The 72089-nt window shown below is 41.5% G+C and overlaps 1 protein-coding gene across 1 annotated transcript; it reads left to right on the top strand.

Moving 5' to 3' along the window:
• The first annotated feature begins 20389 nt into the window (after nt 1–20389).
• LOC147885890 (putative envelope ADP,ATP carrier protein, chloroplastic) lies at nt 20390–62231 on the top strand. The gene is made up of 10 exons (XM_087396300.1): nt 20390–21377; nt 21455–21511; nt 55273–55335; nt 55506–55562; nt 58324–58407; nt 58586–58654; nt 58741–58853; nt 58961–59130; nt 61471–61549; nt 61798–62231. Exons 1-10 carry the CDS (start codon nt 20829–20831, stop codon nt 61907–61909), a joined length of 1353 nt encoding a protein of 450 aa, XP_087252426.1. The 5' UTR covers nt 20390–20828; the 3' UTR covers nt 61910–62231.
• Nucleotides 62232–72089: the final 9858 nt, after the last annotated feature.

Genomic DNA, 72089 nt, shown 5'->3' with positions numbered 1-72089 from the left:
CGAGAACAACAGCAAACTGGGTACAATCTCCCCCCCTAGATGAGTGGCTCACGCTTCCTCGTCTAGAGTATTTATGATATTTCATAAAAAGCACCAAGGAGCCAAAATTATCCCTCTCATCCAAAAATGAGGGATTTGCTTTACATAGCCATCTTAGGTCCCAAAATAAATTATGTCCACTACAAAATATATTGCTCAAACTTGCAATAATAAAACAAATACAAAATTGGCCCATGGCCATATATAATGCGATGTGCGACACCTCGATCAGTACCCTCGCACTAACTCCAATCCTTGCTATGAGTTCCAGCACCTATACTCAAGCTACCAATTACATTAGTTATTAACAATCGATTGAATGAATCACCGAATCAACCGATCCCAACATAACCACGCTTAAAGCACAATAATCAAGCACAACACCAATAACACTAGCGACATCAGTATTAACATGGAATCACCCACAATACTGACCATCTAGCATGGCAAAACACAAGCTAGTAAGGTGTCCCCAACTAACCACACAAAGTATCCACTAGGATCCCCGTCGCGTCCGATGCGCTCCTATGGAGTACTTTGCCATAATCACACTTGACTAAAGTAATAATATCCAAAGCAAAGTACATATATCAAAAATATAATTTTGGTAACATCCCTCTTGCTTGGATTGCAACTGACCTCAGTTGCGTGTTTGATTACAGAAACTAATGAGGCCTGGAAAAGTTTGAAAGAACTGCTCAGGCATCCACTGAGCATTATCTCTCGGATGATTCTTAAATTTGAGCAAATATTTAATATAGACATTTCCTTTTCTGGTCGAGGTCTGTTGATGATCAATAATGCATTCGGGTTCTAGAATTTCTTCTTCATCAACAATCAATGGAGCCTCTTCATAGATAGGATTAATAGGTAAAGGTCCTTTGAAGGGCTTTAAAAGGCTGATATGGAAAGCGTTATGTATTTTCCAATTATCAGGTAATTCAAGCCTATAAGCTAGATCATTGATTTTCTAGAATCACCTTGAATGGTCTATAAAAATGTGGGGACATCTTGATTACTAGCCATTTATCAACACTCTTCAATCTTCTTTTCTCAATCCAAAGAAGTACATAATCGCCTTCTTTAAAAAGCATGTGTTTCCATTTCTTATTAGCTTGTTTTGTGTACTTCTCTTGATGCTTGGTTGTTTGTTAGCTTACCTTTCTCAATATTTGCTGACAACTAGTTTTTTCCCCATTCCTTCCATAGTTTTGGAGATGAAGCAAGTAATTGACCAAAGGTGATATGAGCTTCCTTTTCTTTAAGGTCAGACAACAAGTCATAGCTTCCAATGCCTTGTCCTAAAGGAAAGTCTGACTGGCTAATTCTCCTTCTAGATGCCTTCTTTTTCTTACTACGGTTTTCCTCTTCTTGATGTTCCTCATCTACTTCTTCCTTGCTTTCTTCTTCTTCTTTTTCTTTACCATGCCCCCCGTTTAGTCATCATTACCTCTCTTTCCTCATCCCCTGAAGAAGCTTCTAACAAGGATACTTATTTTTCTTCTTTCTTTCTCAATCTAGGACACTCGGGGCGATAGTGACCTTTTTCATTACATTCATAGCAAGTGACCCCATTCTTATCTCGAGGCCTATCTTCACTCCTTGGTGCTCTAGGTTGTCGTGCATTAACCAAATGCAGTTTCAAATCAGCAAACTCTGCCATCAATTGGGAGATATTATGATCTAGCTCAGAGGATTTTGGTACCTAAGGAGTGCCCATTACCTCCACCTTAAAAGTTGAAGCTGCTAAAGACACAAAAGAGGATTTGATCTTTAGAGAAGCTTCTTTCTTGGTCGCAATGCGAAGTGCCTCCGTGTATGTTGTTGGATCTTTACTCATTACTTTTGAGCGAAGACGAGGCTCCAAAGCCATAACAAATTTGCTCGAGTCATAAGACAAATGCAAGTATAATGACTTAGTCTAGCCAAATCATTTCAATAGCTAACACCCAACCTTCCAAGCAAATTAGATGCATTTGTCCTTGTGTATCTTTGTCTAAAAGAGGTTATGCACGGTATATGCAAGAGTTGAATTATAAATATACTTAATCTAGTTTAATTTTAATTGTGAATGTCTTTAAATTTCTAGTCTAGGTATCCTTTAGACAATAATTCTATCCAATAGAAGAAAATCTATGATTGTTTCTTGCTTTCATATTATAGAAGTTGAACACCATAGTTTATCCAATGGTATATGTGGTTTGCCTTGAACAATGACTTCTTGTACCACAATCATAAGTGGGCTTCTATTTCAAAAATCTTTTGGATTTTCAAAACATTTTTCTGCTTTCTTTTGGATTTTTTAAAAGTGTTACAAGTAGGTGATCTAGATTATAAGACCAAATTGTATGTTAACCCGAATCAAAAATGTGGAAAATGACGATTCCTCATGCTACAATCAAGTACGAGTTCAGGTGCCGCAATCTTTAAATTGCAAGATGTGAATTTTAAAAAACCAAAATGTATAATATTTAAAACAAATTAAAAATGTGGACAACAGTTAACCCGAATCAAAAATGTGGAAATTAATGATTCCTCATGCTACAATCAAGTACGAGTTCAGGTGCCGCAATCTTTAAATTGCAAGATGTGAATTTTAAAAAACCAAAATGTATAATATTTAAACCAAATTAAAAATGTGGACAACAACATCAAGGAAAAAAATAATGCGAATTAATTATCGTGAAAAGCTCCAAGAGTAATGCCTCATATTTGCACATCCCTATGAAACAAGGACTACTATGTAGCAAGTACTATTATGTGACATTGTTGATCTATTAATACCATCATTACAATATGATGTGCATGATTAAAATGATGATATGAATAGAATATCTCACACTTCCCTTTATATGGTATAAATCAAGATATAAGCCTCAATAAAGGTATGTGTTGGTAGGTGACACAAAGCAATAAAATGCTAAATGCAATGAGGTAGAATTACACAAGTTATTATGATGGTACTTTGTAAGTCGTTTCTTAATGAGCTGAGTTATAGTGTATTAAAGTAGCTTAGTATAGTTAGTTTGCTTATTTGGGGATTAAATAAACCAAATTAACAATTTGAGGTGTTAATTAATCTGGGTATTTGTCTTTTTATTATGTTAGGATATTATAGTTCAACATTTATAGGGTGGTAGCTCAACAAGTCTTGCTTTCATTAAAACTAAAGCCATAGTGGTTATAGTAACCTTTTTTTCTTTCGTTTATATCCTTGCACGGTAAGACACTTCCATCTTCTTCTATACTATTTCTAAAGGAGAACTAAAGGAGTGCCATGTGGTGCCAAGAGAAAGCATGGAGGTGTCGCTTGAGTGCTCTAGTTGTAATCATCTTAGTGTGCGGGCTCCATCTGTAACAGATATTGAAATGAAGTGCATGAGCTGTTGGACAAGCTGGAGTATGCTATTCAAACCTCCCACATTTCTACTTAGAGCTTCCTCTCACACAGGCAGCCAGCCTCCTCTTGGGTTACCTCTACCCAACTCTAGGTTTGGAGCATGGCAACTTTCTTTGCTCCCCACATATTTTGATTTGTTACACTAGCACAAGTCTATGAAGCAGGCCAATCTTGAAGTAATGAAAAAATTTGGGTCTACCTTTTACAGGCAGCCAGCCTCCTCTTGGGTTACCTCTACCGAGCTCCAGGTGTTGGAGCATGGCAACTTTCTTTGCTCCCCACATATTTTGATTTGTTACACTAGCACAAGGCTATGAAGCAGGCCAATCTTAAAGTAACGAAAAAATTTGGGTCTACCTTTTATGTGGAGTGTCTCAGGAGGGTGCTACAATTTGAAGTCCGATATGCCTTTCCTACTGTTGGAGCATGGTAACTTTCTCTGCTCCCCAAGCCATTTTTATTTTGATTTGTTTACACTAGGACAAGGCTGTAAAGCAGACCAATCTTGAAGTAACAAGAAAATTTTTGGGTCTGCCTTTTATGTGGAGCGTTTCAAGAGGGTGCTATGATTTGAAGTCTAGTATGCCTTTCCTATTGCTATGAGAAGTTGTTTCAATGTGATGGTTTTGTTAATTATATTTCTTATATATATACTTTGCTTTGGATATTATTACTTTAGTCAAGTGTGATTATGGCAAAGTACTCAATAGGAGCGCACCGGACGCGGCGGGGGTCCTAGTGGATACTTTGTGTGGCTAGTTGGGGACACCTAACTAGCTTGTGTTTTGCCATGTTAGATAGTCGGTATTGTGGGTGATTCCATGTTGATACTGATGTCGCTAGTGTTATTGGTGTTGGGATTGGTTGATTCGGTGATTCGTTCAATCGATTCTTGATAACTAATGTAATTGGTGGCTTGAGTACAGGTGATGGAACTCATAGCAAGGATTGGAGTTAGTGCGAGGGTACCGATGGAGGTGTCGCACAGTGCATTATATATGGCCATGGGCCAATTTTGTATTTGTTTTATTATTGCAAGTTTGAGCAATATATTTTGTAGTGGACATAATTCATTTTGGGACCTAAGATGGCTATGTAAAGCAAATCCCTCATTTTTGGATGAGAGGGATAATTTTGGCTCCTTGGTGCTTTTTATGAAATATCATAAATACTCTAGACGAGGAAGCGTGAGCCACTCATCTAGGGGGGGGAGATTGTACCCAGTCTGCTATCATTCTCGTGGTGTGATTGTGCTCTTCTTCTCCAATTGATTAAGTGGTGAATTGGTGTGAAAAGAATTACCTTTTTGGTTTCAGTGGTATCAGAGCCAAGGTCATGCTCTTGTGAAAGAAAAGAAATTCTGAACCATCCTCATGTGGATTCAAGAAGAAAACACCTTGGAGAGAGAAGTCTTGTGGAAGATTTCAAAGGCCATGATTTTTCCTTTCTCCCTACCTCGGGCACCGAAAAGTTCAATCCATCAACTCCCAGTTGTCAGAGCTCTCAGTGCATGGATTCTAGAGTAGGCATGCATTAAAGTCACCTTGCAAGGAAAGTCGATTGCCCGCGGCCCTACGCCTCTGGCCTTTCGAGATTTTGTGCCAGCTCGCATAATTGCAAAAACCTTGCACCAACAAGGCCTAATCCATTGTGAACAGCCAGTCATTGCGTGCACCGCCTCTATAGACCTGACCATGCAATAAACAACTGTCTCTACCTCGGGAGACTCTTGTTGCATGCGTCTCAGCCTCTATGGATCTTCGTCGGGCCTTTTGTCATCGCGGACAGCAAAGCGGAGCAGCCCGCAGTCCCATAGTCCTAATATATAAGGGCTGCCAATATTAATTACACTACCTCTCCATTGCCTGCCTCTCGACTCCGTTTCTGCAGACCTACAGCCAGCAGTAGCCTTCGGCTCATTATGGTAGCCTCTGCCCATGTGCAAACTCAGGCAAATCTACAATTATTCCATAGGCTCCATCGCGCCGCCTGTTGGGAAGGTTCTGCCATCGCATGACGCACAAGATCATAAAGGCTTGTAGAAGAAAAATTCGTTCGAGTTGATTTCTGCAACGTATTAAGTCACAGGGTCCTTTGACTTCCTACAAAGCAAGGGACCCCAAGGCTCAAAAGGCCCTTTAAAGAATTTACTTATTTTAAAAAAAAAAGAAGAAGAAGAAAGCATTCTAAAGGTCAACTTAAGAAGATGTTTTTCCATTTGGCGATCTACAACTCAAGTGCAAGACCACTCCACTGACTAGCGAAGGTGTATAAAAGAAGAGAAACAAAAGTGAAATCTGAAGACGCTTGAATCAAGAAGGCGATTTGGAACCACGAACCATCGAGCAATTAATTGGAGATCAGTCGAGTGCAAAGATGACTACGAGCGACATCATTGGTCACATATCTCCCACTCTAGTCCTTTTCTACCTCTGATCAAAGAGCGAGATAAGTGATTTCTTTTCTTTATATTTCATATACTTAGTATCTTCCACCATCCGTTGTCTTATCATACACTTGAATCACATCTTTATTTCATCTGTTTAATTCTCATACACTTAATGTCCTTATTTTCCCTCCATTCCACTTTATTTATACTTATCGCATTATCATGGCGCATTAGCCACAACCACCCATGCTCCAAGAGCAATTAGATGCACTCTAGGCACAGTTGGCCGATGAGCATGAGCATAGGGAGAGATTGGAAAAGAGAATCAATGATAAGAAAGAGGCATTCATCTGACGATGAGTCATCCGATGATGATTCCAACGATGATACTATTATCAAGACAGTCAAAGCCACACTGAGAGCACAAAATTTGAGGAAGAAGAGTAAGATAAGTAGGCTTTCTCATTTCAAAATTTTGATAGCACGCACTGTCTTGAGTCAACTAGATGATTATTTTTTAGGGGAGAAATTTTCTGAAAAGGATAAGATTAAATGTGCTCCAAATCATTTAGTAGAGAGTGCTGCACTTTGGTGGAACATCACTAAGCATAGTAAAAGGCGACCAAAATCTTGGAAGTCTTTTCAAAAGCTCATCAAGAGAGATTTTCTTCCTTCACACTTCAAAGCAAAAGCTAGACAACAGTGGGATACTTTCAGGCAGTTTGATAAGGAAATGATCTCCACATATACTGAAAGATTTTGGCAAATGTTGATCCAATTACAGTCCTTAGAGAAAGTTAATGAGCGAGATCAACACAGGAAGTATGTGGCAGGTCTAAAATCTAAGTTGAGAGCCAAGATTAACATGTTTCATTCTCGCTCACTGAGCTCTGCAATTTCTCTTGCAATGAATTATGAAAGGAAGAATGGGATCCCAAAAGAAGGGAAAGATTTGGAACGGCATGTACCTTTCCACAAGAAAAAGAGATTTGATAAAAAGACTTTTTTTAAATCTAAAAATGGTTTTGTTCCATAGAAGACAGATTCTTCTTCGAAGCCGAATGGTGGGAATTTTCCAAAGAAAGAAATAAGGTGTTTCAAGTGCAATAAGGTGGGACACATAGCCATTGAGTGTCTTGAAAGAAAGAAGACCCTGACGACAAAAGTGCACATGATTGACGACGAAGCAGCCAAGCAAGAGGGAGGTAAGTATTATTGTCACGCTCTTCTAAAAATGAAAGGTTTCATTAATGGCAAAGAGGTTATTTTGCATGATGATGGTAGCATACATGATTTCATTTAGGAAAGAACCTTAGCAAACCTAAACCTAGAGTCTTTCCCATCTAACTATAAGGTCAAAGCTGCTTTTACCAAAACAAAGTACAATTGCATTAGAGAAGTCAAGAATCTTGAAATCTCGATCAAACCTTACAAGGATACATGAGACTTTCTAGTGGCACCCCTATAGGGAGTGGACATCATCTTAGGAATGCCATGGAGGCATCAATACAATCCTAAGATAACTATGATTCACATTAGATGAGGATTGAGAAGGATAGACAAGAAATATGTCTAAAAAGCTCAATAAAACCTGAGATCTCAGTCCTTTACTCAACCACACACAAGCCAAAAGAGCAATTAGAAAATGTGAGAAGACGTATCTAATTTTGGTGAATACGGTAATGACTACTCATCCACACACTAAGCCTACACACCAAAAGTCTCTTTCTCAATTTTTTGATTATTTCTTAGAGGATTTACCGCCTGGACTACCATGTTCTTGACTTGAAGATCATAGGATAGAAATCCTACTAGGCAATACTCCACCTTGCAAAGCTCCTTATAGAGTCAATTAGCTAGAACAAAAGGAAATTCAAAAGCAAGTGGAGGAACTGATAGAGAGAGGATTGATAAGACCCAGCAGTTCTCCTTATGGAGCACCTGTCTTATTAGTCAAAAAGAAAAATGGAACCTATTGAATGTGCGTAGACTATCGTGCACTAAACAAAATCATAGTGAAGAACAAATATCCAATCCCTAGGATTGATGATCTTTTGGACAAATTGAAAGGGGCCAAGGTCTTTAGTAAGATAGATCTCAAATCCGACTATCATAAAGTTCGTATGGTAGAAGAGGATACATACAAGACTGCCTTTAGAACTCAAACAGGACATTATGAGTTCCTAGTTATGCCTTTTGGGCTAACTAATGCTCCAGGTACTTTTAGTAGAATGATGAACCGAATCTTTCTTAAACGCCAAGGTTGTGTGGTAGTATTTTTCAATGATATTCTGGTGTTTAGTAGAGACATTGAGAAGCATAAGGAACATCTAAAGCTAGTCTTTTCACACTTGAAAGAAAATCAATTGTACATAAACCCTGAAAAGAGTAGTTTCTTTCAAGATCGGATAGAGTATTTGGGACACATTGTATCCACCGATGGGATTTGAGTAGATCCAAAGAAGATTGAGTGCATAGTCACATGACTTAACCCCGAGATATACATGAATTAAGATCATTCTTGGGATTGTGTAGCTTTTATAGAAAGTTTGTCAAGAATTTTGCATACATTGCAGACCCATTGACAGACCTTCTTAGAAAAGCTAAGCACTTCTTATGGACTGAGCATCAAGATAAATCTTTTATAGCTTTGAAAGAAGCTCTCACACAAGCTCCTGTGTCGTAATTACCGGATTTCTCTAGACCATTCTTTGTAGTTGTAACCGATGCTAGTGGATATGGAATTGGAGCCGTGCTTATGCAAGATGGACATCCAATAGCATATGAGAGCCAAAAATTAAAACCAGTGGAATGCAATTATAGCACATATGATAAAGAATTAACTGCTATTGTGCATGCCTTACGAATGTGGAAGCATTATTTGATGGGATCTGAGTTTCTTATAAAAACCGATCAGCAAAGTATCAAGCATTTGTTGACTCAGCCTCTAATATCCGATAGGCATATCAAGTGGGCATCATTTATACAAAGTTTTCAGCCCATGATTCGGTATCAACTTAGAAAAGAGAATGTAGTTGCTGATGCTCTTAGCAGAAAGCCAAGTATTAATTACATCACTGCTGTAGAGACCCAGCATTTCGAAGGAATGAAGAATTCTTATCAAGCGGATCCAGACTTTTCTAATATATGGAACAAATTAGAGAATAATAATTGGAATCCTATGTTGGACTATTCATGCAATGATGGATGTCTCTTTTACAAGTGATAGCAAGATAATTTCATCGGCCTACTATAAGAAAAGATGTGGCTAAGTTTGTAGCCGAATGCATCACTTGTCAGAAGATCAAGAGTTACAAAGGAAAGACCCAGGATTGTTGATGCCTTTGCCTATTCCTACGCAACCTTGGGAACAAATATCAATGAATCAAAATTATATGATTTGGACAATAGTAGATCGCTTTAGTAAGCAAGCTTATTTCATCCCATGCAAGAAGACTTTAACAACTCAGCAAGCTGCACATTTATTCATCAAGCATATCTTTGTTCATCATGGCTTACCAAAGATTATAGTGTCTGATCGAGATTCAAAGTTTTGCAGTAATTTCTGGACTGCATTATTTCATAATCTAGGCACTAAGTTAGATTTCTCATCAGCTTTTCATCCAGAATCGAATGGACAAACTGAGGTTACAAACATTACTATTCTGGATATGATAAGAGCTTATGTGGGAAGTCAACTAAAGACTTGGGACAAATATCTTCATCTCTTACGGTTTGCTTATAATAATACTCCTCATTTTGCAACTGAGAGAGCCCCCTTTGAGATTATCTATGGGAAGGTTTTACCTATTCCTATCACATGATTGACCCATAAAGTGGAGGCAGCAGATGCGTTCACCCATGACTATCAAAATATTCTCAAAGAGGTTCGAGAAGCCATGTCAAAGAAGAAAAAGAAGAAAAGTGCCATTCTTGTTGCGATGATGTCATCTTGCTTGAATATGGGTGATGCCATTCTTGCTAGGATGCGGATTGAGGATACGATATAAAGTTAGGGTTTGCAAGACCTACATTCATGGAACAAAACCCTCATTACAAGACAAAAAAGAGAAAGATAGGGAGGGAAATATAGAGGCCTTTCTGAGGACGGAGAGAGCAAGCGAGCGAGAGAGAGAGAGAGAGAGAGAGAGAGAGAGAGAGAGAGAGAGAGGGGGGGGGAGGGGGGGAGGGAGAGAGAGAGAGAGAGAGAGAGAGAGAGAGAGAGAGAGAGAGAGGGAGGGAGGGAGGGAGGGAGGAAGGGGGAGAGAGAGAGAGAGAGAGAGAGAGAGAGAGAGAGAGAGAGAGAGAGAGAGAGCCCGATGTGCATGTGTGTGTGTGTGAGAGAGAGAGAGAGAGTTAGTTTTAAAAAATATAAAATAATATTTTTTTTAAAAATCCCCTAAAAAAGGGTGAAGTGGGCGCCTAGAGGAGGCCATCGATGCCCTCCTTTGGGCGCCAACTTCACCATTTTTTTGGAGATTTATTTGTTTAAAAAAAGCTCTAATTTTTAAAAATTTTAAGCATGAAAATAACAAAAAAAAGGGCAAAGTTGGTGCCCTCCTGCGTGCACCAACTTTGCCCTTTTTTTGTTATTTTCATCCTTTTTTAAAAAAATGAAAAATGAAAAAATTTGCACTAAATTTTTTACCCCATAGCAAAGATGGCCCTTTTTGAGGGCCTTCTACTCCGAATTCGACCAACATCACTTCTAAAAAGTTCGTGCGTAGATCTAGTTATGCCATTGATTTTCCTTTAAAAAGTTTGGAAATCAGAGTTGTGTGACATGAAGTTGGGGGTAATAAACTTCACACATCTCTTCACTTCCTACTGCTTTCGAACTAAGTGATAGAGATATTTATCACTGGGAAAGGGACATTAAAAAGAAGCTTTTATACCAAGAGACCACACCATACTTTCCTCCCTTAGATAAGAATGAAGATGGTAACATCCCAAGTGATGTTGTACTCAAGCATAGGGAGAAGGAAAGGATCAGCGGAGGCCATAATCTCAGCAAGCCAGTCTGTGCCAAAGAGAAGAGCAATACGTTGTTGAAATAAGATCTTGTGGCTCAACATGACATGAACTGATATATATCGAGGAGTTTGAAGGGGTTGATTGGGTCGGATGGGTAGGTTCCGAGAAAACATTGCACCTCCTTCATAGACACCTTTACACTTAGTTCAAAGCACTCTCCAAACTATTATAAGACACAGAGACCCATAACTTTCAGGTGAGACATGATACAAAATATTCAAATACATATCCAAATGTGCCTTGAAATGGGCTTCGCTTTGATATAAGTTTCATAAAAAACAGAGAAGGGGTCGGAAAGATATGGGTAGTTTACTCGACAGGGGTAAAAACTATATGAAAAAGAAATAGTCACACACAGAGAGTCATAGATTTTTGGCTTGAAATCTAATACAATAAGTGAAGACACAACATGATGCTCCTTGAAGAGAGCTTCGTGTTGATATAAGTTTCGTCCAAATCGGACCACCGAGCGAAAAGTTATGAGCTAAATATTGACAGGGGATCAAACTGTCATAAAAAACACCTACTCTTTCTACTAGTGTCGACTTGGGAGAATACTACCTCCATGCTTAGAATTCATCAATGATCCAAGTCCCATAGGGGTTGCCTAGGAGGGAAGGAAGAGCCCCCTTTGTGGCTTGGGAAATAGATAAACCATGTATGCGTGATGAGGAGACGAATAGACAACACTTCTGAGCACTTTGGAAGAGAAAGCAATGGAAAAAGGGAAGAGACACTCAAGAGAGAGAACCTGAAGTGACCTTCATTACCAATAGAGTGAGACTCCACTCTAATGCAACTCAAAATACTACAAACACAAGGGAGAAGAAGAGGTTTCATATGTACAAGAGGGAGCGGAAGCTCCAAGACTACTCATAGAGAGAGAATGAACTAGAGAGAGATGGACTCAAGAGTTTACATAAGAGAATATCTACAAGAGGGAGACAAGGCTCATGGAAGAGACTTGAGGAGACTAGAGCTATAGCAACATGAGGCCTAATGGTGGAAGAGATGATGAACAAGGGAGAAAGGGCTCCTTTTATAGAGATTTTGTCACCCTCCTTCACCCATTTACAATTGCTGCCTATAGATTCCTTTCCCCATCAATCACATAAGCCCGTATGTCACCATCCATGTCCTTTTTGGCTACTCTTGCCATGTGTCCCATCAAAAGATGCTCGACTCTTAAAATATTGAGAAAGTCAAGAGTCTCCCCACATGGAGCCCATAGGGACCCTCTCTTTTCCATATGTCCACATCCTCCTTATTCCACATAGGAATTCTAGAAGGATTCCTCTTGACTCCACACTCCTCCACATGCCTTCCACAAGCTTGGCATGTGATTGCTCGTATATTATTGGAACACATGGACATGAGCCCACCTCTTTATATGACTTACTCTTCCTATTTTCTAAAAACCCCATAATATCCCATACACAAATAACTCTCACCCCATACCAAGGTATTTATAATTCATACCTATGGTATATACAATGATCCATTCCACTCATCCTCTCAATCCCATACAATATCTTAGAAAATAGAAATAAGTGAGAGCCGCTAGGCCATCACTTGGTACTCAAACTCTTATCAAACATAGAGAAAAACAATACCAATGCCAAATTAAAACTATCAATTTTTGGTGTCACAAGTTGCTATGCAAAAGTTATGGCTATTTTACTGTTTGGCAAAATTTCTATATAATTTTAACTAGTTTTCATGTTTTTCTACAGGCTAGCTTGCCTTTCACATGAATTACCTACCCTTTCTAATTGTTGCATAATTGCAATTGCTATGCCAAGAGCAAAGATGCTCATTTTTTGGGGGTCTATATAAGCTTTTTTTTGTTTTTGGGGTGGAGGTGGGGGGTATAGCTATTTTTTTATATATTTAACAACAACAAATTACAAAAAATGGCATCTTCACCCTTACACCTATTCTTGCATTTAATACTCATTGAATGCTATTTGTCAGACATCAACTATATGAAGACCCCCTACCACCCCCCCCCGCCAACATCTCTCTCAAGCTCTCATTCTCTCTCAACTCCTCCATAATACCCTAGCTCTTTATTTGTCTCTCTCTCTCCTCCCTATCTTACACCTCTCTCTCTCTCTCTCTCTCTCTCTCTCCAATCCCTCTTGAAATGATCGGCCCAACTGGTGTAGGGTCTAGCAACCTCAACGAAGTGTAGATCTATTTGAACTCCCTCTCGTCGAAGCCAATGATATGATATGCAAATGGCAGAACCGTTGTGCTAAGTGAGGATGACCCCATGATAGGCAAGGGCATTCGTGTGATGGCCATCACACATGTAAATGGCCGCCTGTAGACTATGCAAGTGGAAGCCATTCAGGAGAGTGGATTGGGACAGTTGTACATGCGGAACACGGAGTTGTCGCATGACTATGTGCTGGAGAGAGGAAAGAGTGCACCTGCCTATGCTCCACCAACAATAGATCTCCCAGCCAGTTTGAGGCAGAGACCATGCGAGTTGTGGACCCTTCATTTCGAGTGTGAGGGAAGGACAACCATTAGAAGGCCATGGCATGGTACTGATCGATGATGACAATGATACAGTAGCCGCAATGGAGGGTCCTCAAGTAGTCATTAGCATGTCATCATACATCAGGTCTTCTGGGGGACGTCATTGACTGCTTCATCAACTGTTGCACAATTCAACCACAATGGAGAAGTTGATGGAAGTTCCGACAATGTATAAGGGCAACATTGCATTTGAACTACCGCCCATGCCACATGGAGCAAGTGCAATGGACAGCATGGAGCAAAAGTATGACAGCCATTGCTATATGAAACCAATGTCGACAACAATGACATTTTCGGGCATAGTTCATCGCAATAGGTGTGTCGGGGAACTAGAGTGTACAAACCCCCTTTGCTCTCGCAGGTCAATTAACGGATTGTCGAATTGCACTGCATGGATAGTTTGGTCCATTGATCACCCATTGTCGAGAAATTGCATGGAGTCCAGACTCCTAAAGCTAAAACAAAGATGTGCTTACAGATTTTTCCATGGGAGCCTCTTCCCCGGTCAAGCATTCGATGATGAAAGCAAATGATTTATCTTCAAGATGTCGACAACAAGGCCTGCATCGAGGGTAGATCTGGTGAACTGCATGTGCTGCACTGGTGGTGGAGATCTATGAGCTAGATATGTTTTGACCATGTGCAGCATGTATATAGGTATAGAGATGCGACTTGAGATGGGCTTTGCACTGATATACGTTTCGTAAGGAACCAAGAAGTGGCTAGAAAGTTATGGGTGGTTTACTCAATGGGGGTAAAAACTATCATGAAAACATATTGTTCGACATAGAGACTCATAACTTTTTACAATAGTATATGATTCAAGGTCTAATCACATAGAAACATGCGCCTTCAAGAGAGCTTTGTGCTGATATAAGTTTCATCAAAATTGGACTATCGAGCAGAAAGTTATGAGCCAAACACTAACAGGGAGTCAAACTATCATGAAAAGAGACTGTCAAACACAGAGACTCATAACTTCTTACAGTAGTATCTGATTCAAAGTCTAATCACATAGAAACATGCGCCTTGAAGAGAGCTTCGCACTGATATAAGTTTCATTAAAATCGGACTAACGAGCGGAAAGTTATGAGCAAAACACTAACAGGGGTCAAACTGTCATGAAAACTATCCTCCACCCATGCTAATTTCGCCTGAGCAGGATGCTCCCTCAAGACTCCACCTTCATCAATGATCCACCACTCATAGAGTTTGCCTAGAATAGGGTAAGTAACTCCCTTAGTGGCTCGGGAAATGGATGGATCATGTGTGTGCAATGAGCAGCCGAATAGAAAGAACTTTTAAGGCTTTGAAAGAAAGAAAAGGGAAGAGAGACTCAAGAGAGGGAATACGAAGTGATCTTCATTATCAATAGAGTGAGACTCCACTCCAATGCAACTCAAAATACTACAAACACAAGGGAGAATAAGAGGTTTCATACATACAAGAGGGAGTGGAAGCTCTAAGACTACTCATAGAGAGAGAATGAACTAGAGAGAGATGGACTCAAGAGTCTACATAAGAGAGTATCTACAAGAGGGAGAGAAGGCTCATGGAAGAGGCTCGAGGAGACTAGAGCTACAACAAAATGAGGCCTAATGGTGGAAGAGATGTTGAACAAGGGAGAGGAGGGCTCCTTTTATAGAGATTTTATCACCTTCTTCAACCATTTACAATTGCTGCCTGTAGATTCTTTTCCCCATCAATCACATAAGCCCATATGTCACCATCCATGTCCTTTTTGGCTACTCTTGCCATGTGTCCCATCAAAATGTGCTCAAGACTCTTAAAATATTGAGAAAGTCAAGAGTCTCCCTACATGGAGCCCATAGGGACCCTCTCTTTTCCATATGTCCACATCCTTCTTATTCCACATAGGAATTCTAGAAGGATTCCTCTTGACTCCACACTCCTCCACATGCCTTCCACATGCTTGGCACGTGGCCTCTCTTATATTATTGGAACACATGGACATGAGCCCACCTCTTTATATGACTCACTCTTCCTATTTTCTAAAAACCCCATAATATCCCACCCCATACCAAGGTATTTATAATTCATACCTATGGTATTTACAATGATCCATTCCACTCATTCTCTCAATCCCATACAATATCTTAGAAAATAGAAATAAGTGAGAGTCGCTAGGCTATCACTTGATACTCAAACTCTTATCAAACATAGAAGAAAACAATACCAATGCCAAATAAAAAATATCAATTTTTGGCGTCACAGTAGTAGTGCTTGACATTCCATCCATAGACAACTTGTTCTGTCTGAGCACAAATAACTCATCATCACTATTGGAGTATGCAACTTCTTCCTCAAATAATAACTCATAAAAGTAATTGGCCCAACCATGTACAATAATTGGGCTTCCTCATTCCCTTGTAGAAATGTGTCAGCAAGAAGGCATGCGCCCAAGGCATGGTTTTGCCTCTATGTATCTTATTATGAATCCATTACATCACGTGTGAAAACATTAAGTGTCTTATTTTGAAGCCACATAAGCTCCAAAAAGAACTTATAGCATGCTAACCTGTCTACATGTCAAATTTTCCTAACTTAAACTCTCTATTTACACACTCCCCAAACATTTGCAAGAGCATAAAAATTATCAACCATTTGCACATCTTAGCGATCCTTGACTGGAAAAATGAGATTTTCAAATATTAGTTCTATAGACAAGACAAAACGATGACTATCAACCATACCTCATCCTGCTCCAATAGCCATTGCATGATTTATTGTTGTGAGGAAGGATGAACGAGAACTCATTTTTCCTCATAAGACATAATGATGACCATTGACCACTACCTTATCCCGGTCCAATAGCTATTGCATGATCTACTGTGAGGGAGATGAACATAAACTTGTTTCCATGAGACATAACAATGACCATTAACCACTACCTCATCCCCCTCCAACCGCTATTGCATGATCTACTGTGAGGAAAGATGAACAAGAATGGGATCACCGCGACACCAGATAGATGGGACTTCTCTAGCCATCTCCTCACCACTACCTTGGAGGTAGAGCATGGGGAGAATCGATCCATGGTGAAGATAAAAGATTCACAATGAAGAGGAAGACAAAGTGAATATTGATGGTAAAGCTTACACAAAGAATAGCCAGAGAGTCAAAGTCTTGCAACTAGCTCCAACTATTACTCCCCATTGGCTACCTAATCACCACTCATTTGTCTAATCATTGAAAACTTTGTTGGTATTAGCTACTCTTAACCCATCATATCAAAGAATAGGATGACGTGTAGCCGTCAATTTGGAATATTCCTATATCCCAAGACTCTTAACTGCTACTACCATGTGCACCAATTAACTACTAATTAGCAACATCTAACCACCAAGCTAGCTACAAGACATAGAAAATAGTCCCACAATTGATCTTTCCATTGCTTAGATTGGAACCAATCCATCTCCACAATTGAAACATCCCCACCTAGAACCAATGTTTTCTATGAAGTCTTTTATTCTGCGGAATCAACATGGAGTGCAGATCTATTCTAACATGGATGACACTTGCCAACCCACTCTAACTAATCCATAAATCTAGAAATGTTTTGAAATCAATCCAAAAACATATCAGACTTTATCCATCCCATCTAATTGGACTAGTCCAATAGCTCAATCCCCACAGTAACTCATAATCAAACCATACTACTTACCTTATGAAGCAACAAACCAAGAAACTATGTCCCAAATTTCAAGGTCACTCTACTTATAAGATTTAAATGGAGAGCCACAACCGCTCATTAGTATGATCACTTCAAGCTTGTTTTTATAAATCAATAAAGAGAAATAGTGGTATCACCCTCCATGCTTTAATTAGTGAATCCGAACGCCACCTACATAATAGTGAGTAGGCACTCAGGTGCTAAACCATGCTCATATCCTCACCAATCAAATTATTCAAGTCATGGTTCTTTAGCAAAACAAGGTAATAATCCTTGAGGTATGTTTTCTATCCTCTACTAAGTGACCAAAAGTAATCTAAACTTTATCATGACCAAGTCAAGCCAAATGAAAGAGTTATATTAGGCTTAAACACTTATCATGTAGTGTTTACCAACGCCTCTTGTTGCGGGTGTTTTTGAATGAACAAGTCCATTACTACCTCTTCCTAGCTCATAAGCTTGAAAATGCAAGCTCTCATAGAATAGATTATGTAGATGAAAGGAGTTCTATCCTTGTTAGTTATTTAAAAACAATATCACCTCGAGCTTTTTGCAAATTTTTATAATTATCGAGTGTAAGAATAGAAGGCAACATGCCACTTGATGTCTTCAATATTTTTATAGTTATCGAGTGTAAGAATAGAAGGCAATATGCCACTTGATGTCTTCAATAGTTTGGGACTTGTTTGGAAAAGTTTTCCTAAAGCTTTAGGGATTTTGATTAATCAATTGAATTAGAATTGTTAAAAATGGTGTGTGGTTTTGTGCTATAGTGGGAAACACACATTCTTTCATTTACTCTTACTAGTTTTTGCATTTTTATTGATTCCTTCCCTAATTGTTAACCACTTATGATGATTTTCTAGGGGAATTGTCCCTACTGAAGCATAGTATGGTTTAACACAAGCACTATCATCAAATCATCAATATCATGTTGTAGTCAATTGCCTTTTTCCTCCTCAAACTTGTTTACATAAAATGTGTCTTATAATTATTGTACTTCATTCAAGACTTGCATTATGATAGTGGTGTTGGATGTCCTAATTGTACAAATAGGAAAAATTACCTTGGCTAGTGTGAGTGGGAAATGAGGACTATTGATTGTAATCCCATGCTTGTTGGGATGGCATGTAAGGACATTAAAAATGAGAGGGAAAACTGCATATGAGACAATGCCTTAACATTTGGTAAAACCTTAAGGAAATAGTAGAAAACTTAGCATAGCCTAAACTTGGATCTAGAGGAGAGGATTGGGGGAAATAGCTTCCTAATTTGAGAAATATCTAATATGTTCAATACAAGACAGTAAAATACATGGCATTGAACTAAAGAGAAATATAGCCATTCTCCAAGTCCATGAGGATTGCAAGGACTACTTGCTAATTTGAGAAATATATAGTATGTTTGATGCAAGAAACTAAGATAGATGACATTGAACTTCAGAGAAAAATAGAGCCATTCTCAGATTCCATGAGGAAAACTCTTTGCCATGGTTTGATAATAGAATGATTTGCATGTTTAGGTTATATGTGAAGTAAACAAAAGTAAAGTTTTTTGTGTATACACCATCATGGTGAATTTGATTTTGCTAGAAAGTCCTTTACTTATTTAGCTACAATAAAACTTTGATGCTTCAAAACATCATAGTCCAATGCCGAGGAAATCAATGTCGCAACTCCCTTATGCAACGGCTACTTTTTTTTGTATTGAAGAGAATTGCACAATGCTAATGTCTCTTGTGAGATTTGAATTATGCAAGGAGACCAATGAGGCATTTTGCCTCTAAGTTAAGCTAACATAAAGGGCGTCACTTGAAAATAGGTGACCTTACCTCATAGTATAACAAAGAGCATTTTTTATGGCACTCCTCACATAAGAGATATTTTCATTAAATTTGTAATAAAAATAACATTTAAAAAACAAGAAGTAACGAGGGACACTTTTGTGACATAGTTGTACAAGTGTTTGCATAAGCAATCTTGACTAAGGATAATATCTAATTGCAATTGCAGGTATTCATTCTTCACACACATTATTGACTTTTGAATATTAGCTAGACCATGCGACCTTATCAAAAGTGCATGATGAAAATAGGGGCTTGTACATTGCCAGAACCCCACCAAGTGGTCTTTAAAACTAACTTTTAGATGAAGTGGAATTTAGTTGATTTGCATATTTAAAGTTCTCTCATTGAAGGAATAATTTCTCTAAGGCCATCATGGCCTTCTATGCTCTCCTCGCATTTCCTAGTAAATTAGAAAATTTTACATATAGTTGATTCCTTAAATGTATTGAAATTGGGTCTAAGCCCCTAAACAAATGCAAGATGCACAAGTACTTCATGACTAAAAGAGAAGATAGATTTTAGGTTGTTCTTATTTGCAATAGGCAATGGAAGACCCAACCATGTAGATATTGCAAAGCATAGGCGGTGTGGGCATTCACCTACCTGAGCTGGCTGCTCATATTTTCAATAGGCAATATAAGACTAGATCCCAAGTTGTTTAGATTTTCAATGGGCAATAGAAGACTTTATTAACCCAACCATCTAGACATTGTAGAGCAATAGCACCTTAGGTGGTTTGGGATGTTCATATTTTCAATAGGCAGTGGAAGACTAGATCCCATGTTGTTCATATTTTCAATGGGCAATGCAAGACTTTATTAACCCAACACATCTGGATTTTGTTCAGCTCAGGCTGTTTGGGCATTTGCTCACTTGAGTTGGTTCCCTGCATTTGATTCCTTTTGAAAGACTTGTGTTGTTTGTCGGCGTGTCACTGTAGGCCATGGGTGGTTGTGGCTATGTGGGTCTGTGAATGGAGAGTGGGCCCAACCATCTAGATATTTATCCATAGATATTTACCTACGGATGATTTTCTATGGAGAATTCTTACCCCCTCCATCTGTGCAACATTGATACCTTGCATTGATTTACTTTCCTTTTGCTTCCGGGCATCCTTAACGTCTCTATTGATTGCAATTTGGACTTTTATTAACCAAACCATCCAGATTTTGCAGAGTAGGGGCAACTGAGGGGGATTGTGCATTCACACACATGAGTTGGTTGCCTGTGTTTGAGGGGCCTTTAGGCAGACCCGTGCTACTTGTCTTGATATGGCAAAGCAGAGGTAGTGCAAGGGGTGTGGACATTGGCAAACTCGAGGAGGTGACTGGGGCCTAGAGGAAGACCCGTGCAATCTGTGAGAGTAGGCAAAGTATGTGGCGAGATATGTATGTATGTATGTATGTATGGAAGATCTTTCTATGGAAAATTCTTAAAACTCTACGAGGGTGAAAGATTGATAGGAGGAGATAGATACCTTGAATTGATTCCCTTTTCCAAGAGTCGTTTAACGTCTTGTAGTTTTCCGGCATTCAAAGCTTCTCCTCCGTCACTCGTTTCTGTTGCCATCTCTCGAAGATTCTCATCGCTCTCAGATTTTCTCAAACTTCCGTCATCTCCAGCTTCGAAATTCGATGCTTGCACTTGCCCGTCGGTCGATCCGTCGGCTAGCTCCCTCAAATTCAGCCTCTTTGTCTCAATTGAACAAGTCTCGGCGTCGGTAGCATGGCGCACAGTAGCTGCCTCTGCACTATATTTGCTTTCCCCTCCCCTTTCCAGCCTATACTTTTCACCTCTTCTCCTCCTTCCACCTTCAGTCTCACCCTTTTTTCAACGGCTTCTTCATTTAGGTTGTTGTAGTAACGTTTAAGCTCCTCTGATGAGGGATTTACAGTGCCATGAACCCATGGTGAAGGGTATTGCGAAGGGCGAGCCTTGGACGCATTTATCCGCAGGAAATCATGAAGACCCTTTTGAGGCTGCCTTTGAGGACGCTGCTTTACGATTGCTTGGTTCCCTAAGAAATGTTATAGAATCTACTGGCAACGGTATAATCTTGGGAAATCGAATTCAAGGTTTTCCTCGAGATTGTCCACGGAAAGGGCTTACTTCAAGTGGGAAGTATCCAAATTCGGAATGGACACGAAGACGTTCCTTCGCATCCTGCAACGTAGAATTGAAAACAATGGAACGGAAACACGATTTGGCGGCTCCATTGGTTAACGTGAAATTTGAACATGTGAATAGGCAGGAGGATGATATGAAATTGGAGGCCGAACGTCTATCTGCCAGCCAACTTTTAAGGCATCCTCTTGCCTTGGTGTCCTATGTGCCGAAGGACGTTGCTTTATTTTTTGCCGGTGCTGTTGCAGGGGCCACTGCAAAGACCGTCACTGCCCCACTAGACAGGATCAAGCTCTTAATGCAGGTTTTGTATCGTTTTTTGCGGTCTAAAAAGTTCTTCAATGAAGAAAGATGTTTTCTCTCACATTCTCGATGTTGCAGGTTCATGGTGTAAAAGCAGCAGAAGGGAATACGAGGAAAGGGATTGGTTTTCTGGAGGTACAGATTTTGGCCAGTATATTTGCAAATGAAAATGTTTTATTAGTGGACTGTCTTCTGGTAAAAGTTAAGTTACAATTGGGCTTAGTGACGCCAAGCTTGGGATTCAATATTTCATGATTCCGAAGTCTTTAGGTGTCTTCGTAGCCAACACTCCGATCGAACAAGGGCCAATGAAAATTTCAGGATAGACATGGCACATATCTACTTTATGTAGAGAGAGAGAGAAGATTTTGTTTTTTGTTTCTTGACTTGCTTGTTTATTTTTGCTTAGTCACCTTCTTCCTTTCTTCTTTATTTCTTGTTTTCTTTCTCTTTTGTTTATTTGACGTATTTTAGTAAGCATTGGGTTTGCCCAACTGACTCCGCGGGTCTTTAGAAACCCAGTATAGCTGCTTATGCTTGGGCACTGATGATGACATAAGTGTTGCTTTGCTTGCTAAGTATGTCTTCCTTTTGTTTTTCATAGAAGTTTTTGTTTACCTCTTTTTTTGTTCTCTTTCATTTTCCCTTTTATTTTCTGTGTAGATTTTTGGTCTTTAGAACAACAAAAAATCTAAATTTATATGATTGGACTTATTCTAGTCTTACAAAGGTATAGATAGATTTACCCGATAAAAAATCTGCTTGGAGCTGCTTTTGATTACTGTTTTTATCCTGATTACTGCTTCTTATCCTAAATGGTATCCAGTCACATGAGTATCTCTCCTTTTTGGGGGAATCCAGGCACACGTGGCCAGGCTATTCCTCCATGGGGAATCCTGGCACACGTGATGTGCACTCTGTGGTATGTGGCATCATAGTCCCATATAGACGAGGCCAATGATCTAGTGGGTATGAGCTTCCCTCTGTTTTGGGGAATCTAGGCACGTGTGGCTAGTGTCAGAGAATCAATGATGGACTATGTTGCATATGGACTAGTGTAATGGCCCCGTTCTTGGTAGAGCTTTTAAATGAAGCGGTTTGTACAACACCTGGACCCTTAACACTATTCACTCCCATTCACAAGGCAAGGGACCCCAACCTCATGAGCTCGAGAAACTACAAGGCCATTATGATTGGGCATGCCATGTCCAAGATCTATGCCTTGGTGCTCTCAACACATGTTAACTAGTTTGCAGAGACTCAGAGATGATGGATATGAATGATTCTGCATTTATCTCGCGACTCTAGATCACATCCTCACACCTAGGTGGATATGAATGATTCTGCATTTATCTCGCGACTCTAGATCACATCCTCACACTCCTAGGTGTCATTGAGAAGGCCAGAGCACGGAGAGAGAGGGATCTTTTGTGGTTTTTCGCAAGACTTTTGATACCTTGCTGAGAGCTCATCCCATCAGACACTTGCAGGATCTGGGATATATTCAAGAGCTCATTTGGGCAATCATGGCACTTTATCAGAGGGTCTTAGGCAAGATAGGAACAGCTAAGGGTGGATAGAGGAGATTAGGGGGACTATTGGGGCCAAATAGAGTTGTCCATTATCACCAATTCTGTTTGACCTCTGTATCGATGAGCTTGAGACCTCCATTGGGACACTAGGAAGGGCATGCTCATCTAAAGCCAACACTTTGATTCAGATTCTTCTATATGGTCCTACTGTCGTCTTCAGTTGAGGGCCTCCAATGACACTTGGATGCACTCCATGCCTTTTGCGAGACACATGATCTGAAGGTAAACCTTGGTAAAACCAACGTTATGATCTTCAACACATCTAGGGCAGTCATCCATTAAGAGCAGTTCACCCTCGACGGATTACTAATGGAGATCGTCGCATTCTACATATATCTCTGGCCCGATTTTCATGATGGGATCAGTGATGCAGGCCTGACTCAGCCGAGGGTATGCTGCGTTTTCTAGGCTTGAGCGACAATGCTTTCACTCTCACGTTCAAGATCCTTGGACCGAGTCTCTTCTCTTTCATTCTTTGGTCCACATAGCGGGCATGTATCGTAGCCCATCGAGGGGGCCTGATCTATGAGAGGTAGATTGGGCTTGAGTGGAGAGGCTCTATGTTCTCTTATTGGTCCGCTCTGTTGACCAAGTCTCCTCTCTTTGATCCTTTGGTCCCCCAATATGCATGTTTGGCAGCCCATGCTATGGGTTTGATCTATCAAAGTTAGACTAGGCTCGAGTGGAGAGGCTCGAGGTACTCTTATGATCCGCAATAAGCTGTTAGTGCCACACCGGATCATTTTTGCACGGATGATCCACAGCAAGCTTTAAGTTCCATACACCAAATCAATTTGGCTGAGTTTGGTGTAAGAAATCCTAGATTTACTATATTTAGAAATGTGCTAAGGAACAGAAAGGAGACCGAAATAGCAGAGAACAAGGAATAATTGTATTGCTTGAATGTCTGTAGGGTAGATGTAGTTGTCATCCATACAATTGGGCCTCTCTTACATAGAGAGTGAAGAGTCACACATGAAAAGGTGTATACTCCAAAGGGTATGTGTATGAAGAGGTGTGTAAAAAAGGTGTATACTCCAAAGGGTATGTGTATGAAGAGGTGTGTACCCCTTGTGAAGGGTCTGACCCTTGATGAGAGGGTACATTACAATAGAAATATCTCTTCAATAGGATGTCTCTTGTGAAGGGTTGTGCCTCATTAGGAAGTGTCCCGTCGAAAGGGCAAGTGTCCCGTCGAAAGGGCATACCCTTCCACAAGTGTCCATTCATCAAACCATCCATAAGTCTAGAAATAGAGAAAGGAATACGTCACAGATCGTGACATCCCCTCCCACTCCAAAGAAGACCTCGGTGGAGATAATGAACTAATGTAGAAAATATCACGGTAAATTCTGAAAATATTGCTATAAAATGTCAGGGTACTACTGTAAGTCTTCATCAGACTGCCAAGTAGCGTCAGAGTCGTCCAGATCTCGAGCGTTCATGACTGGCTGAGTAAAGATATACTTTAAAGAGTGATGGTCTGTCTTGACCACAGAGTCGGCTCCCATGAGATAATGTTTCCAAGAGCGATAGGCATGTACAATGGCAAGAAACTCCTTATCATAAACCGGATATCGGGTTTGGATATCAGAATGTTTATGGCTGTCAAAAGCAATAACTCTGCCTTCTTGCATCAAGACTGCTCCTGTAGCGATGTCGGAAGTGTCGGTCATGACCTCAAACGGAAGGTTTGGGTCAGCAATAGCCATAACTGGTGTGGTAGTGAGTGCTTGCTTGAGTTGTTGGAAACTATACTCTGTTTCGGGAAGCCACTGAAAAACTGCTGTGCTTTTCAATAATTCGGACAAAGGAGCTGCGATTTCGGAAAACTGATAGACCTTTGTATGGTAAAAGTTTGCCAATCCGAGAAAAGAGCGGACATCATGAACATTCTTAGGAGTAGGCCAATTTCGGATTACCTCGACCTTCTTGGGATCCACAGAGATGCCTTGAGCTGAAATAACATGTCCCAAATATTCGAGTTGGGTTTTGAAGAACTCACTCTTCTCAATGTTGATGTAGAGAGAATTTGCGCGGAGAACTTCAAAAACTTGGTGAAGATGTTGTTTGTGCTCATGTAGGGATCTGCTGAAAACGAGGATGTCATCGAGGTAAACGATGACGAACTTATCGAGGAAAAGCCTGAAGATGTCGTTCATTAATGTCATGAATGTGGCCGGGGCATTGTTTAAGCCAAAGGGCATGACCAAACATTCATAGTGTCCATACTTTGTTCGAAAAGCTGTCTTGTACTCATCGCCTTCTCGTATGCGAATTTGATGATAACCTGAACGAAGATCAATCTTTGAGAATTGTGTTGCATGTAGAAGTTGATGGAAGAGGTCATCGATGCGAGGCAATGGATACTTGTTTTTGATAGTGAGCTTGTTGAGGGCTCGGTAGTCGATGCAGAGGCGCATTGACTTATTCTTTTTTTCCACAAGTAGTACAGGAGATCCGAAAGGGCTGCGACTGGGCCGAATGTGACCTTTGTCGAGTAGCTCGGTGACGTGTCTTTGGTTTTCTTCATTTTGAGTGTAAGAAACCCGATAAGGAGGTTTCGACGGTGGATTACTGCCGGGAATAAGTTCAATTGGGTGATCCACTAGTCGTCGAGGTGATAACTGCTTTGGCAATTCTTGTGGAAAAATGAGGAGAGATCGAGGCTTGTCCGGTCCGGGCTGTTAACAGGCGGTCTTCATTGTGCGAGGAGCTGCAATTGGTGCTGATTTGGCAGGACAAAGATGGCGAAACAAGGGGGGGGTATCAGGCTGTCAATGGCGAAGCACATGGCAGTTCCCAGGGCTGCACTGCTCAGGAAAAAGGCAGGAGCGAAAGCTTGGCTGGCAAGGACTGCGCAGGAGGGGGGGGGGCTGTGTGCAGGAGAGGCCAATGAATGCGCAGGGCTAGCGTGCTGGAGAGGCGAGGCTACGCAAAGGCTGGTCGTGCAGTACGGCGCAGGGCTGCAGGCAGTATGGCGCAGGGCTGGCGGACTGTACGGCACAGGTTGGCGGACTGTACGGTGCAGGCTGCGCAGGGCTGTACGGCGCAGGCTGAGCAGGCAGTACGGCGAGGGCTGCGCAGGGCTGTACGGCGCAGGGCGATGGCTGGCGCAGGCTGCAGGTAAGTCCGTACGGTGCAGGGCTGGTGCTGCGCAGGGCTGCCAGGAATTCCGTACGGTGCAGGCCGTACGGGATAGAAAAGGAAAGGCTGGCGACGTTTCGTTGAGGCTGCCTAGGTGGTTAGTTGCCCCAAAAGTTAAATTGGGGGTTTAGTTAACCCTAGGTAGCTAGGGTAAACCTAAGGGTAGGGGATGGGTTTATTTTTTTCCCTTTTTACCCCTCTAGGTACCCTTTTGTAGGTACTTGGGGCCTAAAAGGTGTGCCTATTCGAAGGGGTGTGACCCTTGGAATAGGTGCACCTTTTCATGAAGGGGTGTGTCCCTGTTTTTAAAAGGGATGTCCCTACATGAATAGGTATGTCCTTTGGTCCACGATGGGGTGTGTTCCTTGAGTGAGGAGTCGAGACTCTTCATCAAAAGGTGTGTCCCATGGTGGAAAAGGTGCGTCCCTTGGTTTTGGGACAGCCCAAGCACCTGAAAAGACACGATTTTTGTCGTGTCCATTCACATCAACTTGTGATGTGAGGGAGATGCAGAGGCCATAGATGACTTTAGGCAGGGTTGGCGCTTAAAATTTTTACGCTCATCCTCTCCATCTCTTCCATGCACGATGTGCACGGAATATCCTTCCAGCGGAAGAGATGTATCAGATCGGCGCTAGAAGGTGGGGGGCATTTCCTACAGGCAGGAGCAAATTTTGCTCTGATACCACTGTAAGAAATCCTAGATTTACTATATTTAGAAATGTGCCAAGGAACAGAAAGGAGACTGAAATAGCAGAGAACAAGGAATAATTGTATTGCTTGAATGTCTGTAGGGTAGATGTAGTTGTCATCCATAGAATTGGGCCTCTCTTATATAGAGAGTGAAGAGTCACACATGAAAAGGTGTGTACTCCAAAGGGTATGTGCATGAAGAGGTGTGACCCTTGATGAGAGGGTACATTACAATAGAAATATCTTTTCAATAGGATGTCTCTTGTGAAGGGTTGTGCCTCATTAGGAAGTGTCCCGTCGAAAGGGCAAGTGTCCCGTCGAAAGGGCATACCCTTCCACAAGTGTCCATTCATCAAACCATCCATAAGTCTAGAAATAGAGAAAGGAATACGTCACAGATCGTGACATTTGGGGTCCCCCTTTCCATCTTGATGTAGCATTCTAGGTGATCACATACCTCCACCAAGTCAAAGAATTTGGATCGTTGACCTTAAGGTGACACAAACCATGGCTCGCCTTATCCGCATCCATGACATTAGTTCCCGTCAACCGGGAAGAAAAATGCACATAGCTTCTCGGCACCCACTTGGCTGGCTCAGAATGGGCCAACCAAGAAGCTGAGGTCGATTAGAGGTGTTGATATGCCTGTACTTGCAGATGGTTTGTGAAGCTGGGACGCCACATGGATAGATTGCCTCCCTTTCAGTATACCCTGGAGGACTTTGTATTCTGCTCACCTATCCAAAAGCTGACCAAGTCACTGCCTATAGATATTAGAGGAGGGCTTTATCGACCCACCGAGCTACACATGGATCCTCCTCCCCCACTCTTTAATCGGGCAATTTTGTGTTTTTTCACACTGATTGCACATTGAGATCAGGCAAACCTAGAGAGGGTTGCATCTGGGGATCTTTTCTTCATGTTTGCTAGACCAAGGACACAGTTGACGGGGGTGATGTGTAGGAAAACGGAAGTGGACATGGAGAGAGCTCAAGAATGGTGGTATACATACATACAATGTATGTATGTACGCCACATGCTCCAATTGTGTGTACTTATACAAGTATTTGGATTGGGATTCTCATCCCCAAATTCACACATCACACCTCATTGGCTCCTCTCATGCTTAACCAAACCACTTGTCACATGCACCCCTGCACTTGGGTGCAAGGTGACACACTGGCTACATTGACAAGTGTATTATAATTCTGAGATAGGAGATTTTGTCGTATGCTGTGACCCCTTTGTGAGCCCTTGTCCAGGGATAGTCAGGCACAAGCTACGTAGGTCAGTCTCTCAGCCTTAGGTCAAGTCAGTAGTCAGTTCTTGTTCACTAGTACCCATTGGAGAATAGTAGGTTAAGTGTTTCTATCTTATAGTTTAGGTCTTAGCCTAGGTTAGGAGTCCCTTTAGGGTCCCCAAAGGCTGGACAGGTAAGCAGGGAAGGCAGCCTGGAAAGGCTGCCCAAAAACTCCCCTAGCAAATGTTGGGGTAAAGGCACATTGCCAACCCTTAGTTAAAGAATTAAAGATAGGACACCTATGACTGTCTTAAGACAGTCATAGGGTAAACCTAATCCTAATAAAACTTAAGTGAGTTTGTGGTGTGGCTCACTCATCACTTCACACCCGCATTAGTGTGTTACTCTCACTCTCTTGCTTCCCTTCCTCTCCTCTCTTCCCCCTATCAACTGGTATCAGAGCCTACTTTGCTCCCCCCTTCCCTACCCAGCCCTCTCTACCTCGACCTAATCCGTACCGTACGGACGTACGGACAGTTCCGTACTGCCGTACTTCGTCCGTACGACCGTACGGACCAGGGCGCAGAGCCGTACGGCGGTCACGAACTGCAGGGCGGCCAGATCTGCGCGGGCATCGTCAGTTTGCAGGCGGCGCGTTTTTTCGAGGGCTTCAGAACGGCGGCGCATTTTCGCAGCTAGGGCACGGACTGCGACAGCAGCAGCAGGCGGCGCAGCAGTCAACGGCGCGGGAGCAGACCAGGGCGACGGTGCGGGAGCAGCTAGGGCACGGGCTGTGTCGAGGGCAGCTCCAGGGCGGCGGCGCATTTCTCAGCTCCTCTTAGCAGCTGGGCGAAGCTGCATCAGGCAGCTGTACAGCAGCTGCTATAGTTGCAGAGCAGCTGCATAGCTGCTCAGCGACGCTGCGCAGCGGCGCACCTACTCCAAGGGCAGCCGTACGGTCGACAGTCGTACGGACTGCCGTACAGTCGTACGGATTTCCGTACAGCTGTACGGACGCCGCCGCCACACCCACAGGAAGTTACACAGATTTTTTTTTCGATCTGTGTGCAGCAGGGAGGTACATTTTCTCGGGATCTGTGTCCAAAGTTTTTTTTTCTTTGGATCTGGCTGTTGCAAAAGTACAGCAAGTACGAAAGTACAGAAAGAGTACATTTATTGTTTTGGGAAGAAAGAGAGGAGAAAGAGCATTCTGCTCTTCATTCCTCTTGATTCAAGGTCATTTTCAGTTCACAAAACTGTCTTATCTTGAAAGTACAGCAAGTACTTTTCATTCATCTCGTGCTTGAGGTGAAGGAACCACAGTGTGTGGTTGATTGCACAGTTATTCTGTTCTGGGAATGTAATGCCTTGATTTTGCAAGAGGACATATGCTTTTACTGGGTTTGAATCTCAGTTTACAGGTGAGCAGATCATAGGGCTTTTGCCCGGAAGGTGATGCATTGTATGCCTTGAGGCAGTGTGGTGCCAGAGAGCACACTTTTGTCTTGATTTCCGCAGTGTTGAGGAGACATTTTCTTGCAGATCACATTTCTTGTGCAACACTCAGAGAACCTCAGTTGAGCCACGCTTGGCCAGGGCGCATCGAGTTTACTCGGTCCCTAACTGTCCATCGTTGACAGTGCTCAAAAGGTTCCTCATTGAGTGTTTGTACGTTGGGATCTGTGTATGTCATTTCTACACAGGGCAGTATATGCATTACACTGGTAAATGATTTTGTCAGAGAGATTTTCATATTGCATGCTACCTCAGTGTTGAGGTGTTCTCCACTTGGTTCAGGTGTCAGATCAAGGGGCTTTTGCCCAGAATTTGTTTGACAGCACTTGGGTTACCGACAGAGATCTTCAGATGCATTTTCTCCCCTTGGTATAAGGGTGATTGCTTGGGATTTATCCCATTTACTGTTGCAGGTTTTGTGACAGGCTGAAGGGTCATTTACTGTTTTTGGGTGTTTGTCAAGTGATTTCTGCAATTTGAGTCAGTGACATACCTCATCTGAGGTGGGAGAAGTGATCAGTACAGTCAGTACAGCAGTGTTTACAGCAGTGTTGGTGGTTTTGTCAGATAAGTATGCACTGTTAAGCTCTTGTTGAGCAGCAGCAGCAGTCTGAAATTACTGTTTTTTATGCCTTTTTTGAGCTCAGAACAGTTTGTCAGAAGGTACAGTATTTGCAGGGACATTTACTGTTTTGCTGCAGATTTTACTGACAGTAAAAACAGCACCTTTGAGAGTGCTTCTGGCTCTTGAATAGAGCAGGCTTTTCTGAGAAATCAGAACTTTTTATTCAGTCTTTTTACTTCCAGGGAGTCAGGTACTTTCCTCATCTGATATGGCATCAGGAGGAGGTGATTCTTCAATTCTGAACATAAAGAAACTGGAAGGAGCACATAACTATGCATTATGGGCAGAACAGTGCTTGAATGTTCTTCTGTTAAAGAAGATTGCTAAGCCCATAAGGGTAAAGGGTGTCAAGCCATCTGATATGGCAGCTGATGATTGGGAAGAGCTTGATCTGTCTGCGAGGGCAGCAATCATGCTCACTATTTCAGACACTCTTGTGTTCAATGTACAGGCTGAAAAGACCTCTTATGGTCTATGGCAAAGACTAGAAGAACTGTATGCTCAAAAGAGCTCAGCCAGTAAGGTTTATTGGCTGAAGAAGCTGGTTGATCTTCGCATGAAGGAAGGTACAGCTATGACCTCACACTTGAGTGAGTTCAATGCTATCTTTACACAGCTGATTGCACAGGGGTTGAACCTTGATGAGGAGTTCAAGGCTACTTTCTTGTTGTGTACTCTTCCTGAGAGTTGGGACACTTTCAAGACCACCCTGTCAAACTCAAATGCCACTCTTATTTATGCTGATGTAGAGAGCTCTCTCCTTATGGAGGAGATGAGCAGGAAGAATAATGCGGGCAGCAAGTCTTCAAATGCTTTGCAGGTACAGGATAGAGGCAGGACTCAGCAGAAGGGGAGATCTGCTAGTAAGTCCAAATCCCGCAGTCAGTCCCGTGGCAAAAAGGACATTGAATGCTTTTATTGTGGCAAGAAGGGACATGTGAAGTCGAAGTGCTTCAAGTTCATACGGGATCAGAAAGCCAAGAAGGCTGAAACACAAGATGCAGGACATGCAAGCAAAGGCAAAGGCAAGGCCAAGATAGTTGACTTGGATGCAGTGAATGTTGCAGCAGAGGACAGTGACAGTGACATACATGATGTTTTATGCTCTTCTGCTGTAATAGCACATGCTTTGGTTATTGATGGCCATGACATGCACACCTGGCTCTTGGATTCAGGTGCCTCTTTTCATGTTACACCTCATAGGGAGTGGTTTACTTCCTACACAGGTACTCATGGAGTTGTTCATCTTGGGAACAACTATGCATGTCAGATTGCAGGGATTGGCAGTATACAGATAGTACTTCCTGATGGACAGTCATTTATGCTTGATGGTGTTCGCCATGTGCCGCAAATCAAGAAAAATCTGATTAGCACTGGCTTATTGGATGACAGTGGTTACCACACCACATTTGGAGATTCCAAATGGGTGATTACTGATGGCCATACTGTAGTGGCTGAGGGTTTTAAGAGTGATACCTTGTACCCTCTTTATGTTTCCAGTGTGGGTAATCATGTTGTTGCCATAACCGAGCTGCCAAAGGTTTCATTGTGGCATAGCCGGTTGGGACACATGTCTGTTAAGGGAATGCAAGAACTGTCACGTTTGGGTTATCTGCCGCCTCTCTCTTTTTCAGATTTGCCTACTTGTGATCATTGTATTTTTGGCAAGCATTCTGTGACTCCTCATAAGAGGAGAACTCCCCAGAATAGAGCACCACTTGATCTAGTGCACACTGATTTGTGTGAGATGCCACAGTTATCACTAGGGGGTGCCAAATATTTTATTACTTTCATTGATGATGCCACACGTAAGGTGTGGGTCTATTTCTTGAAGCATAAGGGAGATGCCCTAAATGCTTTCAAGAGGTTTGTCGCTCAGGTTGAAAATCGGACAGGTCGTAGGCTGAAATGCCTCAGATCCGATAATGGGGGTGAGTATGTGTCACATGCTTTTGTGCAGTTTTGCCAAGCTAAGGGCATCAAACAGGAACTCACAGCCCCTCATAATGCATCTCAAAATGGTGCAAGTGAGCGGATGAATCGAACTATTCAGGAGAAGGTTCGATGTATGTTGTCTTATGCTGCATTACCCCATGGCTTTTGGGCAGAAGCCGTGCAAACAGCAGTTCACATTATTAACAGGTCACCAAATAAGGCTTTGGAGTTGAAAGTGCCAGAGGAGGTGTGGTCTGGCAAGCCACCCTCATACAAGCACTTACGGGTATTTGGCTGCGAGTGCTTTGCTCATGTACGCAAAGATCTCCGCACCAAACTAGATCCAAAGTCTATCAGATGCATCTTTATGGGATATGGTGATGAAGGTGAAATGGGGTACAGGTTATGGGATCCCGTTAAACGGAAGATTATACGCAGCAATGATGTCATCTTTAAAGAAGATAGTGTACACAAGGAACCCGTGCAACCTGTGGAATACAGGAGGGTTATTTATGATGATGTTGGACAGCCAAGAATGCCCATTTATATGCAGCAGCAGCCTGCTGCAGATCACCCTGTTCAAGAGGGTATACAGGTTGGAAATCAGCCAGATGATTTTGCCAATGATGTACCACTGGATATGCCAGCAGATGAAGCTGTAGCACAGCCAGATAGGGTGGTACAGCCACCTGTCATTCATGAAGAACAGGCTGGACAGCAGCCTAATCCGGAACATTTTGTTAGGAGGAGCTCCCGTGCACAACGGCCTCCTGTCAGGTTTGTTCCAGGAGCCAATAATGTGGCTGATTTTATCATGTTGACAGATTGTGGTGAGCCTTCCAGCTTCAAGGAAGCTATGGGAAGAGCAGAGAAAAAGAAGTGGGAGAAAGCCATGCAATCAGAAATGGACTCCCTACTTCAGAATGATACATGGGACTTGGTGCAGTTACCTGCAGGCAGAAAGGTTTTGCCATGCAAGTGGGTTTACAAAGTCAAAGTGGATTCAAATGCTTTACCTCGGTATAAGGCCAGATTGGTTGCCAAGGGATTTAAGCAGGAGAAGGGCATTGATTTTGATGAGATTTTTTCCCCTGTAGTCAAGATGACTACTTTGAGAGCAGTGTTAGCTCTTGTTGCTCATGATGACATGGATTTATGTCAGATGGATGTGAAGACAGCCTTTCTTCACGGAGATCTCCATGATGAGATCTATATGAGTCAGCCAGAGGGATATGCTGTTAAAGGGGAAGAGCAGCTTGTATGTAAGCTCAAAAGGAGCTTGTATGGACTCAAGCAGGCACCAAGAGAATGGTACAAGAAGTTTGATGCCTTCATGCAGTCCCAAGGGTATCTTCGGTGTGAGACCGATCATTGCTTATACACCAAACGGGCAAAGGATGGCAGTTTGATGCTACTCATTCTATATGTGGATGACATGCTTATTGCCAGTAAATCTCAGCAAGAGATTACTGCTTTGAAGAAACAACTGCATAAGTCTTTTGACATGAAAGACTTGGGTGATGCAAATCATATTCTTGGGATGCGTATTACTCGTGACAGGTCCAAGGGACTTTTGTTTCTGTCACAGAAAGAGTATATTGACAAAGTACTGCAGAGGTTTAAAATGGAGGGGGGGAAGTCCATTAGTACCCCGTTGCCTCCACATTTAAAACTCAGCAGTAAGGACAGCCCCAGATCAGATGATGATAAGGCTGAAATGGCCAAGGTTCCGTATGCATCTGCAGTTGGATCTTTGATGTATGCCATGGTTGCCACTCGTCCGGATATTGCTTTTGCGGTGGGAGTCATCAGCAGGTATATGGCAAATCCAGGCAAGCGGCATTGGGAAGCAGTGAAAGGTGTCTTGAGGTATCTCAAAGGTACCAAAGACTTGTGCATATGCTATGGTAGGAGGGATGCATTGGTGCATGGTTTTACAGATTCAGACTATGCAGGGAATGCAGATAACCGGAAATCTACTACCGGTTATATTTTCACATTTGCAGGAGGTGCTATCTCATGGGTGTCTCGGTTGCAGAAATGCGTTGCACTGTCAACCACAGAAGCTGAATATGTTGCAGCCACTGAGGCTTGCAAGGAAGCAATATGGCTTACTCGGCTGGTGGGAGATTTGGGCATTACAGGAGATATGCCAGTTTTGCATTGTGATAGTCAGAGTGCTATCATGTTGGCAAAGAATCCGGTCTTTCATCAGAAGACCAAGCACATAGAAGTGAAATATCATTTCATCAGGGAGGTACTGGAAGACAAGCGTCTTGAGCTTGTGAAAGTACATACTGATGATAATCCTGCAGATTTGCTCACTAAGAGCTTGCCTACAGAGCGGTTTGCACATTGCCGCCACATCATGGGATTAGGATGAGACCATTCTTACTTTATGGTCTTGTATACAGTAACTATATATTGCTGTAATTTTTATTCTTTTCTCCCCTTTTGGCACATTGGCCTTTAGGTGGGAGGTTGTTGGGGTAAAGGCACATTGCCAACCCTTAGTTAAAGAATTAAAGATAGGACACCTATGACTGTCTTAAGACAGTCATAGGGTAAACCTAATCCTAATAAAACTTAAGTGAGTTTGTGGTGTGGCTCACTCATCACTTCACACCCGCATTAGTGTGTTACTCTCACTCTCTTGCTTCCCTTCCTCTCCTCTCTTCCCCCTATCAGCAAATGAGCCAGGGAGGGCTTTTTATAGGCTGGTTGTAGGCCAGCCAGTCTGTAAAACAGACTGAGTCTGTCTGTTTACAGACTGAGTTGGCTCAGCCCAGCCTTATAAAAGGGCCCCTTGGTTGCCCTGTTTTCTCATTCAGTTTGCTCCTGCCTTCAGTCCTCCTACAGCTCCACTTCAGCCTCCTGTGCAGTCCCTGAGATCCTCAGATCTTGCCCTGCTCTAGCCTCAGTCCCTTGGCCATCAGTTCAGCCTGATCTGAAGGTGACCACACAGCACAACAGTCGGAGGTTTGGACCAGCAAACGGAGAGAGGTTTGGACACTGTTTCCTCAGCTTTCTCAGCTCTCTTTTACAGTTTACACAGCTCACTCTCAGCTCTATATTTCCGTCATCTCTCAGTTCTCTCATAGGATCTATCACTTCTAGCTTTTCACTCTCTCACTCATGTAATAACCCTGCATTCCGCTAGATAGCACAAGCCTCTTTCTTGCCTTGCAGAAGCGTCCTACATCGTCAGTGTGGACAGCATCAAGGTCTCGGTATTGGTCGGCGTTGCCTCTTAGGTCTTTGGGTCTGCTATACGTGTGCACAGTGAGCTCTTTAGAAGCGTGTTCCGTGCTCTCTTGAAGAGTGTTCTTTGTATTTCTCAGTTCTCCAAGTATAAATTCTCCTCTGATTGGGGGAGGGGGCCCTTAGTGGGTACAGGGACCCAATCGGTTGTCGACTCTACTCTCTCTCTACCCTCATCTCCTTCCTCTCTCTATGGTAAACAACGCTCATTCCTCGTGAAAGGTTTAAAGAAGGTCTTGCTGTGAATTACACGATTAGATAACCGTTGCATGTTACACCACTCATCCATGCACTCATATCGTGCTTCAATTAAATGTAGATATTCTAACATACCCTTTCCATGCCAACATGTGGCACACATGATCATCAATGCACACTCACCTTCACTTATTACAAGATTGCAAGGCATGTGACAAGCACATGTGTTCAAAATGCCAATGTTACATTCTTCTCGTCCCATTAGAGAAGTTCATGTGTGACTTTTGAAAAAAATACATAAGGGGTTTAATCCCCTCTTGCTACATACATGCTCCTCTTAGAAGTAGAGGATTCCAACACACTCTCTTTTTTCTGCATTCTTTGGATCAGGGAAAAAAATTCTCCCAAAATGACAATAACCCCTTGATCACCAAGGGTTTTGAAAAATTGCCATATTTGATAAAACTCTTGCTTGTAAACTTTCTTTGTACCATCAAAGCCCAAGAAAAAGAGGACAAAAATGCCCAAAAAAATGTTATAGATATATAGCTTCTTCACTGTTAATTCATGAAAAAATAGAAAGTCAACTATGGAGTTGACCACCTTTGCAAGGAGATAAGGGACCAAAAATCAGACTCCCACGTGTTAGATAGAGAAGCCTTCTTCAAACCTTAGCAAAGAGAACGCACATCTTCCACCAAAAACAAATCTGTCGTCACGCTGAAAACAGAGTAACGGTTGTGGGCAGAGAGGAGCAGCTGCAGCAGCATATTGAAGGCACCCTTTAGGGAAAACATAGACGAACTGTTTGTGAAAACAGCTATGAGCAAAATTTAAAACCCTCCTGGCATACCAACAGCCAGTAGGTAGTCTCTTCTTGGCACGACAAAGCCTTTAAATGACTGGTAGATATTTGCAGAGTATATAATGTAAAACCACAATGGAAATACAGCTAATAAAGAAGAAAAAATCCAGCAACAAAGGTTGCTGTAAATGGCGACGATCCTTGAAATTAAACGTGTTGCCTCAAAAAACTTAGAGATTAGCAATGAGCAGAGACATCTGAACCTCCTTCTGAGAGCCAAACCTGTAGCTCCAGCAACTGACTATTGCCGAATGTTGCATAAGAAATACTGACGAAATCAGGAATATATGAACAAGCTCTCCACAAGTCTTTAAATGACTTGATTCTTGACAAGGAAATGTTGGAGACATAGCTGACGAACAGAGCAAGCCTTCAAATGACCGTGTGCTGTTGCTTTCTTCAATCTACTATTTATTATAAGGTCTGCAAACAACTAGTAGACTGTTGCAGCAGGCAGATTAGAGCTTCAAAGATCCATCGTCTACAACATAAAGGAAGCTCCTTCTATAAACATGCTACAATGACAGCAATAGAGCTTTCAGAGACTTATTCAGCCAAGTTGAGGCATTGAGCAATAGCAATACAACATTGACGCTTGCTGGCTTGAAACAAGCTATCAAATTCCTCTCACAAAGCTGCAAGTGGCAAACCTCAAAATGTGGAGAGACACAATAGGCAAGATCCATCCAAGTATTGGACTTGATTCCACACCACACACTCCAATTGTGTGTATTTATACAAGTATTTGGATTGGGGTCCTCATCCCCAAATCCACACACTCAGACCTCATTGGCTTCTCACATGCTTAGCCAAATACACACACTTGGACCTCATTGGCTCCTGACATGTTTAGCCAAACCACTCATCCATGCACATGTTTAGCCAAACCACTCATCCATGCACCCATGTCTTGATTCAATTACATGGAGATATTCTAAGAGAGAGTGGCACTTGTCTGACTCAGAGCCACTGCTAGGAGACCACAACGGACTACATAGACTGACAGACAGCAGCGTTCTATCACGGGTTTCATGCCACTGCAGTATCAATCACTGACGGAGGCTCTCTCGACCGAGACCCTCTTATCCATCCTCAGCTGTTTGGTGGACTTGGTTTCCTAGGCAGCATACAGAGGACCGCCATAGTGATACCACACCATAGTTTTTTTCGTCCTCCCCATGAACTCAGATATTTATATTAGTGTCTATGATTGTATTTGTCTTGGGTGCAGATGCCTGCTTAATGGCTCCACCCATTCAGCTCATTGAATCTGGTTTTTCAATGTCATAGACCCCCATTCAGCTCATTGTATTTGTTTTTTCAGTCTCATAGACCCTTTGGTCTTCGAAGTCTTTAATGAACTTTCTTTCTTTCTTTCTTGTTCTCAATTGTGTGAACATTTCTTGGTGAATATTTAGTTCCGCTGTTTGTGCACATGCGCGCACAATGATACTGCTCGCATGCATGAGAGCCTAGTGGGTTCTCTTAAAAGAATGATGAAACTGATTTTAGGATCAGCTGCGATCCTAGAGAGTCTAGCCACAGCATGCCTCTTGAGAGCTGATTCTACTTCAGAATCATGATGAAGGCTCCCTGGGGCAAGCACTACTTCCTGTCTGCAGGAGGCACTAACGGGCAACAGAGAATCTCTAGATCACACAGCCACCTCGACGAGATAGGTACTTCAGTTTGCTTCAGATTTTGGAAAGCAAGCCTTTGAGGTCTTGTTGATTCCAGATCTAGCAGGTAGGGAGCTGAGAAGGCAACCACAACGTATCTTGTCATTACCAACTTTAGGGAGGGAAAAGTTGGATGCACTTTAGTGTCTCCACTTCATGGAGACTATGGAAGTTGTCAAATGGTGTCTTTTAGAAGCCCCTACCAATGGGAATAGATGCCACACTGTTGGAAGATAGGCACGAGAAGTGCACATCACAAGGTGAGCAACTGTACACTACTATCCTGTTGGATAGATAGGATCCATAGTCCCACTTGTAAGCCCCCATATAAGGAGAGCACTAGGACATGGTACCAATGTAGGAATGAGGGGCATGAGAGACAACTGATGGCTGCATGCTAGTTGCTACTGTGTGTATCTACACCTTTCTGTCTAGCGCAATGTGCCGAATACAATTAAGACACACTTGGTGGCTTCTTTAGGCTCCAGCTCTCTCTCAGGGACTAGCCCACACTCATTGCCGTCGCCCCTTGTAAAGATTTCGTTTTTGCAGCCCTCCTTGCCCATGATCTGTCTGCCGTTGCCTGCGCCTGCTTCTTGAACATCTTGTTTGGTGCTAATGGTTCTTGCTCCCAAGTCCCGCGTGCTACTCGCTTCTGCCACCTTGGCCACCTTTCCTTACCTGTGTGGCCACGCCGTGGCTACAGAAGCTGACCATAACCAAATTGCACAAAATTCTTTCCCAGGCACTGTCCCTTTTGTTGTTGCCAGGGGTGCATCAGGTTTAGATGCCATATGGGCAGATCTAGGTTGAAGGAACATCCACTGGACAGCAGCAGCCTGACATAAAGGTTCATGTTGCATCATGCATGGATATTGGCTCCATGGGAGTTGAAATAGGCTTGCAGTCCTGAAAATTGAACCTTCCCTGAATGCATTTTGACTGTTGGAGCACAATGCCTTCATCTGTTTGCATAAACTGAATGCTCAATGATAGTGTAAATGTCCCAGATCAGACATCTCAAATGAGTCTTCAAGATCATTCTTGAATTTTGGAATTTTCTCTTCATTTATGCCTGTGAGCAGCATATCATCCACATATGGGATGACAATTAACAAATCCTTATGTCTTTCTTGACATGAAGGGTACTCTCAATTGAAATTTTCTGTAGGCCTTGATTGGTAATAAAATGTATCAATTTTCTCAGTGGGGCTAACTGCAGTCTGCCTTTTGGAGTTTGCATACTTTATGTTCCTTACTAGGCATCTGAAAACCAAGCAGCTGACTCATAGACACTTCTTCCTGAAGTCTCCACCAAAATGAGCAGCAAATGAAACCACATACCTGATGGTGGTCATCTTGGAAGTGGGAGCAAAGGTTTCATCATATTCTATCCCCTTCTGCTGAGAATAACCCTTGGCAACCAACCTTGCTTTGTACCTGTCAATGGTACCATCATATCTTCTTAATCTTGTACAACCACTTTGTCCCCATAGCTTTCTCCCCTATGGGCAAATCTACCAGTTCTGATGTATTTTTCTTCATGATAAATCCAATTCTACCTGCATTGCCCTCATGCAATGCTCATTGTCTTGAGCATCCTCTGGGCTGCTATTTGGGGCCGACAACGGAGCTTTGGAAGAGGACAAACCTGTGCAGATGGTACAGGTGGCAGGTATGGAAGATGCAACAGTAGGTACAGGACAGTACAACTGGTAGTGCAGGACTGGAACAGCAATGGCAGCTCTTTGGGGAGCATCCACAAGGATCTTGGATCTGTTGTATGGCTGCCGTGCAGGGCTGCACCAGATGGACATGTTGGTAGCCTATTGCAGGGCAAGAAGAGGCCTGCAAGGCTGCACACATACATGGCCTAGGGAGGACTGCCAGGAGGTCAACAGTCTGGACAGTTTGGCTGTCAGGTTGGCAGAGGGTACAGTTGGCTGTACAACTGTATGGACTGACACGTTGGCTGGTCTGTAACTTGTTGGCTGACTGGTTGACTGGTCGGCCAGTCTGTGAACAGGAGGGCATACCAGCGGAGGGCAGCTAGAATGAAGCTCACTGAGGGGCACACAACCTGAGGAGTGCAAGGACGGAAGTAGGAGCAGTACTTGTGCTCACCATAGAGCATCCAGGGCAGCGGATTGCTGCTTGTTTTGGGAACTGAGGGGCGCACAACCTGAGGAGTGTAAGGACCGAAGTAGGAGCAATACTTGTGCTCACTGTAGAGCATCCAGGGCAGTGGATTGCTGCATGTTTTGGGATGTCTGGTGGAGCTTTCTCTAAGGAGTGTTTGGCTCAGATTTTGTGCAATATACTCTGATATGAATGTGGACTGTTCTACTGTTAAATATAATACTAGATGAATCCAGGAACATGTCCAAACTCATCCTCCAAAAAGCACAACACACAGTGTTGTTTTAATCTCATGACAGTCATAAGGTTGAATACTGTAAACTCCAGAGTCCATGCATAGCAAGGACTAGCTACTATTACATCCCCACCAATGTCATCAGCACCCAATGGTGGGTGTAGACCATAGTATAGACATATGCCCTCACACATACATATCCACACACCCACTCATACTTGAGCATCCATTTTATACAAAGGTTCTTGTATAGAGTGTCTGTCAGCACTTGAGAGGTGAAGGAGTGACAAATAGCTCTTGAATTTGGTGCTTGAGTACTCTCTTGCTGAAAGTTTGAAGTGCTGAAATTAAAGCATTCCCTTCTTTTGTCTTCCATTGCATACATCTCATTCATTTCTATTTCGGTTGTGTGAATAAACTAGCCAAGGGTCTAGGTTTTCTAACATGGTATCAGAGCCTGGCTGTTCCTTCATTACTTGAACCTCCTTCTTAATGGATTTAACCTCCTTCTTGAGGTCCTTTGTGTGGAAGGTCTCATATGAAGGCCTCAACGATGATCCAACCTCCCCTACTTCCTTAAGAAAGTCTAATCTATGAATCAAATTGAAAGACAAGTCCTCCGCAAAGAAGTTTTTTTGCAAGCACTCATGGCCTTATCTCTTGCAGTGACCTTCCAAGATTGTGCAATTGCTCCCATAGGTTTGAAGCTTACACTGCATTAGACTCGCTTGGGTCCAGCATTAGAAGATCCTCCCATCTCCATGATCTTCTATCAAAACTATTGCACCTTCTGAAGTTTCTAACTGCTTGCATATTTCTACCACATTAGGTGGAGGAGCTATGCCAGGGTTAACTCGTAAGCCCTTGATATGAATAATATGTCCACGGATCCTTTTTAGCCCTCCTTGGCAACCATGACCACAATATGCACATTTGTATCTTTTTATTCCACTTGTCCCCTTTCCAGAATCACCTCCAACCTCAAGATACCCCACTCAAGTCAATTGTTCCTACCCAAGGCATCACAATTTGCAAGTACTTAGAAATTAGCAGACTTAAGTACTGTAACTTCTACAATGTAGGTTCATGCTTGAAGGTTGTAGACTTAATAGAACATTAAGGGCTTCTTCTGAAAATTTACGATAGTAAAACCGAGATATTGAAGGCTGAAGCCCCAAAAACACCTGAGAAGTTAGAGACTCAAGAACTTGCTGGGACACTTATATTTGCAAATTGTAAGTAATACTAGGCTGAATGCTGAAGCTATCTGTAGACTGCAAAGTTCAAACAAGATATAAAGACAATTAGATACGAATAGACTGTAGCTTGCCAGTCATTGAACTTGGACGCTAGAGGCTTGAAATACTATGTTCTACCTTCTAACAACCTAGAGCCTACAAGTTACAAACTACAATATATAATATCAGAATTTGAAAGAAATTAGAACCCAATTTACCTTGATAGTAGAGGTTGTGTAGAGCTAAGAGAACTCAGCAGTATGAGCTGTGCAATATGGGGACCACGCTGTGGAGTAGACTGTAGGAGGGTGTAGGACTCACGAGAGAGGAGACTTAAGCAGCCTACATGGCTTACACTCTAGAGGGGAGTAGTGCAAGACAAGGAGTTGTCTCTTTCAACGTAGATATGATTCACCATTGCACGAGGACCGACATAAAAAAAGCCCAAATCATTCGACGTACGAAATTTCCTGTACAATCCGTAAGTCATGTTCGTTTTTTTCCCCCCTTTGGTGGGGGGTTTGTTTTGTTGTTGTTGTTGTTGTTGGTGCTAATTGATTTTGGGCCTCGGCAAAGTTCCATATAAACCCTCTCTCTCTTCAATATGATCTCAACCTAAGCATATACCTCTTGATTCTTGCTCGCTTAGTAGCTCCACCCTTCTACTGGTTTGTATGAGGTTTTTTATCAGTCTCATAGACCCATCGGTCTTTCGTAGACTTGAATAAACTCTTTCTTCTTTCTTTCTTTCTTTCTCCATCTCTATCAAGTGACAAGGCTCAAGCTATTTCCCCTTCCATGTCTCACCAAGCATCAAGCATCTCCATCTGTCTCCCTCTGCCTCTCCCTCTCCATCAAGCACCTATGTAACATGTTTGTGTTTCAACAAGTTTTAAAAGCTTGTACAATTACCTACTCTAAAACTCTACAATTTATGTCTTTCTGTTTTGTATCGAACGCACCATCGGACATATACTCAATATTTAGTTCATTTATTACTGCACTAATATTGAACGATGCGATCATGCGTGTCACCATGGCCCAATGGGATGCACACTGGGCTATTTCAAACGTTGACAATTTCAAATGTCTAGATTTTCAAATGTTTGAAACTTTTCAAACGTGTGCTAGGCAAAGCAATGTTTTTTGTGGAGTTTCCAAACAAGCTTTTTTCAAATGTTTCCGAACGTTTGGTAACCTAATCAAACACGTTTGATAGTATCCATGAATACAGATTCCATACGTAGATCAAGCTTGGTGAAACACATTGCATCATGCAAAGCGATCTATAAGGTCATCCATCTTGGTCAAAGGATATTTATATTTTATGGCCACCTTATTGAGACCTTTGTAGTCCACATACATGTCATGGTATTATCCTTTTTGCCCACCAAGATGACTTGGTGTGCCTGTATTGGGATGAGAATGTCCCATATAGACATATTCTAATAATTGTCTAGCAATTTCATCTTCTTCTTTGAGGCTTAGCGTATGCGGTTTCTTGAAAACTGGTTGAGCTCCAAGATGATGCTCTATCATATGGTCTATGCTTTGTTGAGATGGAGAACCGTAAAGTAACTTAGATGGAAACACATTTGAAAATTCAGCTAGCAGCCTTTGGAGCAGCAACGACTCCTCAGAATCCATTGAAGGTCTAACAGGTGCATGCCCAACATCATGAGAATTTGAAATCACAGCATGATATAGTGGTCTAAGGATTGAGTCCACAATCCTGCTAGTACGTCTAAATCACTAGATGACATTCCAAATCATGGATGAGCCTTGATAGCTGTAAAGTTAGATTTAATGAAATAAACATGAGCAACAGAATCAACCTTACTTAACATCAAATCAACTTCCATAGAGTAAGTAATAGTTTCTTATCTTTATTATTAAACTCTAGATTACAGAATTCGGGCCACCAGAGTAATAGGCTGGCCATGCATACAAAAAGTAATTGCGTGGCCCACATAATTCACATCGGGGTTTTGTCTGAAGAACCACTCTTTGCCAAGCAATACATCTATGCGGTCTAATTTTTAGATATAAAAGAAAGTATTTCTTCATATTCTTGAATTCACAAGGAAGCTACAAGCATGCTATGATCCTACACCTCGAAATCACCCTGTGTGAGCGTCACCACATAAGAGTAGTTACTACGTACCATAGGCAGGTTCAATTCCTGCACATGAGACATGTCGATAAAGTTGAGTACTTGCATTATCAAAGAGAGTAGTTACTTGACGTCCATTTATGGCTCCACGCATAAGTAAATATTGTGTGGGCCAAATTCAATGTAAAGAAATCAAAACTATAGTCCTAGCAGTAAACAAATGAATGCTGGAAATTTCAGTAGACATACCTAGCATTGAAACTTCTGCTACATGCGTTGTTTTATTTTCATTGTTCTTGTTCAGGATACTATCTTCAGTGATGTGACAAATGTTGCGACACTTGAAATGAAGGGACTGCTCCTTATCCTTTGCTAAGTTTTCTTGAATCCTCCAGTCATTGCATTTGAGGAAAGCGTGCAATAGGAGTTTTATTGGTGGGGGCCTCTTTGCTTAGGATTGTCATCTAATGACCCACCAGGTGCACCTTTGTTACATCATGATGCAATGGTATTATCATAGGTCTTCACAAGATGAATTACGTCCTTTAGTGATGTAATTTTGTTGTGGCGAACTTTGTTTTGATATCACGTGAGAGACCATGGTAGTACTGCTAAAGAAGTGCTCAGCTCTGCCCGTTCTACCAAACGCACGGAGGGAAAAGCATATCATTGCGAAGGGGAGGCAGAGGGGAAGCCATCGGGCCAAGTGGAAGTAGAGGAATCCAAACCGGTGAGGAGTTATGAAGAAAAACGGAATTCAGCTGAAGGAGGCTGAAAAACCAGTCCAAAATCTCAACAAAGGGAGAAGATGAGAGAGAAAACCACACATGTGAAGTTTAGAAGGCCCAGGAAGGTCTAGGAATGGCAAAGGAGCATGTAGAAGGCACTAGAGTCACTTGGAACTCCAGGGGGGCCACTGAAGGTACATGGCCCTCTAGGGGATCCATTAAAAATGCCACATCATTATTTTCCAACAACCACTCTTTTAATTCCTTGGAATGCCTTTGGGCCTAGGGATTAATTACGCTTATGTGCTAGGCACCATGCCGCATTTAATTACACATTATTAAGCCTACGCTTGGACTTTTTAAACCAAAGTTGTCACAATCTTGTAGTACATCAAAGTACTTAGAATTTCACGCCCCCGTGACATACCCCTCTCTTGAAACAGCAAACCACAGTTTGCTGCTCCTAAACACACGAGCGAGCATGAAATATACCATGAAAGGGTATACAAGAAAGCCGCAGCTATAGTATACAGAGACAATGAAAATATGGCTAGGAGAGACATGCATCCATCCATATACACTGCTCAAAATCTATGTGATCCTCTGCAATCAATAGTGAAGATGCATCAATATCATGAAGTCTCATAGCAGAAATACTGTTAGCTCAGTATCTCGGATGAAACATACAGTATCATCAAGTGACCTCATGAAATCACGGTGAGCCTGTCTGTACTGAGGGAGTGGAGGTGCTACCTCCCTCTCGAACACCAAGTAGTGCTCCAGACGCTCGCTCTGTTGAACTACCTGTAGGAGCTTGGACCGCAGTCGGCTCTAACTGGAAAGCATCAAGGTAAAGCTGCAATATCCCAGGTGAATCTGTCAGTTTACCTTCCTCCATTCATTTCGCATCGAGTGATGGGTAATTTTGAAATTTTACCAAGTAGCAACGGATAACTTTACCCTTGAGCTTTCTATTTGTGTGTGCCAGAATCTACTCTGGGACCAGAAGTTCATCGTGTTCTTCCACTTCAGGCTGTACCTCATCAGGTGAATCCTCGGGAACATATCTATGATATTGCTTTAATAAGCTCACATGAAAGACATTATGTATCTTCCAATGCGGAGGCAACTTTAGCCTGCAAGCTACCTCGTTTATCTTTTTAGAAACCTGGAAAGGACCATAGTAATGCATGTTCACCTTTGTGTACAACCTTTCTTTGCCTTTCTTATTTTTCAGCCTTGCCTTTTGAAAACGCAGCAAAACCCAATCACCTTCTGTGAATACTAATTCCCTGCGGTGCTTATCTGTTGCTCTTTTCTGCTCGGCTTGACTTCTTTGCAAGGCATATTTGATCTTCTTGTAAGCCTTTTCAAGGCTTTCCACAAAACGATCAGCTTCGAAGATTTTCTCTTTTGTATGCAAAATGGGAAGTATCTTCCTGGCACCTTCCACTATTTTAAAAGGTGCTTTACCTGTGGATGTGTGCACCGTATTATTGTAAGCATATTCCAGCAAAGGCAAATAATGCTCCCATTTGCTTTTGTGGTATGAGACATAGCATTTAAACATATCCAGGATGGTAGAGTTTTACTGCTCCGATTTTGAAAATGAAACATTGAGAGGAAGTTAGCTCATCTCATGTGCTTTTCAGATAATTTTCTCTACGTGAGAAAATATCTAAGTGACTGATGATCTGTCTACACATAAAAATCAGCTCCAAGAAGGTAATGTTTCCATGTGGTCAAAGCATGTATCACTGCTAACATTTTCTTCTTGTATGTCTGCACGTACAATTCAACATCTTTGAGAACTCTACTCTCATATGCAACCACTATGTCATCTTGCATCAAAGTGCCTCCTATGCTGTTCCCACATGCATCACAAGTTACAGCAAAGGGTTTTGCAAGATCTGGCAAGATAATAATGGGTTCAGAACACAACTTTTGCTTCAGCTCTTCAAAAGCTGCATTTTCCTCTGGTCCCCACCAAAACGGTACAGTTTTTTTATGTAAAGCATGCAAGGGAGAAGCAATTTCTGCAAAGTACTTTATAAACCTCCGATAGTATGAACACAACCTAAGGAAGCTTCTGACTTCATGCAGATTTTTCAGAATTGGCTAACTCCTTATGGCCTCAACTTTTGCACGATTCATCTTGACTCCATCCTTTGACACTATATGACCGAGAGAATGAATCTCATGCATAAAGATCTCACTTTTCTTGGTGTTTATTTATAGCTTGTGTCTTTTCAACTCTTGAAACACAATAGTGAGGTGTTTTCAGTGCTCCTGCTCATTTTTAGAGAACACAATGATGTCATCGAAGAAAGTGCCCACAAACTTTCTGTGTGCTCTAAAAATTCTGTCCATCATTCTATTGAAAGTGGCATGTACATTAGTCAAACCAAAAGGCATCACAAGGGACTCATATAAGCCAAATGAAGTGCGGAAGGCAGTCTTGTAGACATCTTCAGACCGTATCCTTATTTGATGGTATCCACTTTTAAGGTCAATATGACTGAACATTGAGGAACCTTCCAACTGATCCAATATATCATCAATGTGTGGAATTGGAAAACGGTTCTTAATTGTGACTTTATTCAAAGCCCTATAATCAATACACATTCTCCAACTGCCATCCTTCTTTTGCACAAGGAACACAGGGGAACAGTAAGGAGAATTACTTGGTCGTATTAATTTCTTTTCCAAGAGTTCCTTTACTTGTGACATTATCTCTTCTTGTTATGCCTTACTGACACGATAGGGAGGTATATTAGGCGGTGAGCTTCTTGGAATTATAACAATTTGATGATCCTCAGGCCTCTTGGGAGGTAATTCTTGAGGAAGTGCATCCGAGAAACAATCTATCTAAAGCAGAAAGAGTAGAGCCTTCCTGAACTGGCTGGCTGTCCTCTTTGACAAAAATCAAGTACGCTGAAATATGACGCTTTATTACATTGAAAATACAAGAAGCTGAAACTACAGGGATGGACTCCCCTTTCAACTTTACATCAAGTACATGATTTTTGCCTCTATGAGTTAAAGAAATCTTCTTGTTTCTCATCAGCACATCAGCCCCCACCTTGAACGTCCAAGGAATCCCAAGCAAAGCATCACACTCTGGCAAAGGCATAATGTAGAAGTGCTCTGCATCCTGATATCCTTGGATATGCATCCTCAACTTGCCAATGATAGGAGTGACAGGTGTGTTGAGTTCAGGGTTGGCCATTTCGCACATGCCGGATGGCCCCATTTCCTCAGGCTTGATGCCAAGCCTTCCTGCCATATCAGGAGTTATGAAATCCGCCTTTGCCCCAGAGTCAAAGAAAAACAAACAATTCTGATTTCTGATTTTTTCCCATGCTCTGCACATCTCAGTCTTTTTCGTTCCCTCTTCATCATGTGCATGTGGCAAACTCCCAATCACATCTGGAAGAAGTCCTGCGGAAGGTTTAGGCCTTTTTTCCTTCCGATCAGCTTGTTTATCATCATTCTTATCATCATTTGACCTGTCTCTTTTCTTGGATGGGCAATCATAAGAGCACGGTGTCCCTCTCCTTTGCATATAAAACATTTGTTTTGCTCCATGAGTGACTTTTTCGCTTCATCAGATAACTTGGTACGGGGCTGTTTATTAGGCTGTCCACGCCTTTGACCAGCTTTGAATTGGGCTTTTCCTCTCCTTTGAAACGGTCGTTTGCCATAATTTTTATTTTCAGATTTGATGTCCTTCTTATCCTGGTGTTTGGCAGCCCGTTTGCTGTCTTCTTTCTTGCTGTCCATAAAGCCCAAATTCTTCTCCTGCATCCATGCATATGCTGTCCTTGCATTCTCAATTAATTGAGTCATAGAACCCACCTTGGTTTTGATGCAATAATCACGTAGCTCACTAGGCAATCCACAACAGTACCTCTATTTGCTCTTTCAAAGAAACATGCCTGTAAGAGCTCAATGGCAGCAAAACATCCCAAAACCTTTGGGTGTAATCATCAAGATTCTTGCAAAGTTTGTATGACAAGTCATGCCAGTGTGAAAGTACTTCAACTTTAAAAGTTGGAGTAAGCCAAGTAGAAGAGAATGCTTGCTTAAATTCCAGCCAAGTAGCAGGTGCATCTCCATGAAGCATAAGGTTGGTGTACCACTTAAGTGCATTGCCTTTCAAAAATGTGGCAACCTTCCTCATCTTGGATGCTTCTATAAACAAACCCCAAGAAATGCAGCATCAAACTGTTGTAAGGAATGTGAGGGATTTGTACATGTCTTGTACTCCATTATATGTCTCAAACTTGACATGAGAACCAGCATCCTTAAATTCTTTATATACATTTGATGTTGGCTGTCCCAAAGATGGCTGTATTTTTGCAGCATTCCCTTCACTAGGGAGAGCCATGCTTGGCTGAACATTAGGCATGGGAGCATGTGCTGTGGCTTGCATGCTTGGCTGCATTCCCACATTGTCATACATGGCTTGCTTTCTATGCCTAGTTGGCGGTGAAATCAACATAGCATCAAAGATAGAATGTGTACTAAAATATTCAGGTTGCTGCCTCAAATATGGCTGAGGTGGCTGAGCCACATTTATGGATTGCACATTATTATTTTGAGGAGTAGAAGTACCCAAACCAAGGCCTTGTGCTAGCTGCTCATACTGTTGCACTGGCTGTACTTTTTGTACCTCTTTCTCAAGTGCTCTTTTGGGGGATTCCTCTCTCTTGGAAGTCATCATTTTTGATGGCTGTCCCTCATGGGAAACTGATGCATGAGTGTGCTGTCCGCCATGAGAAGCTGATGCATGTGTGTACTCACTCTTTCCGTGCTTGTGCTTTCTTGATTTCTTCTTCTTCTTGGCATTTGTTTGCACAATCTGAGCCAAGTTTTGAGTCAGCTGAGTCAAAGCAGTCACTGTACTTGCAAGCTGTGCATTCAACATAGTAACATCATCTGGCTCATTGCTAGAACTAGTATCACTGTTGAGCTGAGTTGTAGCTTCATGTGTGGCCTGCTCAAAAGATATTTGTTGTGCTCCGTGCAGTTGTACACTAGCTGGATCATTAAGGCTTTCCTGCCTTCTCCTTTGAGGAGTTATGGAGCTCTTTTGCTCATGGGTACTCACCATGTTTATGGCTGTAATATTCAGCCATCAAAAAGTGCAGCAAAGATATCCTTCCACCAAACTACCGAGGCCCACCTCTTGAGGAAGAGTGTGGTATCCCGGCAGTGGAACCAATGAAATCGGCCTCTAATCACTTAGAAGGCAATGGAACTAAACCTTTAATCACTTCAGTTGAAACCGGCTTCTAATCACTCAGAGGGCAGTGGAACTAAACCTATAACCACTTCAGCACTTATTTAGAGCTCACAAAGCATATATCACAACCATTAACCATTGCATGATCACCATTTGGCATTTACCCATTTGTTCACAAACAAAACCATTGAAAAAGGGATGGAGGCTAGAATGCCCCTGCTCAACAAACATAGATAAGTGCACCCGATTGGCCCCAAACACCGTGGCGCCCCTTTCGGTATTTCTTTATATTTCACAGTGAGATGATTACAAGTTGCATCTGGGAGACCTTCCCTGCAACTCAGCACGCAGTCCCAATTCACTGAGTCTTCGCAAGGCTTTCAAGCATACAACACCATCACATAAGTGCACTTAACCCATAGGCTCAATCCAAAGGCATTCTCTTTTCCGAGTGCAATTCCATTGGCTGTCCAGATGCAATCACACTGCACCCCAGCTGCACTCTCTTTGAGTGGTTTCCAGATGGCATTCACAAAGCTTTTCAAAACTCCAAAATAAAATCAGCAAAGTACCCAACCAAAGAATGACTCATGGAGCACTGCCTGGGCATTTGTGAACCAAGAGAGGTAGCACATGAGGCCAACCAATTGCTTATGGCAAAAAGAAATTGCAGCAGTAAAATCACAACTCACCAAGTCCTAAAAACTCGAACCAAGTCCTCAATCACCAAGAGGACATAGTAGCCAATGCCCAATTGCATTCTCAGCCAAAGAGGAGTGCAAAGGCATGAAGAAAGAGCATTTACAAGAGCCGACCAGCAAGAATTTCACTGAAAAATGCAAAAAGAAGCACTTCTATCGCGAAGAAGTGGGAGTTCTTGGACTCAAAAGAAGCGTGCTTCAGAGAGGAATGCATTGAGAAGGTTTTGGAGAAGTTTCATCGCCGGAAGTTCTCCAAAACTGAGAAAAACCAGTCAACCAGCGCGTAGGATCACTCGAAATTCAATAGAAAGCTGTAGCTTTGTAAGAGGAGAGGCTCAGGAGGCTGTAGAAACGAAAAGGTCCAGAAAAAAGCCTCTTAAAAAAAAAAAAAAAAAGAGACTTCTATTAAGTAAGAAAGAAACTCGCTAAAGCAAGCTCTAAGCGGAAATACAACATCATGAAATCATGAAGAAAAATAAAACCCCCTCAAAGTGAGGTGGAAAATAACCAAGGCTGAGGTTGTAAGTGCCACCTCAACCCTATAGGAGTCTCAGAGAAGAAAGGAGAATCCTTTCATTCCTTGAAGAAAGAAGCCCTCCCAGCTGAGGTTGCACGGGAGTCTCCCTGTACACTCATCCATACGGCCATCAAAGTATGTACGGTGTCTGTCCAGATACTAGCCAAAGTGTGCGATGGATGAACCTGAGTACCCTCCATAGTCTCTGTGCATCTGGCTCTCTAGATATGCCAGGATGCTATGCTCGCTAAAATCTCCCAAGAAGTATCCACAGAGGCATGTACATCTGTAAAAGGAAGGTGTGGTACCACATCCAACGAACATGACTCAATGTGATGACGTCGAACCAAAATGGCCCGAGAGGAGTCAAGTCTCTCATAGAATACTTGAGGCTCTGTAAGAGAAAGCCAAGCCACTGAGCCCCATGTCATAAAGAATGGGGAGTGGGCAAAGTGACTGAAAATCTTGGCTACCCCCATTCAAATCATCATCGCCTGCCTGCAATCCCATAAACAATGCTAAATAGTCTCCGAAGCAGAGAGGCAACGAGGGCAAGTAGGGTCGGCTCCGAACCTGGATCTCCAAAGGTTCACTGCGATTCCACCATGGATAGAAAGCCAAAAGAAGAGAGTGATCTTTCTATTTCTGTGGGATTTCCAGAGTCTCCTTCAGAAGCACCTCTGCAGATCCACAGTGATATCAAATGTCTCTCAATGAGGAACTCTGGAAGGTCTCCAACCTCTACTACTGAGCTGAAATCTCCTGGCATTACTGACCGTGTAACGAAAGAAGGGAATGCTCTTCTCTCGATGCCCTGCGTCAATCCACTCCCACTCTCCAGGGTCCCACTGCAAATACCTAATGGGAACTCCCCCGTAGAGCCAAAGCCTCCAAGACCCGGTGGAGAGTAGCCGGGGGTGTGGGTCGAGGAACCACTCTGAATCTGATCCCTGCACCAGAAGACCTACAACTCTGATAGATTGAAAAGCAGACTCAAGCAATATGTCCTGTGTGGATCTCAGCAATCTGCCACCATCCTGCACAGTAAAAACTAAAGCATCCTCCTGTGCATCTCGAAAGGCCAAAACCTGAAGTGGAACACTACCTCTCGTAAAAGTACCTGCCCAAGTGGAGCAAGTGAGTGGCATATCATCTGTGTTTACCCACTCCTTTGGAAGGGCTGCCTCAATCTGCAAGATCCTCCCTGCACTCCCTCTGAGATGTCCTGTCAACTGAGACTTGGTCTCCTCTGGAAGCTTGCGGAAAGCTTTCCAAGACCCCAAAGATGATGGAGGTCCCCTCTCCCACCTGGACCACTGCACGTAGAGTGAGGCACCAAGTGGTCTGCCATGAGAAAAAGTCACTTTTGCAAATTCGACCAGCAAAAGAAGTGCTCAGCTCTGCCTGTTCTACCAAACGCACGGAGGGAAAACCATATCTCTGCGAAGGGGAGACAGAGGGGAAGTCGAGGAATCCAAACGGGTGAGGAGTTATGAAGAAAAACGGAATTTAGCTGAAGGAGGCTGAAAAACCAGTCCAAAATCACAACAAAGGGAGAAGATGAGAGAGAAAACCACACATGTGAAGTTTAGAAGGCCCAGGAAGGTCTAGGAATGGCAAAGGAGCATGTAGAAGGCACTAGAGCCACCTGGAACTCTAGGAGGGCTACTGAAGGTACATGGCCCTCTAGGGGACCCATTAAAAATGCCACATCATCATTTTCCAACAATCACTTTTTTAATTTCTTGGAATGCCTTTGGGCCTAGGGATTAATTACGCTTATGTGCTAGGCACCATGTTGCGTTTAATTACACATTATTAAGCCCACGCTTTGACTTTTAAAACCAAAGTTGTCACGGTCTTGTAGTACATTAAAGTACTTAGAATTTCACGCCTCCGTGACATTAGCACTTATTTACAGCTCACAAAGCATATATCACAACCATTAACCGTTGCATGATCACTATTTGGCATTTACCCATTTGTTCACAGACAAAACCACTGAAAAAGGGATGGAGGCTAGAATGCCCCTGCTCAACAAACATAGACAAGTTAGCCCTAAACACCGTGGCGCCCCTTTCAGTATTTCTTTATATTTCACAGTGTAATGATTACAAGTTGCATCTAGGAGACCTTCCTTGCAATTGAGCACGCAGCCCCAATTCATTGAGCCTTCGCAAGGCTTTCAAACATAGAACACCATCACATAAGTGCACTTAACCCATATGCTTAATCCAAAGGCATTCTCTTTTCCGAGTGCAATTCCATTGGCTGTCCAGATGCAATCACACTGCACCCTAGCTGCACTCTCTTTGAGTGGTTTCCAGATGGCATTCACAAAGTTTAGAAGGCCCAGGAAGGTCCAGGAATGGCAAAGGAGCATGTAGAAGGCACTAGAGCCACCTGGAACCCTAGGGGGGCCACTGAAGATACATGGCCCTCTAGGGGGCCCATTAAAAATGCCACGTCATCATTTTCCAACAACCACTCTTTTAATTCCTTGGAATGCCTTTGGGCCTAGGGATTAAGTATGCTTATGTGCTAGGCATCATGTTGCGTTTAATTACACATTATTAAGCCCATGCTTGGACTTTTGTCACAGTCTTGGAGTACATTAAAGTACTTAGAATTTTACGCCCCCGTGACACCGCATGCATACTCTTATAGGGTATTTTCAACTCCAAAAACTAGATGAACTAGCACAAAAGAACAATTTGCTAATTCGCCACCTTCTACAGCCTACCCAAGTTGAAGGATAAGCCAAAAGGGCTCTTGCATGATCTGCTCAGGTTGACGAATCAGCCCAAACAGCCCTCCTATGCACATGATGACCTTCTCAGATTGACGAATCAGCCCAAACAGCCTACTTGTGCACTCGAAGATACAAAAACTCAGGTCGACTTACATGATCATCAATAGGCAGCCTCCTGGCCATCCTAATCATGTCTAGTTCACTACAAGTGAACTAGTGTATGAATTCCTTTGCCACAATTCACTATCCAGATATGCATCTTAAAATGAGTTGAATCCACGATTTGAAGGCAAGAGGCATTCACAAGCATCAAATTTAGACCTCCACGTTCTGCTTCATAATGCTTCATATTGGAGGATAACTTTCAACCAGAGGATAACTTCCATAATCACATAGAGTCATGTCCTTATGCAAATGAGGATAAAAGCCTAAATTTGGTCAATAGAGTGGTTCTTATACCGCCTATATAACGGGCATCCATGGCGAGTGTTAACTAGGCCCAAACCTATGTGTAGTCGAGGTTCTACTTTGACATCGAGTCCTGCAAAGAAACCATAGATTAGGAAGACTAGATTTGGTGAGATGGTGAGCTTCTCACCCAGCTATAGATCTAGTATAAAGTATCACTCTTCGAGCTTGAGGTTAGCCACGCACCAGTCTAGGTGTTAGCCCAAACTAGGCATAGGCGTGCTCTAGGTCTTGGTATCTCCAAGGAGTCCATCCCAAGGGATCCCCGTAAATGAGCCCATAGCTCATATGTAGGCTCAACCAGGGGTGTCCTTATCCCAAGGGCATGCACACTTTGGTAATGGCTGAAGGTACGTATTGACCCCTTTTGAAGGGTCATTGCTTGGAGCTAACTCCATCATTAATGCCAGCTCATGCTATGGCCTCGGGGTCATAACACCTATACCCATATTGCCTTTGCCCTTTATAAGCATTGAAGGCTGCCAGAGGCTATTTAGAAGAACTTGTTCTCATTGAGCATTCCAAGTAAGGAAGCAGGATAAATTTTTGGATGTAGATAGCAATTTATTTTTTGGCTTCTTGTGAACAAGTAAGAATTCGTTTTGTGCCTCCAATCAAGCCCAAAAATGTGTGTGGTTCCATTGGTTTTTGTCTTTCTTTGTTTGATTATCTAATATGTCAATGTTATAGAGGTTCCAAATTTTGTGTTTCTTAAAGTTGTACAATATGACTACCTATCATGGTGGTGAGAATAACGGTTAGTAACAAATGACCCTGTTAAACACACCCGGAACTATGTCGTGGTCGGTTGATTAAATAATAAATGAAATTTCATTTTTATTATTCTTTTTTTCAACATGCTATCCATAACCATCTTTTTTGGATGGTGGGTTTCTATTTGTGTAAATATCAGACTCAGGTTTTCTAGGGTGCATGCTCTATAGCTTCCATTTTTGAGAAACTGCAAGATGTTGGTGTTACAGTGTCCTGGGTGATATTCCTTGCAGGCTACCTCAAAAATTGCAAAAGAAGAAGGATTACAAGGATACTGGAAGGGTAACTTTCCACAGGTATCTGAAAAGTTCAAGTTACTGTCCTGTGTCATCCAATTGCTGCAGAAAAACCCTTAACCTTGAGAGTGGATCAACAATTATATGCGTTTTACTTTCTGGAAATTTTATTTGTCAATAGTTATCTTGATAGTTGTGTGGCCACCTGTTTTTTTGGGGGGGTGCAACAGGTCATCAGAGTAATTCCTTACAGTGCTGTTCAACTTCTTGCATACGAGGTTTACAAGGTAATATGAAAGTTTCTCTCTAGAAGAGGCAGGCATGTTTGGTTGTCATGGCTAAGTACGTTTAGCTTAATGATTTTAGGAACTGGGTTCACACACTGCAGTCAGCTATAAAATATTGTAGAATGAATAAATTATAACTTAGTAGGGAATCGGAGGCTCATAGCTCTAATACCTGGCTTTACAATGCTACACTGAATAATCCCAAATGTTCATGGCAGTGACATCAAAAGCAACACACATGAGGTCACAGGTGAAAGTGTATAGATGCAAAAGTCGAGTTCATTCTTTGACTCCAAAGACAGTAGCATTGCATTTTCAAGTTTAAAACCAGATATTTGCAATGTACAGCAGTGCATTTAAATTGCAAGGTAGTTTGAAATGCTGCAGATTGCTCAGGTTTGTGTTTCTAGTGTAATGTGAATTACATAGTGTGCATGCTGAGATCCCTACCAATGGGAAGCTTCTATATCTTTTCCTCTTATTGTCTCTCCCCCCTGGCACAATCAAGGGCAAGGATCCATAACTGAGGGCTTTGGTAAGCAGATCAGAGGCCCAGATAATAGGAAGCCTTTGCCATGGTGCCCTTGTGTGTGTTTTAAAGGTGGTTTTCACAAGATCTTTTGAAGTGATGCATTGTTTCTCATACAGATCATCTCTTGCGTTACATCAGGTATTTTCCCTGCCCTTAAAGATTTTCCAACCTTGACAAAGATCGAGCACACTGTAGTTTTCTATGGTTTGGCACTTATTTTGCATTCCTATCAATCTATATTACAATTATAAGTCAGAAGTCAAGCTTAGTTGTTTGCATCTGTGAGAGTTTAACTGAGGGAGTTCAATCGTCTCGTACAAGACAGTATTTGCTTTGTAATGCTAGCCTGTCAAGGTTTCTCAGCAGGAGTGGACCCTACAACCCCTAAATGTAGCACTGTGCATGCTGAAGCTCCTTGTTTTTGTGTCAGCTCATCTAGTAATGTCTTCCAAAATAGTGGCTGTGAGGTATGAATTGATCTCCAGCATAGTCACCTCAAAACACATTTTGTTGAGGTGAACGATGATTTTTCTTGCCTCATTCTGTTAAGCATGTGAATAGTCATGTCAAACTCTTGTATACACGTACACATATTTTAGATATGCACACACGGACCCACATGCGCATCTGTACGTCTTTGTGCATGCGCACACGCACACGCACCCCACAGTGCCAGCCCTGCTCTCACTCACACAAACAACTAACTAACTAAATAAATAAATAGATAAATGTCAACATAGAGACGTGAGTTCTAGTCTCAATGTTGTGCTGATCTGATTCAAGAGCTGGCATAGTTATCCAAGTCTCCTTGTAGGCTCAGTATGCGTAGAATTCTCTCTCTAAGGGAGAAAGTCAATTCAAGGGAGTGGTTCAACTCTTAATAGTCATATAACAAATCCTTCCAAAGGGAGTCATGCATTCAGTAGCATGAGTCCCTTCGTTGACGGAGATCATGGCCTAGCCTCTCTTCAAAATCCCTCTCGAAATCTTCCTATACCCAAGCGACTCCAGCCAACAATGCAGCTAGGACACCATCTCCATACGGGCATGTATTCTATCGAGAAGGTATGAAGACACCGATCGTTGGTCACCATGAACATATTTTTTTCCTACAGCAAGAGGTGAGAGAGCTGAAGATGCTATTGACAGCTGTGACAGCTAAACTTCAGTTTCTTGAAGGACCTCGCAAGCAGGCAATAATAGATGAGGTAATGAAGCTTGCAAAGCTTCTCCTTCTGCTCCTCAGCCAGCCTCTATAGTAAAAGATCTAGTTCACACGGAGGTACAAGCAATTAAGTTATGGTAGAGGTGGATACAAAGGCAAACAAAACCGATATCCAAGAAGAGCTCAAGGAGCACGAAGCAAACGTGACAATGGTCTTGAAGGCTGGTACAAAGAGGAGTCCTTCAGTGAAACTTTAGCACACGTCAAAGTAGCCATGCCTAGCATTGAATGGAAGGTTGATGATGAGGATGATGATGGAGCAACTATATCTGACACTCCAGAGGACATGCTATCATTACGCTCAAATCACAAGATTTACAGATCAAGCTTCTTTGCCAATCATACAAGCTGAAAGGGACTCAGGTATGGGTAGCTGAGGAGCTCACACGAGCTCAATTGAACAATAAAGAAATTTAGTTAGCTAAGGTTAAGGCTGCTAGAAAGGATGTATACTGTGAAGACAAAGAAATTATCAAAGAATTCAAATCAAAACCAAAGGACTCTCAGTCTTAATTTGATGTATGGTCAGTTATGTTTTTCAGATTATTATTCTGTAGGTACTCTAAAATAACTGTAGTTGCTTTTGCACTCCCTGGGAGCTGCCATGTGCCCTCCTTAATCAGATGTACTAGATGGTTTTTTGCTGTCCCATACATCTGTTGGTCTCCCGTGGACATTAATAGATTCTCTCTCTCTCTCTCTCTCTCTCTACACACACACACACACACACACACACACACACATATCCCTCCCTCTCCCCCCCCCCCCCCTCTCCCCCGGCTGCCCTTTTTTTTTTCACAAGTAAGCAATTATAGATCCACTCTTGAAGAAAATGTTGGATATTTGCAAACTTGGTGTCAAATTTCTGAATTGATCTCTTGTTTCAGCTTTGCATGGTGCTCCTATGTGATTTTATTATTTCTCTGATCTCACCTTTCTGCTTATGTGCTGTTGTTCATGGATTTTGTGGAAATGTCTAATGTTGTCTTGTCCATTGTCAAAAGAAACTCTTTAAAGGCAAGGACAAAGAGCTATCTGTTGTTGGCAGGTTAGCGGCTGGTGCTTGTGCCGGCATGACTTCCACTTTGGTGAGTTCTTGGAGATTTTCTGTTTATTTAAGGCACTGCTCTATCCTTTAGACAGGAATTAATGAATGAATGGATATGCCTATTTTATAATTTCTTCTTGGTGAGCTTGTCTTTAAATGTGGGGTCTTTCTTGGATTCATTGCATTTTGCTAAGATAATTGACTATGTGGATGTCTAGGTGACATATCCATTGGATGTGCTTCGCCTACGCTTGGCAGTGGACCCCGCTTGTAAATCTATGTCTCAGGTGGGCCATTACGTTCTATTTCTTAGATCTGTTGTTCTACTAAGCATGGTTGTGACAGTGATGACAATATCTCTTTTGGCATATAGGTAGCATCTTCCATGCTGCGAGAAGAAGGCTTGTCTTCCTTTTACAGGGGTCTCGGGCCATCACTGCTTGGGATAGCCCCTTATATTGCCCTGAATTTTTGTGCCTTTGACTTGTAAGTAGTGACCCCCCTCTGTTTCAAGGTACCTGTGATATGGGTAGCATTAATAATATGTTTTAAACTGCCTAACTTGTAGTATGTTCATTTGGTGCACATTGTAGAATAAAGAAATCTCTTCCCGAAGATTTCAGGAAAAAACCAGCAGCATCATTTGTTACAGCTCTTATGTCCGCCACCTTGGCGACAACAATGTGTTATCCTCTTGATACGGTCAGGAGGCAGCTGCAAATGAAAGGCACACCTTACCTTTCTGTTTTGGATGCAATTCCAGGCAAGTCTTTGTCATCCACAATTTTATATTTAGTTGCAGACCAAAGGCAAGCTTATAGCATCTAACATCAAGAACCAAAGGCAAGCTCAGAGAATCTAATGGCTAGTCTGTCTTTGGTAAGCTCAGAGCATCTAATCACTGGGCAAAGAAGAAAGTTGAACCTATGTCTTCTAGTAAAGGTAGCACACAGTCAAATTCAGTGGGACGGAAATTATTGTTTTGTTTAGTCTAATTTTGGGACCAGCTAGACTTGCTAGAATATAACTTATGGCAGTCTAAAATTGGTACTTACTACACTAGGTAGAATATAACTTACTGATGACAGTCTCTTGGTTAAGTCTTCAAAGGTAAGAGATCATCTTTTGAGAATCTTTCTCTCTCTCTCTCTCTCTCTCTCTCTCTCTTGTGCCTGCCACTCCTACACCCTACAACCTCCTTTTAAAGTACGAAAGAAATTACAATCCCAAAGGAAATTTCTTTTTATGAACAGAAAACAAACTTTAGAAAGTCTGCTCTTACGAGACTTAACTCTTGCTTACGAAAGGAACCAGGAAGGGTGGTTAGTGTCATTGAGTACTCAAATTTCTGTAATGCTAGCAACATCATGACTCATGTACATAGAATGTAATGCTGTGTTGAGTGTTCACATGCCTCAGAAGCGATCATGTTACTGTGTGTATCTTGATTACTTGTCCAAGAGTAAAGTCCTCGTCAGTGTAGGCACTCTCCTCGGCTTGGAAAACCACACAAACCCTGCCATATTGCCTGGTTGTACTAGGACCAGGACTCCTTCATCATTTCTTGCAACATTTACACAAATGACAGCCAGGCTCTTGAGTTTGAGGGAAGTTCTAGTTGACTCAAAAGGAGTGCCTGTTTATTCGTTTAACAGCCACCCCTGAGGTATTTTCTTGGACTCAAAATAATTACGAAACTCTATGCTGGTGTTCAACTCTTCCATAAATGGAGCTCTGTTGACATGAAGTACTGCAAGCTTGCAAATGTTGGAATGTGAGGTGGGAGGGTTTTCCTTCTGTGCAGCACAACTAGATCAGTCTGCCATAGTCAAAGAAGGAAGGTGAGTCCTTTCCATCTTTTGCTTTGTCAACATTACTTTACTGACCTGTCAAATAGTTCCTCTCATATGCTCACAGTGAAGACCAATCATTGTTCGTTCTAGAATCATTACTTCTGCATTGAGTCACGGCTGAGTCTGCCCTTCACCTCTGGAGTGCTGATAGAAACTCAGTACAAAGACTTTTGTATAAATTGATGCTCAAATGTGCATGGGTGTGTGGATTTGTATGTGTGAGAGCGTTTGTTTATTATGGTCTACACCCACGCTGGTGACATCGGTGGGGATGTCATAGTGTCTAGCTGCTGCTATGCGTGATGTTCATGGTTTTCAACCTTGTGACTATCATGAGATTGAAACTGCACTATTTGTTGTGTTTTTAGAGGATGAGTTTGGGCATGTTCCTGGATTCATGCATTGAATTTGGGATTTACTGTTTCCTTGATTTTTGAAAACTCATCTATTGCATGTTTCAAAATGGTTTCTCTCATAAAATAGCTGTCGAGTTTTCTTTGGGAGCATTCTCTCAAAGGATTGATCTATTAATAATAGACACTCACATGTGAGTTGTTCGCGGGGGAGGCAAAGGATGGCAAGTACACCTCTTTACATTGGAAATGGCATTTTTCTTCTAGCATTTTAACCATTTATTATTCAGGCTCTTGTGCTTTATGCTAAACATTGAGTCAAAGCTTTGCATGTGTAGAGGATAAAACCTCATCCAACATAGGCAGTAATACTTATTGTCATCAGGGGACAACCCCCATACGAAATTTCTTTGGTTGTATGGTTCCCAAAACATGAGTTTGTGGATCCTTTATGCCAGGTGATCATAAAAGAAGCTGAAACTCTTTTGCTAATATTTTTGTTAAAAGCCTTCTGTTGAATTGATGCCGTTTTATCTAGTCTGGCTCTTCAAGGTCTTGTTTGGAAAGACATTTGAATCATCTCTTGTCATCTGTTTGTTTTTTTAGCAAAGAATTACTTCTTTGGAATCTCCAAGTTGTGTGTAACGGTCTTGCTTATTTAGCATATTTACAGATTGTCCTATCTGTACAGTATCTATTATATCATAAAGGAAGTGAATAGGTTTACGAGAGATGCATTGGCATCCATTAACATTGGATCAGTTTTGAGCTTCCTTCGAATTCTCGAGTTTTGTAGCACTGGAGCTTTTTCAGGCTTCCTTTTATTTGTTTTAAAATGATGTTCAACTCTAGTGGGGTCATGCCATTGAAACTAACAAGTATTCCCCTGGTCTATAGGTATCATAGACAAAGATGGTCTCATTGGCCTGTACAGAGGGTTTGTTCCAAATGCACTGAAAAATCTTCCCAATAGCAGGTCCCTCTCTCTCTCTCTCTCTCGTATGCACATGCACACCCACATATGTATGAAACACACTTTTGTTCCATTGCAAATTAACTTCAGCTAGCGTTTGTTTCTATATGCATTGCACTTGGCATTACACAAATGTGGCGATATGACTGTTGAATTTACTACATGCTGTGAAAGTACGAAAGAAGAGATGAAAAGCAAAGATATGCTGTGTGTATTCAGGCCATTAAAGGTACAATGTGTGTTTTCTGTAGTATTCGGTTGACCACCTTTGACGCTGCAAAGAATTTGATCGCTTCCGGTGAACATGAGTTTCAAAGATTGTTACAAGTGAGAAGAGAGCAAATTGCAAAGACTCAGTTGTAAAGTCTGTACTCAACGTGTAACAGATGTACCATGGAGGTCAAGTTTATTTGTTTTTTACACTTAACCATGCTTACCAGCACAAGCTCTGGTTTTGAGTGACAGAGCAATTTATTTGAGTGCTGATTCATATTCTTTGTCATATTGTCGGTAATAGAGCGGCTTAAGATGGGGGATCCATGCAAACCTTGAGAGATTTTACCCTCGGAATTATCTAGTCATGGGTGCCCTATTGACTGAGATGAATGGTTAGCGAGTCCAGCTCAAGTTGTATATCACGTTTCCAACTCAATGTGTATGGCTAGCATAATAAGGTGAATTTTCAGTGATGACTTCTATGGGAGCTTTCTGTTGAAGGTAACCACATTAATATTAAGATCGTACATGAGATTTTTCCTCTACCATTATTGGCCTCAGGCAGGCCTAATGAATGATAGATATATCATTCACCTTGTTTTTTATTTTAGATGGAGGGAATGTGCCTTTCTGATGCATCCCCCCTGTGAAAGTAAATGTGGTAATGAGACTGCAAATTTGGGGGAGGAAGGATGGAGACTTTTGTAAATAAAGCTGGAATTTTTTACTTTCCAAAAAGCTAGTCAATGAAACTTTTTATGCTTTGAGGTGAAACATGCAGTAGGTGTTATATCTTTGAGGTGAAACATGCAGTAGGTGTTATATCATCCGAATCCAACTCCAGTCTACTGTCAAATATTCCTGTTTGCACGTTCAAGGTATATCTGTTATAGGTATGCTAAACCTAGCAATTGATGCTTGAACATGAAGACTAAGTTCATATTTGTATACATATGTGGGAGACATTTTATGAAATAAAGATTAAGTAAAGCTAGAGGCTCCAATGCTTAGTCTTACAATGTTCCAATCTGCGTATTTACTATCGGTAAAGCATGTGAAACTTGCAGAATCGTCCATGGTGATGACCACGGATGAACATATCTATCCCCCTCGTCATGGTTTTTTTTGCTGTATGATTTTTGGATTCAAGCTGTACCGACGGACTTTCTAGGCATCAATTTTGGCATGTCATATGCTTTGTGGCAAACTCTTGCTTTCTCCATGAATGCCATGCAACTTTTGTGTGGTACTAGACAATCATTTGAGATGCTACCCCTCTCTTCCTCCCTCTTTTTATTGTGTGGCCTAGATAGTGGATTCTTTTTTGAATGTGTTATGTCATATATACTAACACACCCATGACTCATGATACCATTAGGGTGGGATCTCCTTCCCAATTAGCCAAGCACTAAATTTGGCACGACACCCTCCATAACATGGTAGTTATGCGCCAATTAAAAATGTCATGCATGTAGAGCTTTGTTCAATTCCAATGTCCTTCATGAGCTTAGTGGCTATGGTTGAAGACAAGTCATCAAGCAATTGACGTTAAGTTGAGGTGGACGAGATGAAATCTTGTGCAATTATCAATGAAGACCTATTGTATGGGCATGGCGGCTTGAACGTGTCCAACTCATGTTAGGTGTGCATTGACACTTGCACCCAAGGCCTTCCAAAGAGGCAATAATTTTAGCCACTTGGTCTACAAGCTCAAGGATAATTATGTAACCATTTACTATTGTCTTCGACTTGGTGACACATGAGAGTTGAAAATGGGAAGCTATTGATGTAGCTATGAAAAGGTCTTTTTGAAGCTTTTCGCATTAACAACCAAGAGAAGTGCACAACCAGAAGGAGTTGAGGAGCACTTGATGCTTGAAAAGAGTTTGGGTGAATAGGAGTTTAAGCTAAATGTAAATAGACTTAGAATAGGTGTGAATCAAAGGTGAGTGAGTTTCAAAGATTATCATGAAATTAAACAAATATGGAATATGTGAGTATGGAGGCTCCTCTATATGTAGACCCTTTGATGTGTCCCCTTCCCTCAATTGGTTTAAAGAAAGAATAACATTCATAAGGTGTGCCTTGAATGATCCACCTCCATCGTAAAATGAATTTGATAGGAAGCATCTTGCCTTCTCTGTGTGTCTTTGGAGGTAGCGCAATAGATGGAAGTGCGAAGAGTTGGCTTGGAGGAATGCTTGTTTTTCAACTCAACAAGGACACAGCATAGAATGTATGCCAATCTACCCTTTTCTTGCAGCTACTTTTTTCCATCGAAAGAGATTAGTGTTGGAAATCCTTCCATGGGATTTGCACGTCAATGAAAACGCCTGGATCTACAAAGAGGAAGAGGCAAGAGATGAAGAAAGGGAGATTGGAAGAGCATTTGGGGGACCAAAACACACATGAATGAGGAGGCCGCCCTACATATAGTCTTCATCATCATCTTTACGATTCCTATCATTGCATTGCCACAATTGCCATATGTTGAGAGCTCCATTTCTTTTGCAAAGGGAATCAAATTTGCTGTCCAATGAACCTTGTGGATGAATCAAATTATTGTGCAGACGTCCTTCTCTAGGCAGTACCTGGCTTCACAGATTTCTAAGTAGCAACTGGCTTTAGAGCCTGAGTGGAGTAGTCTTTACCTATTAGCGCAAAATCATCGTTGAATGAAATCAGCATAACTTCCTTCTGAAGCTAGTCAGAAATACATGAGGGTTCCACATGGAAATCATCACTGAGACGTTCCCCAATTGGGATAGGCAAAAAAGACAAGGACAAAAGCATCCATATTTATCGTTACGATCATCCAAGTGCTTCCTCCTCCTCCCTTGTTTTATTTGGTGTGTAAGAAGATGTAAGGTTATCACTTTCATGCTTCTAGGGAGTCCCATCACATGCTCCATTGCCTCACCTTGCTCCATGTTGCTCCATCGCTTCATGCTACTTGTGATCGGTCCATCGCTCCATGTTGCTGTTGATTGTCCAGGCTCTATTGGTTGCTGCGGTGATGGCCATCACTATTGGTCACCTCCATTGCTCCAGCATTGCCCTCACGTTTGTCTAGCCTCTCATTCCTACCGTCTCGCTCTAGCCTCCAGCCTCCTGCTCTTGCCTCTCGCTCCTACTCGCTCACTACAGCCTCCCGTTCCTGCACTCTCGATCTTGCATTGCCCTTCTAGCCTCTTGCTATTGCATTGCCACTCTAACCTTTATTGCATTGCTTTCCGATTACCCTCGCTCCAACCCCCTCTTCCCTATTCTCGCCTTCCTTTCTATCTACCATCACCAACTCTCTTAGCACCTATCTGTGCTCTAGCCTGCCACTTTATTGTAGTTCTTTGCCTTGCTATCTAATGTAGCTTCTTTATCTCTCTCCCATTGCCTCCATTGACTCATAACATTGCCCCAGTACATCTACACTTCTTGATGGTGAGTTGAAATTCTTATAGTCTAGATAAGTGGGCTCTATTCCCCTCCGCTTTCCCCTCAATTAGGACTCGTGTACTCGCTCTCAAGAAGCCGGATGAGAAAATGACTTGTTTAAGATCGACGAAGTTAGGTTGAGGGTATAATCCAAAGGCGTGGCATGATAGCCACATCAAGAAACAAGCATTCAAAGACAACATGTTGGTATATCTTACAATTTGCCATGATTATGAGCACCAAAATGAAATCTGTAGCATTTGGTTGGACCATACAAAATCAAGAAATGCTTCGACGATGAAATAGTCACGTTGAACGATCTCAAAGGAACCGCATTGGAAAAGTGAATCAAAAGAATGAGGATCAAAGTGTCTTCACATTTAAATTCATTTAGGCAGAGTTTGTAGCCAAAGCACCATAAGAGTGAAGTGCCCCATCACTAAAACAATAAAGGGAAATTGTTGAGCCAAGATAGCCATTTATAGGTCAAGTCAAGGTTGACGGGTGGATTTGCATGTATGATTAGTGAGAGTGGGCATGGAATCCCAAAAGAGTGGAACCTTAAAGAGGGTGAATCTATGAGCGAACGTCCAAATCACAACAGAGGGAGGTGGCAATGGGGGCACAAACTGACCATTTGATCGAGAGCTAGCCCTAGAATTGGTGTCATATAGTTTATTGTCAGTGAACACATCATTTTTGCAATTCGCGAGAAGCCTCCAACTCACCATTCACCGTCTCCACAACCACTAAACCTTCTCCATCCCCTACAAATTTCACGTCTCCAACCATGACGATTACAAGCAGAACAAAAGAAAAAGAGGAAGATAGAGGTGACAAGAATGAAGTCAAAGTGATTCAAAGCAGACACTCAAGAACTATCGCATGTTCCTCAACTTGTAAGATTCCCTCAAAATAGTGCTAGATTTTAACTAAAATTTAAAACATAGGTGAAATTTAAACCTATCTATTTAAAAACATAATAATTCAATATCAAATATGTTTTTGAGGAATTGTTAGGTATCCTAACATTTAAAAAACTGATGTTATCATACATGGATCTTAGGAAAGAAATAGACAATTTTAAAATCCCATATAATTTTAAGATCATGAATTTTTATAAGATGCACTTTGTGATGTGTATTTGTTTATTTATTTCTAAGGCTATATGGTAAGATTCTTTGCTTGAGGATCCATATTTTCATAGAATTCATGACCTAACATACAAAATGCAAAGAACACTGTAATCAATATAAAACTACATGATAAGGAAAGGCATAAATACTCTCCAATGTAGACTTTGTTGAGAAGAGAAGTCCCCTGATTGAACTTCATTGTATATACAAGCCACTACTTTAATCTCTTTTTCCTCTCATGAATTGAACTAGATAGAGTACATTACTTTACTTTAGCATTTCAAAATGCAAGTTTCAATTCAAATATTTCATAGTAAGCTTCAACAAGTGGTAATGTCATACGCTTGCAAGTCACTGCTGCCTCTTTGCTCAACTTATGAGTATCATGAGAAAGGCCAAAATTAATTATAGCCATATGAACAAAAAAGAAATGTTGTATGCAAGATAATCAATGATGTATTGAAATCAAGGTATATTTGACAGCCTTCAACTAAAATTGGATCTTTTAAATCTAAGTTTTAAACCCAAAAGGATCAAATCAGATTACACTTTTAAAATATGAAACATCCTAGCTAAGCAAAATTGATTTATAAAAAATCATTAAACAAAGGTAGTATGAAAGTACAAAGATTGATATTCTAGTTTAATTAATTACAAATTTTAAAAGTGCATAGTAAAATATATTAAATTTTATTCAATAATAAGTGAATAAACACTTCAATTAATTATTTACAATTATAAACAAAAAGTAAAGAAAGATTAATTAACCAAGAATTGCAAAAAACTATCATAGTGACACATAAATAATATTAAAGCTTACAATCTTAATATGTTTAAAGATAAACGCTCCAATTCATTATTTTTAAATTATTAAGATCAAATTTAAAAAATAACAATTGAACAAGAATTGCAAAAACTTGAAGGCAATGCACATGAATAATATGAAAGAAATGAAAATGAACTCATATTAATCAGAAATATATATTGGCTATCATAACATCAGACGTGTATGTCATTACATCACATACCATGAATGAAAGAGTGAAAACATCTAGTCCTCCAACAATTTGGCAAGAAGGATGAAAAGTATTCTCAGCTAAATAGATTGTTACTCAGATAGGAATCTTGTTAGGATGTTTTGAAGTTTGTTTTGCTCTAGTCTATTTGTTGCTAGAAGGTTGTGGTGAGCTTGCTGTCATTATATTGTAGGATTTGTAAGAGAAGAAAATTCAAGCATTCTTTCTCTATGGGAGAATGACCTTCAATCATATGCCATCATTATGCAATATGAGGACAAAAAAGAGAGAACAATGAGAACAAAATGCGCGCATCAGAGTTAATAATTTGATGGAGATCTAACGAATCCACACTACAAAGCACCATTCTTGAAATGGTGAAGTTTTTCAATGACTCATTGGTCATGTTCTTAATCGTTGCTTCCTCTATCATATTTTTCACAAATGCAAGTGATGCAATCATAATAGTAGCGAATGACAAGAAGGTTCATTAGCATGAAGAGCCAATACGGCCCTGGGGTATATGTGTGCACGGTCATGTGGTTCAGATTGCAGAATGCACCATCGACTTTCCAATGCACAATGTAGGAGTTATTGAGAGAATATTTAATAGATTTCATGAGAATCTTCCTCAATGACCTCAGTGTGTTTGGAACCAAATTCAATCACTTGGATCACTTGTGGCTATGCTTTCAACACTGCAGACAAGTGTCATTCAGCTTGCATCCAATGAAGTGTGCATTTGTGGTCCAGAGTGGCTACCTACTGGGGCATAAGACTGGCAGTGGAGGATGTAAGCACAGAGTAGAGAAAGCAGGGTAAGAGTACAACTTGTTTAGCCATTGTATTTGTATATGTGTGTTTGTCTTGCAAGAAAATCTATCATATTGTAAAGTGCATTTGTTGCAGGGAAATTTTGAGACCTCAGAACGATAACATTGATCCTAATTTAATTCCTATCAAACAAATGAAGGGTTTAGTCTCCACTGTTGTTGCACAAAGAACATGAAGTTCTTGAAGACCTTGTATCAGAAAGTAAAGCTGATGTCATGAAAATTCAAGAGGCTCTTGATGTGAGCGGAGTGAGCAGAAAGGGATATGCTTCAATATTTAGAGTTGTGTCATCAACATTAAAAGATCAACGGATAAAACATGTGTTGTTACCACCCTGGCACAAATGTGAAAGGAACGAGGTCATCTCAACCAGGAAATTGATAAGTTCATTGGCCAGTACTTTCATATCGAAAGTGTATATGAAAGTGAAAAGGGAAGCACTACATATAATTCTTGGAATAATATTTTTGTAGATCTTGAACAATTGTAGAGACTACTGGTTGAGTTCTACAGTATCACATTTGAAGAATGTAAAGGAGTTTTGAAGTTTGTTGTGAAGCTCGATGAGTGTGAAATTGTCAAGGAAAAAAAGATAGAGAGAGTTTCTATCACTTTGATGAATCGAGCACTTGATTAATTGATCACAAAGTCCAGCTCAAAGTACTTCAGTGTCCACTATCGCCTTCCAAATTAGTCTTTGCTCAAAATGTTATAAATTTATATCATATATCTTGCAAACCTGTGGCTTTAAATTACAGGTGAATACTGAGGACCATGCAGTACTTTATTGGGTATTTCATCAAATAGATATACCATCAATTATAAAGAGTCAAGTCCAAGGACGCCATCTTCATGTTCCAGGGAAGGGTGATTTTCAAATTGAATGGCATATGGCAGGTGACCTGAAGACACTGAAGTGTATGTTCAATATAAGCTAACTCAAAAGTCTCCTTTCTTGTACTACAACAAACCAGCGCATGTCTTAGATTCTAAATGGTGGAAAAGAGCTCCCAACAGAGATAAAGTAGATAAAAATGTCAAAGCAGTTCTTGAGATCCCATTATGCAATGTTCATATTTGTACATTGCATGCATTATGTAGGATCATTGAGAAACTAGTTTTCCTATATATTGGATTTACATGGAAACTTTGCCCGAATAGTAGAAGAAAAGAGACACTACAATCATTAGAAGTAGTGCTATCAAAAATTGGTCTCCATGGAGTACATGTACATATTACAAAGGATCTTAAAAAATCTACAAATGGAAAATATGTTCCTATCAAGCCACCTATTGGTGGAGTAAAGGCTATAATATTTTTGTCTCATCCAGAGAAAAAAAAAATGGCAGTAAAACAACATACATATCAAGGATAAAGTATAACTTGTGGAGAAAAGTACATAATTTTGTAGCTGTTAAGGATTTGGGTGATAGTTTGATGGGTGTCAGCTTGATGGGTTGAGGTAGAGATATAGTGGGTTTGGGTGATGGAGCTGGAGCTGTATTGGGTCAGTGTGATAGAGCTGTTGAGGTTGGATAGCACAAGCCTATAGGGAGGAAGATGAAACTTGAGATGGAGATGACAAGGGGGATGATTAAGTCTAGTGGCTTGATCTAAAAATAGGTGCATTCAATCACTAGATACTTAACTCACTAGTACCTTGAAGACCGTTTTTGGCATGTGTGGTTGACAAGTGTGACTTGCATAGATATCTGTGCCATCTCCTCTTATCTTCACTTTTCTCCATCAATTCAATAGTTTTGAATCTTCATCTTCTTCCTCATCTTCATATGGACAACACTTTAGACCTTGTCTCCCACCATCATCCTCACCTACCTATACTTGTGCAAAAGCCATGGAGAGAGAGGATAGAGGTACTTAAATACACCATAGTCTTGTTCTACCTTTCTAAGTGTTTTCTTGATCTATCTAATTCTATTGCATCAGCTACTTTTAGGCATTTGCTTCATCTTTTGAATGATCAAGACAATTATCTTGAAGATCTGAGCCTTCTTTAGCTTAGGATTACCCCATATCGCATTTATGAGCAAATTTCTTACTATTGCTAGAAGTTTATTTGCATCAATAAAGTTTTTTTCTAGAAAACGTGGTTTCAGTGTATTAACTAAAAAGACAATCATATCGCATTTTTTTGCAAACTTTCAAAGAGGATGAGCTAGCCATCTAGATGATACAGGTGATGCAGCAAGACCTATCAGGCAGACCGTTGACCTCTCAGCTTATGATGTAATAAGGGAGGAGGAATCTCCTAGTAAGAATTTCTTTATGAGTGCTTCTGTTTCTTTTTAGCATTATATGTCGAAGACTCAAATTTAATTTTGTATGATGCAGTCAATAGAAAAAGCCCAATGACAAGGGTTCAGACAAAGGTGGACAACCAGTTTGCTAAGGGGAAGGAGAAGGAGGAAAAGAAGTCACCCCAACTGTAGCTCTTTGAATTTCTACAAAAGTCAGTATGCCAAATGCACTATCACAAATACCATGAGATGTTCAATAAGGAGATGGATTTGTAGTCTCTTCTAACACAGCACAAGGATTTTCTTGGAGAGGTGTATGAATCCTTCCATAAGCTGATAGTTGAAGGATCAAAATTTGTCAATGGTAAGACTTTTGTACATATCAAGTACATTGCCACAAATGACATGATGAGCTATCCAATGCACAAGCTGTTTGATAGTTTTGAAGATTGCCACAAGGGAATCTGCATTGTGTTGGTGCAAGCATGGAAGCATGATGGAGGTAGACAAGAAGTAGAGACAATGGCACAAGTATGAAGGCAATGAGAAATTGATTCATTCATAGAATGGAGTACATATAGGCAACTGGCCATGAGTAGGTGGAATCTAGATCCACAATCATCTCAATCAGGAAGACCACCAATGTTTCCTAGAATCTCTCAATCACACACCACACTCCTATATTCACTCAATCACACCTATTGATTGACACATCATCAGTCACACCTACACTAACACATGTGTTCACACACTCACTCACATGATCACTCACAACCGTAGACCTTGGTATGATCCATTACATCAATTTGTCCTTCATAACCCCCCACAAATTGATGACCTCAACCCTAGTAGTAGTAGTCCATGGGAAACTTCATGGCTTGCCCACCTCTAGTGGCAACACACATGATCCACAACTTGGTACTCACTCTAGTTGCATCAACAGTAGACTCATTTGGGCATCCTCACCCCAACATGATCTCACTCTGACTTTGGTCTCTTGGCTTACAATTTAAAAGACTGGACAATGACTATGCATGGGAAATCCCCATAGGTCTAACAAGGTAAAACATAAGACTAACAATCATTTGAGAGGGACATCCCAAGGTAGAGAACCCTTATTGACCACACACACAAAAATTCTAAATTGAAGATGTGGGGAAATTCCCCCCTTTGATGGCATATCTTGTCCTTTTCCTCCTTCTCTTCCAAGCTACCATAGCGTGAGGTACATTGTCATTGGAGAGGTTCTCGGTGTAGCCCTTCTTGTAACTCCTTTGCCCTTTGGTCTTTCTTGCATCCCATACGCCTTCACATAGATCAGATATGAAGAGGGTCTTACCACTTGTTAGTAAAACAAGGGCAGTGTCTACTCTTGTACATAGAAGCTCATGAATCTATGGCATAATGAAATCATCCAAATGTAAATACACTTCAACTATCATGATAGAAACTCCATTCCACTAAGTCACCTTCAAGCATCAAATAGGCTACATCATTGTTGTTAATGAAGCTCATCATCCAAACATATACATAGTCAAACATAGTCAAACTAGACAACAACCCAAAGATCAATTTTGAATCGATGCTAGAAGACACTATATGGGAAGATGACCAAAAGCAAAAGTGAAAAATGATAAACAAGGAAACTTTT

The sequence above is a fragment of the Dipteris shenzhenensis genome, chromosome 25 (genome assembly GCF_047967505.1).
Source record: "Dipteris shenzhenensis isolate YYH24624 ecotype China chromosome 25, Dip_SZ_1.0, whole genome shotgun sequence".
Classification (NCBI taxonomy): Eukaryota; Viridiplantae; Streptophyta; class Polypodiopsida; order Gleicheniales; family Dipteridaceae; genus Dipteris; species Dipteris shenzhenensis.
This window is presented reverse-complemented; position numbering and strand designations above follow the sequence as displayed.

Bases quoted from the DNA above. Each gene is read 5' to 3' on its own strand.
- LOC147885890 (XM_087396300.1), top strand. From the start codon at position 20,829: ATGAGGGATTTACAGTGCCATGAACCCATGGTGAAGGGTATTGCGAAG. The intron at 55,563-58,323 runs GTAATATGAAAG...CATTGTCAAAAG, and splicing joins TTGCATACGAGGTTTACAAG to AAACTCTTTAAAGGCAAGGA. The intron at 58,408-58,585 runs GTGAGTTCTTGG...GTGGATGTCTAG, and splicing joins CCGGCATGACTTCCACTTTG to GTGACATATCCATTGGATGT.